Here is a 67,118-nt window from a genome sequence, read left to right as displayed (position 1 = left end):
AAACCACCTAAAATATGGTCCGGTTGATCTACAGCACAGACAGATGTGATCTCATTACCAGTCTGAAGCAGTCAGTAATAACCCGCATTCAGAGGGGAAGAGATGTGCTGTTTATTTTTTCTCCCTTTTCACCTGGATGGAGGGATCGGGCTTGCTAAGGAGGTGATATTGCGCCTGTAGTACATGACTGGAAAACATACACAGTTGTTTGTGTGTGTGCATGTGTGTGTGTGTCAGGCTGCAAGTGGGTGTGCTGGTAAAATTGAAAGTAGATAACATAGCTGATGAAATACAAGTGTGTGTGTGTGTGTGTGGTGATTATATTTAAAGGTTGCCCCATAAGATAAGAAGTGCTCTCTGCTTTCCTCTTCACTCTATTAATATGGAACAGAATGATTTCCATTGCAGCTGCACACATGTACGAGGAAGAAAAAAAAAACATTGGCAAAGCAGAATTAACAAATAAACGAGCTAAATATTTGTGAGAATTATTTAACAGGCATTGCGTCGAGGGAACTAGGCTCAGCGCGTGCTTGTTTGACATCGGTTGACGGTTTTGTTCGTAATTTGCCTGAAATATTCTCATTCCAATCTGCTAATTGGTAGAAAGAAATTAATTTCCGATCGCTCAACATAATACATTATGTTGTTTTGGGAAAATAAATAAAAACTGTTGTGCATAGATAGAAATTTGAAATGAGGCATTTTAAACTTGTTTTATTTATTTATTTCAGTAAAAATAGTATCACATGATATTTCAATCAAAAACTACTTACAAAGTGCAAAACTGGGATCAGAAAGGTTTTTATGAGAAATTAATACTTTTATTTAGCAAGGATGGATTAAATTGAACAAAAGTAACAGTAAAGACATATATAATGTTACATAAGATTTCGAATTAAAACAAATGCTGTTCTTTTTTTAATATTTTGATCATTAAAAAGTATATTAATAAAAATCAGTATACACAAAAAGTGTTTTCAACACTGATTATGATAAATATTTCTAGAGTACTAAATCATATCAGAATGCTTTATGAAGGAATCAAGCTGAAAATCACACATGATTTGAAAATAGTTTAAAATTGAAAACTAAAAAAAGTTATATTAATTTATATAAATAGTATTCTTTTCTTTTTTTATTGTGTTTTTGATAATAAATGCAGCCTGGGTGAGAACAAGAGGCTGCTTTTAAAAATGTAAAGATATCCTACTGACCCCAAACTTTTGAAAAATAATAATAATAATAATAAAAAAAAAGATTTAAAATAGCATCTAATTTTAGAAAAAGTATCATTTTACTTGCAGTTGAGAGTACAAAATATTTTTATTTATTTTTATTATTATTATTATTATTATTTAATTAATTAATAGTTTTATTTAGCATGGATGGATTAAATTGATCAAAAGTGACAGTAAAAACATCTATTTCAAACAAAAGCTGTTCTGTTGTATTATTTTGATCATAAAAATCCTCAGTTTGCACAGAACTAATAAGCATCACAATTGTTTTCTACACTTATTATGATGATAAATGTTTCCAGAGCACCAAATAACCATATCAGAAGAATTTCTTAAGGATCATGCTGAAAATAAAATGAAAAAGTGCAATTTTGAAATTGGAAATTGGAAAACAGTTGTTTTAAATCATAATATTGTCTTACCAACCCCAAACTTTTGAAAAGTAATTAAACAAAATAAATAAGAAAAACCTTAATGAATATTAATGCTAATAAATATTTTCCTCAGTTAATGTTTCACATTGTTTACACTGTCAATAATAATCTTATGTTCAATGATAGGAAAATAAAACAACATGTGCAATATTAATTATTCAGAATATCATGCGGTTATTTCTCATAATCTCATTTAATTAGTTTATAGTTTTTACTAATTAAACATTGCAGTGTATGAAATACAAACCCACAGGGCAGTTAAGAAAGCATTAAATTAGCTTCTAAATACTATCTCTTTGACCCCGTCAGTCATATTACTGTTAATTTTAATGCACGTACATGATGGATATGAATCGCTCACAACTCTTATTCAAATTAAGCATTGCAGCAGTTGGTGTAGCGGCTTTGAACTTGGTTTATTGAAGAGCACAAAGCGGTTCCTGGACAAGCAAGTGATTTATACAGAGCTTCCTCTGCAGGAGCGGTCCATTACAAACCCACCCCATTCACCCGCCATAAATACGGCCCTAATTGTTTCTGTGACAGGGGAAACATGGCCATTTTGTAACTGCCCACACAGGAACATTAGCACCCAGACAGCAGCGCTCCGAAGCCACCTCCCGAAACATCTCCCATGGAGCCTCCGTCTCAGAGAAAAGCCATAAAACAACCACAAGTGCACAGAATGCTAAGCCCAGGAACATTTGAAACCACCAGCACCCTGGAAAAGCAGCCCCAGGGCCGTGAAAGTATCCAGTGAAGTCATCAGAAGAACAAGATAATGGGCTGATTAGGCCCAAGGTGCTGATGCTCAGGGAATTTAGTGGTAAAAAGGCATTAGCCGAGCAGGATAACTCAGCCCGAGTAGGAATTAATAGCGAAGGATGCGGCGTAATTCCATTAAAAATGTGTTACTGATGGGTCAGCAGATAAAATACTGTTCGTCTCCTAAGGTTACCCATCCCATCGCATTTTGGCGAAATCTATAGTGCAGGGAGGCAATTGTGGCGAGTCCTCGGCGCACACGTAATAGATAATTGATGTGTTCTTGGTGCAGACTGTCTCTGTCTTTGGGTGTTGTAGTGGGTTTATTTATTCAGCTTCCATTATTGGGATCTTAAAACCCAACTTGAGATTTCTTAAGGGAAAACTAATGTACTGTCTTTGGTTATCAGGGAACCTGGGTGTAATATATTGTCTGCAGTGTTATTCATGTATTTGTCTGAAGTCTGTTGTTTTATTTCTTTTAATGGCTTGTGAGCTGGGCTGTTGGGCGTATGCTGTGGGCAATGAAGGAACAAATCATCCTGAGGATGTCTTATATACCTGGAGACAACTGTCTGTTAGCATTAACATATACCTTGACTAGCACATTAGACCTGAAGGTACGTGACCAGGATCATGCCATCTTATAATACTTCAAGAATAAAGTTGAAATATTTTGAGAATAAAGTCTAAATGTTTCGAGAATAAAGTCATAATGTTTTGAGAATAAAGTCGTAATGTTTTGAGAATAAAGTCGTAATGTTTTGAGAATAAAGTCGTAATGTTTTGAGAATAAAGTCGTAATGTTTCGAGAATAAAGTCAAAATGTTTTAAGAAGTCGAAATGTTACGAGAACAAATTCAAAATGTTTTGAGAACAAAGCTGAAATGTTTAAAGAAGTCGAAATGTTACGAGAACAAAGTCAAAATGTTTCGAGAATAAAGTCGTAATGTTTTAAGAAGTCGAAATGTTATGAGAACAAAGTCAAAATGTTACGAGAACAAAGTCGAAATGTTTTATAAAGTCGAAATGTTACGAGAACAAAGTCGAAATGTTTTAAGAAGTCGAAATGTTACGAGAACAAAGTTGAAATGTTTTAAGAAGTCGAAATGTTACGAGAACAAATTCAAAATGTTTTGAGAACAAAGTCGAAATGTTTAAAGAAGACGAAATGTTACGAGAACAAAGTCAAAATGTTTTAAGAAGTTGAAATGTTACGAGAACAAAGTCAAAATGTTTCGAGAACAAAGTCAAAATGTTTAAAGAAGTCGAAATGTTACAAGAACAAAGTCAAAATGTTTCGAGAAAAAAGTCGTAATGTTTTAAGAAGTCGAAATGTTACGAGAACAAAGTCAAAATGTTACGAGAACAAAGTCTAAATGTTTTAAGAAGTCGAAATGTTACGAGAACAAATTCAAGATGTTTTGAGAACAAAGTCAAAATGTTTTAAGAAGTCGAAATGTTACGAGAACAAAGTCGAAATGTTTAAAGAAGTCGAAATGTTACGAGAACAAAGTCGAAATGTTTTGAGAACAAAGTCAAAATGTTTTGAGAACAAAGTCAAAATGTTTTAAGAAGTCGAAATGTTAGGAGAACAAATTCAAAATGTTTCGAGAACAAAGTCAAAATGTTTTAAGTCTAAATGTTACAAGAACAAATTCAAAATGTTTCGAGAACAAAGTCAAAATGTTTTAAGAAGTCGAAATGTTACGAGAACAAAGTCAAAATGTTTTACAGTTTTTCTCAATTGCTTAAACACATTTCTTGAAATTATGCCTCTTATTTGCGAAACTCTAAACACAAATCCACAACTCCTAACTCAATTCCCCAAACTTCCTATATTGAGGTCAAAATGAAGCTCTCCACTCAAAACAACTCAATCTTGCTGAAAAACCAAACTTTGCTCTCAGACATGACACACAAATCCTCAAAAAAACTCACACTACAACACAGTTTTACACACTGATGAGATAAATTCAAAACAATACTACTAAAACAATAAAAAAAAACTTTTCACATGATGAACACAACAAATGTATGTATTTGCAAGTGTTTCATTTCTTACTTTACAGTAATGTACTGTAGAAAACAGAACAAAACAGCAAACAACAACAAAATAATTATTCTGCCCAACATCCTGTGTTTGGTCTGGAACAGGCCAAAGAACCTCTTCAGCATCACAGGCTAAATTAGCCCTGGCCAGGCAGCAGGGGTCAAATCCTCTTGCATGCCTAATCCAACCCTGGCACCCATCAACTAAAATATATGAGACTGCTTGTCTTCTTTCCCTTGCCCTTCCTGTCTCTTCCATGTTGTCGTTGTCGTCATCATCCTTCTCCTTCTTCTCCTCCTCTTCCTCTTTCACCTCCTACTCTTCCTCTTCAAAATTACACATTACTATAGGTGGGATATTGATTGAAAAAGACTGAATAGGATTCAAAGTTACACTTGTACTAGTGGTCTGACAAAAAAAAAAAAAAAAATGCATTACAACGTCATTGTGAAACAGAAAAGAAAAGGAAATATGGGCACAAAGGTGAAAATAAAAATGAGAAAGCCCACTGTCAGAATTTGTAACTCCTGCGTTGTCCTCTGTCTATATATGCTTTCCAATTGAAGGTTCATGAAATGTACCTTTGAGCTTTTTCAGAGAACTGCTTTATCATTGGTTGATCTATATTATTCATCATTAGTGAAAGTCAAGATTCACTTGAATAATTCATGGCAAATTTACAAAAAGTCTAATAGAAATGTGTAGAATATATGATTGACAGTTTATGACAACTAGATCAAAAATTTTGCATTTACAGTAGGTAATGACTTATACGATGAGCTAATGACTTGATGTTTTGAGGGGTAAGACTTTTGCACAGAGAAATATATAATACATTTTGAGCAACATGACAATAGCAACTGATAATGTAGGAAACCGCAGACAAATGTATATAATCAGTTGTATGAATGTGCCAAAGCAATCACAACTTGATCAGAAGAAAGAGACGCTTTTTATGATGTGCACAAGAGACTAGATGATGTGGATGTTGAACAAGTAGTTTTGGCAATTTCATTTCTGATCTGAGAAATGCACCAAAGTGACTGAGAAACACTGTAAGCTGACTTTGGCTCTTTTATCTCCATTGAAGATTCTGATTAGTGTGTGCTAAATTTTGACTCCTAGTGTTTCCAGTTGGGTAATTGTGTGCTAATTGAGCTCAAACTTCGCAGACTTGAGTGAACAATATTGAATGCTTGTGCTTTCTAAATGACCACATGGTGTAAGCACTGAGAAATGTAGGGGTTTGTGTGTAGAGTTTTGCAGTAACAGTTCACCAAATATAACTCATGTGTCAAAGCAGGGAATAGTGTTTAATGTTTAGGGAAATGGGTGTGCTTTTTGAGAAATGGCGTTATAGTTTTGAAATTTTAGTTCAAAAGACTGGTTATAGTGTTTTAGCAATTGAGAAAAACTGTAAGTCTAAATGTTACAAGAACAAATTCAAAATGTTTTGAGAACAAAGTCAAAATGTTTCGAGAACGAAGTCAAAATGTTTTAAGAAGTCGAAATGTTACGACAACAAAGTCAAAATGTTTCGAGAACAAAGTCAAAATGTTTTAAGAAGTCGAAATGTTACCAGAACAAAGTCGAAATGTTTCGAGAACAAAGTCGAAATGTTTTAAGAAGTCGAAATGTTACGAGAACAAAGTCGAAATGTTTTAAGAAGTCGAAATGTTACGAGAACAAATTCAAAATGTTTTGAGAACAAAGTCAAAATGTTTCGAGAACAAAGTCAAAATGTTTTAAGAAGTCGAAATGTTACGACAACAAAGTCAAAATGTTTCGAGAACAAAGTCAAAATGTTTCGAGAACAAAGTCAAAATGTTTTAAGAAGTCGAAATGTTACCAGAACAAAGTCGAAATGTTTCGAGAACAAAGTCGAAATGTTTTAAGAAGTCGAAATGTTACGAGAACAAAGTCGAAATGTTTTAAGAAGTCGAAATGTTACAAGAACAAATTCAAAATGTTTCGAGAACAAAGTCAAAATGTTTAAGTCTAAATGTTACAAGAACAAATTCAAAATGTTTCGAGAACGAAGTCAAAATGTTTTAAGAAGTCGAAATGTTACGACAACAAATTCAAAATGTTTCGAGAACGAAGTCAAAATGTTTTAAGAAGTCGAAATGTTACGACAACAAAGTCAAAATGTTTCGAGAACAAAGTCAAAATGTTTTAAGAAGTCGAAATGTTACGACAACAAAGTCAAAATGTTTCGAGAACGAAGTCAAAATGTTTTAAGAAGTCGAAATGTTACCAGAACAAAGTCGAAATGTTTCGAGAACAAAGTCGAAATGTTTTAAGAAGTCGAAATGTTACGAGAACAAAGTCGAAATGTTTTGAGAACAAAGTCAAAATGTTTCGAGAACAAAGTCAAAATGTTTTAAGAAGTCGAAATGTTACGACAACAAAGTCAAAATGTTTCGAGAACAAAGTCAAAATGTTTTAAGAAGTCGAAATGTTACAAGAACAAATTCAAAATGTTTTGAGAACAAAGTCAAAATGTTTTGAGAACAAAGTCAAAATGTTTCGAGAACAAAGTCAAAATGTTTTAAGAAGTCGAAATGTTACGAGAACAAAGTCAAAATGTTTCGAGAACAAAGTCAAAATGTTTTAAGAAGTCGAAATGTTACGACAACAAAGTCAAAATGTTTCGAGAACGAAGTCAAAATGTTTTAAGAAGTCGAAATGTTACGACAACAAAGTCAAAATGTTTCGAGAACAAAGTCAAAATGTTTTAAGAAGTCGAAATGTTACGACAACAAAGTCAAAATGTTTCGAGAACAAAGTCAAAATGTTTTAAGAAGTCGAAATGTTACAAGAACAAATTCAAAATGTTTTGAGAACAAAGTCAAAATGTTTTGAGAACAAAGTCAAAATGTTTCGAGAACAAAGTCAAAATGTTTTAAGAAGTCGAAATGTTACGAGAACAAAGTCAAAATGTTTCGAGAACAAAGTCAAAATGTTTTAAGAAGTCGAAATGTTACGACAACAAAGTCAAAATGTTTCGAGAACGAAGTCAAAATGTTTTAAGAAGTCGAAATGTTACGACAACAAAGTCAAAATGTTTCGAGAACAAAGTCAAAATGTTTTAAGAAGTCGAAATGTTACGACAACAAAGTCAAAATGTTTCGAGAACAAAGTCAAAATGTTTTAAGAAGTCGAAATGTTACGACAACAAAGTCAAAATGTTTCGAGAACAAAGTCAAAATGTTTTAAGAAGTCGAAATGTTACGACAACAAAGTCAAAATGTTTCGAGAACGAAGTCAAAATGTTTTAAGAAGTCGAAATGTTATGACAACAAAGTCGAAATGTTTCGAGAACAAAGTCGAAATGTTTTAAGAAGTCGAAATGTTACGAGAACAAAGTCGAAATGTTTTGAGAACAAAGTCAAAATGTTTCGAGAACAAAGTCAAAATGTTTTAAGAAGTCGAAATGTTACGACAACAAAGTCAAAATGTTTCGAGAACAAAGTCAAAATGTTTTAAGAAGTCGAAATGTTACAAGAACAAATTCAAAATGTTTTGAGAACAAAGTCAAAATGTTTCGAGAACAAAGTCAAAATGTTTTGAGAACAAAGTCAAAATGTTTCGAGAACAAAGTCAAAATGTTTTAAGAAGTCGAAATGTTACGAGAACAAAGTCAAAATGTTTCGAGAACAAAGTCAAAATGTTTTAAGAAGTCGAAATGTTACGAGAACAAAGTCAAAATGTTTCGAGAACAAAGTCGAAATGTTTTAAGAAGTCGAAATGTTTCGAGAATAAAGTCGAAATGTTATGAGAATAAAGCCTGAGTAGGAATTAATAGCGAAGGATACGCCGTAATTCCATTAAAAATGTGTTACTGATGGGTCTGCAGATAAAATACTGTTCGGCTCCTAAGGTTACCCATCCCATCGCATTTTGGCGAAATCTATAGTGCAGGAAGGCAATTGTGGCGAGTCCTCGGCGCACACGTAATAGATAATTGATGTGTTATTGGTGCACACTGTCTCTGTCTTTGGGTGTTGTAGTGGGTTTATTTATTCAGCTTCCATTATTGGGATCTTAAAACCCAACTTGAGATTTCTTAAGGGAAAACTAATGTACTGTCTTTGGTTATCAGGGAACCTGGGTGTAATATATTGTCAGCAGTGTTATTCATGTATTTGTCTGGAGTCTGTTGTATGTCTGTTGTTTTATTTCTTTTAGTGGCTGAGCTGGGCTGTTGGGCGTATTCTGTGGGCAATGAAGAAACAAATTACCCTGAGAATGTGTAATATACCTGGAGACGGCTGTCTAGCATTCACATTTACCTCGACTGGCACATGCACTGGAGGTACATCACCAGAATCATGCCATCTTTGCTTCATGGGTACATTGTACACACACAAAAATGTTTTACCCAAATATACACACTATTATATGTATACACACACCATTATACACTACCAGTCAAAAGTTTTTGAACAAACTAAAATTACAAGATTAAAGTTGTAACATTTTGAGAATAAAGTCGAAATGTTTCGAGAATAAAGTCGTAATGTTTCGAGAATAAAGTCGCAATGTTTCGAGAATAAAGTCAAAAAGTTTTGAGAATACAGTCAAAATGTTTCGTAAATAAAGTCGAAATTACGACAATAAAGTAACATTTTTTCGAGAATAAAGTCAAAATATTATGACAATAAAGTCAAAATTACGAGAATAAAGCTGAAATGTTTCATGAATAAAGTCGAAATGTTTAGAGAATAAAGTCGAAATTACGAGAATAAAGAAAAAATTAAAGCTGCAAGCAGCGATGGTAGGGCCCTCGCACTCGGGCTCACCGCCGATCGGTGGCGAATGGTGGGCACTATGCTATTAACACAGTAAATGTAGGAGGAATATGTCAAAGTCATTGATATGTGCCAATCTTCCTGCTGCCAGCTGGTGGCGCTATGCCTATAAATGAATATTGGCATGCAGATGTGTTCAGGCCAGTGCTTTTATCAAACATATGAAGTTTGGTGAAGCTTGAACATGGCATGCTTGAGTGTAAGTCATGACATATCCTGCTGCCAACAGGTGGCGCTATTACAAAATATTGGCTTTTAGATGTCTTCAGGCCAGGACTATTGGCAATCATGTCAAGTTTGGTGCAAATTGTACATTGCATTCTTAAGTTAGTGTAAAACAAGTAATTTGCTGTTGCCAGCTGGTGGCGCTATGACTATAACTAAATATTGGCATGTAAATGTATTCAGGCCAAGACTCTTATCAAACATATTAAGTTTGGGGCTGATTGGACATTGCATGCCTGAGTTACAGTAACTTCCTATTTCATTGCATTAAGAGTATGCTTTAGCACTTAGCTAAATGTTGCTTACATGTTTCTAGCATGTTGCTACCCTATTTAACACTTGTTGATATTTTTAAAATGTTGCTGGGCATCCACAACAGTATTAAACATGTGACTTCCTGTTGCCAGCAGGTGGCACTATGACTATAACTGAATATGGGCATGGGCTTGTGTTCAGACCAGGACTCTTATCAAACATATTAAGCTTGGGTCAGATTGGACTTTGTATGCATGAGTTACAACTTATTTTTCTTTGTATTAATATCATGCTTTAGCTCTCAGCTAAGTGTTGCTAGCATGTTTTAACATGTTTGTAGCATGTTGCTAGCCTATTTAAGACTTGTTAACGCTTTTCAATATGTTTCTAGGAGTCCGTAACAGTGTTAAACATGTCATTTCCTGTTGTCAGCAGGTGGCGCTATGACTATAACTGAATATGGGCACTGACGTGTGTTCAGGACCGGACTGTCATCAAACATGTGAAGTTTGAGGCAGATCGGACATCGTATGCCTGAGTTATAGCAACTTCCTTTTTCATGGCGAAACATCAAAGTTTGTCCGGCCGCCACGGACACGCCCTTCGACGAAAACTCTAAAGCTTCGCAATTTAACATCGCAAAGGCCTTATGATGACACTCAGCAAATTTGAAGATGATCGGATAAAAACTGTAGGAGGAGTTCGTTAAAGTATGAGGCCTGAAAATGGCAAAAACTGCACAAAAATCGTACAGGAAATTCAATATAACGGACTTCCTGTTGGGTTTCGGATGTTGCACCAGGAGACTTTTTTGTAGGTATTGGTGTGTTACATATGTGTACCGAGTTTCGTACATGTACGTGAAACGTAGCTCGAGGGGCACTCCGTTGAAATTTTATAGGTGGCGCTATCGAGCCATTTTGCCACACCCACTTTTGAAAACCATATCAGATGTAAATTTTCGCCAGGTCTGATGCGTGTGCAAAGTTTCGTGAGTTTTCGGGCATGTTTAGGCCCTCAAAATGACTTTTCATTTTGGAGAAGAAGAAGAAGAAGAAGAATAATTAAAGCTGCGAGCAGCGATGAACGGGCCCTCGCACCCGGGCTCACCGCCGACCGGTGGCTTCAGGAAAACAGCAATCGGTGGGCAGTATGCTTTTAATACAGTAAATATAGAAAAAATATGTCATAAGTCATTTAAATGTGCCAAAATTGCTGCTGCCAGCTGGTGGCGCTATGCCTATAACTGATTATTGACATGTAGATGTGTTCAGGCCAGCACTATTATCAAACATATGAAGTTTGGTGCAGATTGACCTTGGTGTGTTTGAGTTAGTGAAATATATGAGATATCCTGCTGCCAACAGGTGGCGCTATGATAATATCTGAATATTGGTCTTTAGGTGTCTTCAGGCCAGGACTCTTACCAAACCTGTGAATTTTGTGGCAGATCAGACATTTTCAGGCTAAGTTATAACCACTTCTATGTCTATGCAGAAACATCAAACTTTGTCAGGCCACCACGGACATGCCCTTTAATGAAAACTCAAGATCTTCACAATTTAACATCTCTAAGGCCTCAAGATCAGACTGACCAAATATAATGTTGATTTAATTAAATGCAATCAATGCAAGGACTTCAGATAGATGCCAACTGTGAACCAGTATGCTACAAATAAGAACATGTAATTCATGATGATAGCAAAATGTTATTATTGCTTCCTTTATATCCACCACTTCTGCTTAAATGTCATTGTTACCTATCTGTACAATTTTTGTATAATATATTTTTGTATAAAATCAATTGTTGTCATAACTAAGAATCAATAAGGAAGACGGTGCCCAGTTGGCACATGCATTCACAGTAACCATCTGCTAGTTTGGATTTTAAGTTTACAGAATTGAAAGGGTTACACTTTAAAATCAACACACAGACACATACACACAAAATATAAAATGTTGCCATCCAGTTTCATTTGTTAAAATTAACTATATCAGTTAACATGACCAATAAATAAATAGCATTTATTAATGTTAATTAATATTAAGCTAAAAAAAGTATTCATATAAAGTTTATGTACTGTGAATTAACATGAACATGAACACAGTTCATGTGGGTGTACAGCAATACACAATAAAGTGCTCTATAAACGCTTCATTCTTTCAAAATATCTTTAAAAATCAAGTTGAGTATTTTATCGGGGTGATACATATATATAACTGATCTTAAAATTATGGTTTTCAGATGTTTTGAAGAGATAACAGTAACGTTTGTTTTGTTGTCAAAGTTTGTCTTAATTTTTTATTATTATGATTTTATATTCAATAAATGACACTATGTAAATATTGTCTATCAATGAAGATAAATTGATCATGCTAAAAAGTTGTATTTTTTAAAATCTTTTGCTATGTGACTGAATAGGACAAGTTCATGGTACAGTTAAGTAAAAAATAAATAAAAAACAACAACTGCAAAAAATGAACAATGAAAGACTTAGTGACCCTTTATATTTTCTCAAAATATCAGACTCTCAAAGATCAGACATATTTATGTAATTACACTACATACAGTATGTGCATTTTGTTCAAAGATGGTCTGTAGGATGGCTCTCTACTCTGTCACCCTCTCTGCCTCTCACCCCTCCCCCCTGCAATAATGAGCTTCTCTGTGCCTGACTGAACGCACATACATACAGTAGAGACATTCACCAGAGTGACAGCAGGTTTCTGAGTTCTTTTTTAAATTTTCTTTAATTCATAGAAGCTTGTATACATTTTTTATTTCCAGCACTTGCTCAGAATGATTAGATCTCTGTGTGAAAAAAGTTTTAAAGAGTTTGGATGCTGCACTTTAAAGATATAAAAATATTTTTTACTATATCTTTAAAAAATCACCACGTCCACACCGTTCAAGATATCCAAAATCCGGTCGCAATTTAACATCTTCAGAATATTCTCTTCATGTTAAAAAAGTTTGGTGTGAACAGCTGGTTGTTCTTAGAAGTAGTGTGCATTTGTTTACAGCCTGATTTTTCCAAAAATCCACATTCAAATCAAAATAGCCGGCTTCCTGTTGGTCTCAGCTAATGAGTTTGATTTAGAAAGTTGTCCAAATTGATGAGATTAATATATGTACAGAGTTTAGTGACTGTAGGAAAAACTAACCCCCCAACTTTTGTCAAAAGATGGCGCTATAGAGTGCCTGCTCCACACCCATTTATGACCTTTTGCCAGTGTCTAACTATCATAAATATTGATGTGTGTGTTGAGTTTCATGAAATTCTAAGCATGTTAACTGCCTCGAAAAGACAGGAATCTAATTTTAAAGTTTGACATGTTGCCATGGCAACAGCATTCGATTTATCATCGACCCCTTTACATATTCTTATCGGCCGTGTTTTGACATGATTTTGATGAAGTTTAAAGAAAATCGAGTAAAATTAAGAGGCTGATATCAAAGCATTTTGAAAATGACACACTTCCTGCTGCCAGTTGGTGGCGCTATAACTTTGACTCATAATAGTCACATTTATGGAATCGGCATCATACAACGAACAAACTGGTGAAGTTTCATCAGAATCAGGCAATGTGGTCAACAGTTATTAGACACTTCCTGTTTCTCATTTCTCGCCATAACTTTGTCGCCTTGCCACGGCCAAACCGTTCGAGATATCAAAAATCTCCTCGCAATTTAGCGTCCCCAATGTCTTGAGATCATGCTGACCCAGTTTGGTGACAATCCCATGGAATTCCTGGGAGGAGTACGTTAAATTCCAGAGCATGCGCTTTTTAAACAGCCCTAAATATCTCACTTCCTGTTGCGTGGAGCCCATGACATAGAGTACAAAAGTTGTTTGGCTCAGTGAGCTCTATATGTGTACCGAGTTTCATATCAATACATGCAAGTATGTGTGCGCAGTACATCAAGTTTTCAAACTGTGTTCCAGGGGGCGCTGTAGAGGCCCTGAACCACGCCCGGGTCCCAGCCTCTTTGGCGTCCTGATGGCCGCAGATTCCGACGTGTGTGCAAATTTTCAAGAGTTTTTGAGTATGTTAAGGCCCCCAAAAGTGCCCGGAAGGTTGAAAAAAAGAAAAAAAAAAAAAAAAAAAAAAAAAAAAAAAAATAATAACCCTTAGAAGAACAATAGGGCCTTCGCCCTTTTGGGCTCGGGCCCTAATTAAAGCTGCGAGCAGCGATGAACGGGCCCTCGCACCCGGGCTCACCGCCGACCGGTGGCTTTAGGAAAACAGCAAACGGTGGGCAGTATGCTTTTAATACAGTAAATATATGAGAAATATGTCATAAGTCATTTAAATGTGCCAAACTTCCCATTGGCAGCTGGTGGCGCTATGCCTATAAATGATTATTGGCATGTAGATGTGTTCAGGCCAGCACTATTATCAAACATATGAAGTTTGGTGCAGATTGACCTTGGTATGTTTGAGTTAGTGAAAGATATGATATATCCTGGTGTCAACAGGTGGCGCTATGATAATATCTGAATATTGGCCTTTAGGTGTCTTCAGGCCAGGACTCTTACCAAACCTCTGAAGTTTGAGGCAGATCAGACATTTTATGGCTATTACACCTATGTCCATGGCAAAACAACAAACTTTGTCAGGCCGCCACGGACACGCCCTTTACTGAAACTCAAGATCTTCACAATTTAACATCTCTAAGGCCTCTAGATCAGACTGACCAAATATAATGTTGATTTCATTAAATGTCTAGGAGGAGTTTGCTATAAACCTAATCCCCTGCAAGGACTTCAGATAATGCCAACTGTGAACCAAATGTGAACATTTTCCCTATATTCTGATGATGATGATGATAAGAACATGTAATTCATGATGATAACAAAATGTTATTATTGCTTGCATTACATTCACCACTTCTGCTTAAATCGTTACCTATCTGTACAATTTGTCTGTGGATATTGCTTTGCTGGTGACTCCTGTTATAAGACATCACTCTTAAGCGCTACATAACTAAGAATCAATAAGGAAAACGGTGCACAGTTGGCAAATGCATTCACAGTAACCCTCTGCTAGTTTGGATTTTAAGTTTACTGAATTGAAAGGGTTACACTTTAAAATCAACACAGAGACACATACACACAATATATAAAATGTTGCCATCCAGTTTCATTTGTTAACATTAACTATATTAGTTAACATGAACAATAATTAAATAGCATTTATTAATGTTAATTAATATTAAGCTAAAAAAAAGTATTCATATATTGTTTAAAGGTAAATTAGTATCTTTTAGTTTATGTACTGTGAATTAACATGAACATGAACACAGTTCATGTGGGTGTACAGCAATACACAATAAAGTGCTCTATATACGCTTAATTCTTTCAAAATATCTTTAAAAATCAAGTTGAGTGTTTTAATGGGGCGATATATATATAACTGATCTTAAAATGATGGTTTTCGGATGTTTTGAACAGATAACAGCAAAGTTTGTTTTGTTGTCAAAGTTTGTCTTGAAATTTTTAATTATTATAATTTTATATTCAATAAATAACACTATGAAAATATTGTCTACAATGAAGATAAATCACTCATGCTTAAAAGTTGTATTTTTCTTAATCTTTTGCTATGTGACTGAATAGGACAAGTTCATGGTACAGTTCAGTAAAAATAAATAAAAAACAACAACTGCAAAATACAAACAATGAAAGATTTAATGACCCTTTATATTTTCTCAAAATATCAGACATATTTATGTCGATTACGCTACAGCAATGTGCATCTTCCTCAAAGATGGTCTTAAGCAAAACAGCATGTTCCACTGGTCTCTCTCCCTTACACCCCTCCCCCCTTCAGTCACTCTTCAGTGACTCAATGGTGACTGAACACAGACAGGCACAGGCAGAGTGACAGCAGGTTTCTAATTTCTTTTTTTAATTTTCTTTAATTCATTGAAGCTTGTAGAAAATTTATATTAACAGCACTTGCTCAGAATGATTAGATCTCTGTGTGAAAAAAGTTGTAAAGAGTTTGGATGCTGCACTTTAAAGATATAAAAAAAATGACGGTTATGTTTTTTACTACATCTTTAAAAAATCACCACGTCAACACCGTTCAAGATATCCAATATCCGCTCGCAATTTAACATCTTCAGAATCTTCTCTTCATGTTAAAAAAGTTTGGTGTGAATAGCTGGTTGTTCTTAGAAGAAGTGTGAATTTGTTTACAGCCTGATTTGTCCAAAAAAACACATTCAAATGGAAATATCCGGCTTCCTGTTGGTCTTAGCTAATGAGTTTAATTTAGAAAGTTGTCCAGATTGATGAGAACAATATATGTACAGAGTTTGGTGACTGTAGGAAAAACTAACCCCCCAACTTTTGTCAAAAGATGGCGCTATAGAGTGCCTGCTCCACACCCATTTATGACCTTTTGCCAGTGTCTAACTATCATTAATATTGATGTGTGTGTTGAGTTTCATGAAATTCTTAGCATTTTATCTGCCTCGAAAAGACAGGAATCTAATTTTAAAGTTTGACACGTTGCCATGGCAACAGTATTTGATTTATCATCGACCCCTTTACATATTCTTATCGGCCGTGTTTTGACATGATTTTGATGAAGTTTAAAGAAAATCAAGTAAAATTAAGAGGCTGATTTCAAAGCATTTTGAAAATGACACGCTTCCTGCTGCCAGTTGGTGGCGCTATAACTTTGACTTATAATAGTCACATTTATGGAATCGGCATCATACAACGAACAATCTGGTGAAGTTTCATCAGAATCCGGCAATGTGTGCAACAGTTATTAGACACTTCCTGTTTCTCATTTCTCGCCATAACTTTGTCGCCTTGCCACGGCCAAACCGTTCGAGATATCAAAAATCCCCTCGCAATTTAGCGTCCCCAATGTCTTGAGATCATGCTGACCGAGTTTGGTGACAATCGTATGGAAATCCTGGGAGGAGTACGTTAAATTCCAGAGCATGCGCTTTTTACACAGCCCTAAATATCTCACTTCCTGTTGCGTTGAGAAAATGACATAGAGTACAAAAGTTGTTCAGCTCAATGAGTTCTATATGTGTACCGAGTTTCATATGTGTACGTTCAAGTATGTGTGCTATATGGCCCTCAAAATTCCAGGGGGCGCTGTAGAGTCCCCTTGCCACGCCCCGGTACCAGCCTCTGTGACGTCCTGATGGCCGCAGATTCCGACATGTGTGCAAATTTTCAAGAGTTTTTGAGTATGTTAAGACCCCCTTAAGTGCCCGGAAGGTTAACAAAAAATAAAAAAAAAAAAAAAAATAAGAATCCTTAGAAGAACAATAGGGCCTTCGCCCTTTTGGGCTCGGGCCCTAATAATTAAAGCTGCAAGCAGCGATGAACGGGCCCTCGCACCCGGGCTCACCGCCGACCGGTTGCTTTAGGAAAACAGCAAACGGTGGGCAGTATGCTTTTAATACAGTAAATATATGAGAAATATGTCATAAGTCATTTAAATGTGCCAAACTTCCCATTGGCAGCTGGTGGCGCTATGCCTATAAATGATTATTGGCATGTAGATGTGTTCAGGCCAGCACTATTATCAAACATATGAAGTTTGGTGCAGATTGACCTTGGTATGTTTGAGTTAGTGAAAGATATGATATATCCTGGTGTCAACAGGTGGCGCTATGATAATATCTGAAAATTGGCCTTTAGGTGTCTTCAGGCCAGGACTCTTACCAAACCTGTGAAGTTTGAGGCAGATCAGACATTTTATGGCTGAGTTATTACACCTATGTCCATGGCGAAACATCAAACTTTGTCAGGCCGCCACGGACACGCCCTATAACGAAAACTCAAGATCTTCACAATTTAACATCTCTAAGGCCTCTAGATCAGACTGACCAAATATAATGTTGATTTCATTAAATGTCTAGGAGGAGTTTGCTATAAACCTAATCCCCTGCAAGGACTTCAGATAATGCCAACTGTGAACCAAATGTGAACATTTTCCCTATATTCTGATGATGATGATGATAAGAACATGTAATTCATGATGATAACAAAATGTTATTATTGCTTGCATTACATTCACCACTTCTGCTTAAATCGTTACCTATCTGTACAATTTGAATGTGGATATTGCTTTGCTGGTGACTCCTGTTATAAGACATCACTCTTAAGCGCTACATAACTAAGAATCAATTAGGAAAACGGTGCACAGTTGGCAAATGCATTCACAGTAACCCTCTGCTAGTTTGGATTTTAAGTTTACTGAATTGAAAGGGTTACACTTTAAAATCAACACAGAGACACATACACACAATATATAAAATGTTGCCATCCAGTTTCATTTGTTAACATTAACTATATTAGTTAACATGAACAATAATTAAATAGCATTTATTAATGTTAATTAATATTAAGCTAAAAAAAAAGTATTCATATAGACCATTTCAAGGATGTAAACAATAACAAGCGCGTTGGAACGTTACTGCGCATGTCCGGTCCTGAAACATTTCCGGTAGCGCTATTTCTCCGATCTGTCAATACGAACACATTCTTTTAAAATCTAGCGAAAAAGCTAGTTAAGGTAAAAAAGCTGCTCATTAACTAATCGATGCTGCGTGCGTGTACACGGGAGATTGCTAAAAGCATATTACATGAAAGGAAATATTGTGAACATTTATTCGTACAATGGATGTCATCAGTCTGAAGCAAGCAGTGCAACTTACTTCATGTTTTGTTCCCAAGATATCCGGAGGTTGTTCGTGATTAATTTACTTGCATTGCGTGGTCAGTCTGTATTTCTGTTTAAATATTTGTTTTCATTAGTACACTACTTTTCACAATACATATCGTTCCAAACAACGCTAAATGTATGCTATTAAACTAAGCGCTCGATGCTATTATTACGTGTTGAATTCATTTCAACGTGTGTTCAACGTTAGTTTGGTCAAGTTTGTTGCTGTGGAACAGTGCAAGTGGAGGGTATGAATGCTCCGAGTCATCATGTGATCACAAATAAACAAGATCGTCGCAATTCAATGCTGGCTAACGTGTTTTACATAAACCCGTATATCTGCAGATTAATAAATGCACACACAAACACACATAAAGCATTCATATATGTTTTTATGCACGTATTTACTGTTCACGCCCACACAAATTTTATATATATATATATATATATATATTCATGTGAAAATGAATACTGGTGTAATGTAAAGGCTGATGCTAATTCAGCTTTGCACAACATATTTTTTATAATAGAAATCATTTAAATAATTAATCATGTTAATAAACATAAAATACTTATTTCAAAAACATAAAAAAAACTACTTTGTCCAAACTTTTGACCAGTACTGTATATAAACAAAAAGCATTCTCTCACTTTCAACTGTTTTTATTTCCAGCACATGTATTGATATGTAAATATTTGTATGAACATAAAATGCTTCAACAAATGAAACAACAACAACTGAAACAACATTTGAACTGAAATGGAGTACAAAGGGGGAACAAATATCAAAAGCAGCAGCAGTCTGTATCTGGCCTGGTCATCAGTCGCTTTAAGTACTACACTAAATGACTGAATACTACACTCAAGTTCTCAATCACATCTGGGTGTTGATATGGTCAGATGTGGTTTGTCACTGCAGGATGATCAGCTGTCCTTGGGTGTCTACAGATGATGGCTCTCCTTACCCTGCCTTCTCAGATTTGGTGACCCTTCTGTATTTCTGCAACTGTTTACATCAGTTTAGAATACTTTCTAGAAAACAAAACAAAGGATATTAGCCATCATTATGAAAATGTATATAACATTTAACCAATTCTATGGGAATTACAGGGAGCTAACAGATTTCAGTATTACACTGTATTGTCAGATTTAGTGACCCTGCTGCATATTTACAACTGCTTACATCAAAATGCTTCCTAGACTAAGAAACAAATTATATTAGAAATCACCTGTATAAATTTTGTTTACATTATATAAGGATAAAAGTAGAAAAACAATCATTTAATATAATGCACAATATAAAAAAATAATAATGCTATTATTGCTTAATACGTCAGTACATCTTGGAATTAACATTACCAAAGCTTATGTGATGGAAAATAATATTTACCATAAACATTACGTTTTGTAAACTACTGCCGTTAACTGTTACACAATACGACATTCACGTACTTTCATGTTACTCACTGCATTTGTCAACTGACAAAATAACTAGACGACTAATATGAATTTAACCCACATAACACTTAGCAATAAAACAGAAATAAAACAGAAATAAAAAACTTGCCTTTTTTCATTAACGTTACACACGAAAGCTAGATGCATATGTAAACAATGACAAAATGCTACTTTAAATTATGCAGCATCATACTTGAAGAGTTAACGTAATACAAATACAAATAAAATAAACCGATTAATTAAAAACGATATTTACTTGCCTGAATCGAAATGTGCGCTGTATATCCTAGAGTTGCTTGTTGTTATCCAGCCTTCTCCTTCACTGCCGCAACACGGGTACGTTTCGCGGAAATCTACCGTTAAACACGTCTCAGAATGTTAGTACCGCCCAAGAGGGAGCACACAACCACCGAACGACAAGGATCTAATTTTAATTTAGACATTTAAGCAGGATGTTTGTATATATATGACCGCAATCCCACTGTTCATAAAGCGCTTCTCGCCATTGTTTTGAATGCGCTGGATCACTAACCGGAAACGTCCTGGGACCAATGACGTCACTTCCTTAAGCCGCCGAATAGCGCTTGAAATGGTCTATATTGTTTAAAGGTAAATTAGTATCTTTTAGTTTATGTACTGTGAATTAACATGAACATGAACACAGTTCATGTGGGTGTACAGCAATACACAATAAAGTGCTCTATAAACGCTTAATTCTTTCAAAATATCTTTAAAAATCAAGTTGAGTGTTTTAATGGGGCGATATATATATAACTGATCTTCAAATGATGGTTTTCGGATGTTTTGAACAGATAACAGCAAAGTTTGTTTTGTTGTCAAAGTTTGTCTTGAAATTTTTAATTATTATAATTTTATATTCAATAAATAACACTATGAAAATATTGTCTACAATGAAGATAAATCACTCATGCTTAAAAGTTGTATTTTTCTTAATCTTTTGCTATGTGACTGAATAGGACAAGTTTATGGTACAGTTCAGTAAAAATAAATAAAAAACAACAACTGCAAAATACAAACAATGAAAGATTTAATGACCCTTTATATTTTCTCAAAATATCAGACATATTTATGTCGATTACGCTACAGCAATGTGCATCTTCCTCAAAGATGGTCTTAAGCAAAACAGCATGTTCCACTGGTCTCTCTCCCTTACACCCCTCCCCCCTTCAGTCACTCTTCAGTGACTCAATGGTGACTGAACACAGACAGGCACAGGCAGAGTGACAGCAGGTTTCTAATGTCTTTTTTTAATTTTCTTTAATTCATAGAAGCTTGTATAAAATTTATATTTACACCACTTGCTCAGAATGATAAGATCTCTGTGTGAAAAAAGTTTTAAAGAGTTTGGATGCTGCACTTTAAAGATATTAAAAAATTACGGTTATGTTTTTTACTACATCTTTAAAAAATCACCACGTCAACACCGTTCAAGATATCCCAAATCCGCTCGCAATTTAACATCTTCAGAATCTTCTCTTCATGTTAAAAAAGTTTGGTGTGAATACCTTATTTTTCTTAGAAGGAGTGTGAATTTGTTTACAGCCTGATTTTTCCAAAAATCCACATTCAAATCAAAATAGCCGGCTTCCTGTTGGTCTTAGCTAATGAGTTTGATTTAGAAAGTTGTCCAGATTGATGAGAACAATATATGTACAGAGTTTTGTGACTGTAGGAAAAACTAACCCCCCAACTTTTGTCAAAAGATGGCGCTAGAGAGTGCCTGCTCCACGCCCATTTATGACCTTTTGCCAGTGTCTAACTATCATTAATATTGATGCGTGTGTTGAGTTTCATGAAATTCTAAGCATGTTATCTGCCTCGAAAAGACAGGAATCAAATTTTAAAGTTTGACACGTTGCCATGGCAACGGTATTTGATTTATCATCAACCCCTTTACATATTCTCATCGGCCGTGTTTTGACATTATTTTGATGAAGTTTGAAGAAAATCAAGTAAAATTAAGAGGCTGATTTCAAAGCATTTTGAAAATGACACGTTTCCTGCTGCCAGTTGGTGGCGCTATAACTTTGACTCATAATAGTCACATTTATGGAATCGGCATCATACAAGGAACAAACTGGTGAAGTTCCATCAGAATCAGGCAATGTGTGCAACAGTTATTAGACACTTCCTGTTTCTCATTTCTCGCCATAACTTTGTCGCCTTGCCACGGCCAAACCGTTCGAGATATCAAAAATCTCCTCGCAATTTAGCGTCCCCAATGTCTTGAGATCATGCTGACCGAGTTTGGTGACAATCCCATGGAATTCCTGGGAGGAGTACGTTAAATTCCAGAGCATGCGCTTTTTAAACAGCCCTAAATATCTCACTTCCTGTTGCGTGGAGCCCATGACATAGAGTACAAAAGTTGTTCAGCTCGATGAGTTCTATATGTGTACCGAGTTTCATATCAATACGCGCAAGTATGTGTGCGCAGTACATCAAGTTTTCAAACTGTGTTCCAGGGGGCGCTGTAGAGGCCCTGAACCACGCCCGGGTCCCAGCCTCTGTGGCGTCCGGACGACGGCAGATTCCGACGTGTGTGCAAATTTTCAAGAGTTTTTGAGTATGTTAAGGCCCCCAAAAGTGCCCCAACGGTTGAAAAAAAAAAAAAAAAAAAAAAAAATAAGAATCCTTAGAAGAACAATAGGGCCTTCGCCCTTTTGGGCTCGGGCCCTAATAAACGGAGCAATTCCAATAGGGTCCTCGCACTGTAGTGCTCGGGCCCTAATTATGAGAATAAAGTCAAAATGTTTACAGAATAAATTAGAAATTACGAGAATAAAGTTGAAATATTTCGAGAATAAAGTTGAAATATTGAGAAAAGTCTATTTCTAAAAGAAGTCTCTTTTGCTCACCAAGCCTGCATTTATTTGAACCAAAGTACAGCAAAAACAGTAACAATTGAAAACATTTTTAGTTCGATACACGTTCGAGCTGCACGTAGTGCGGGTCGAGCTGGAAGCCGTGGAGAAGCAGATCCAGGGGTTGCTGGCTAGGCAGATTGAGTTGCAGGAGAGGAAGACTGCACTCGAATCTGCCCGGGTAAGTATACAGCACGATACTAACACCCTCATCACCTCTACTCCGTGTGCTTCTCTGCACAGGTCCGGCGCACCCAGGACACGATCCTCCCAGATGTCGTTCATTCCCGGCGCCGGGACACCACAGACCCTGGGTGCAGCAGCAGAGGAAGACGCGAGCCAGGCCCCGGGCGAGGACCTCTCCCCCTCTGCTGATGATACTCAACTATATATTTCAACAAGACCAGATGAAACTTCTAACTTAGCAAAATTAACAGAATGTTTAAAAAATGTGAAAGACTGGATGACCAATAATTTTCTACTATTAAATTCAGATAAGACCGAGATATTACTTATTGGACCAAAAAACAGTACACAGAATCTCTTAAACTGCAATTTGCAACTAGACGGATGCACTGTTATTTCCTCTACAGTCAAAAATCTGGGTGTTATATTAGACAGCAACCTGTCTTTTGAAAATCATATTTCTCATGTTACAAAAACAGCATTCTTCCATCTTAGAAACATTGCTAAGCTACGGAACATGTTACCTGTTCCTGATGCAGAAAAGTTAGTTCATGCATTCATGACGTCTAGACTGGACTATTGTAATGCACTACTAGGTGGTTGTCCTGCTTCTTCAATAAATAAGCTACAGGTAGCCCAAAATGCAGCTGCTAGAGTCCTTACCAGGTCAAGAAAATATGATCATATTACCCCAATTTTACGGTCTCTACACTGGCTACCTATTAGGTTCCGTATCACGTACAAAATATTACTTCTGACCTATAAGGCCCTTAATGGTTTAGCTCCTGCATACCTAACTAGTCTCCTTCCACGCTACAATCCCTCACGCTCCCTAAGGTCGCAAAACTCTGAACTTTTAGTAGTACCTAGGATAGCAAAGTCCACTAAAGGAGGGAGAGCCTTTTCACATTTGGCTCCAAAAATCTGGAATAGCCTTCCTGATAACGTTCGGGGTTCAGACACACTCTGTATATTTAAATCTAGATTAAAGACTCATTTCTTTAGCCAAGCATTCACATAATGTATCTCATAACGTTGTACTTCAGTTACATCTGATCAAATGCACATCAACATTTTTCAGCTTGGGCAAAACACACAATTTTTGCTTGGTTGGAACAGCAGCTACGCTAATTATTTCTCTATTTGTTTCTCTGTTTCTGCCACGGGATTTCCATCCCGTGGTAACTAGGAATTACACAAGATTCAGCCCGGATTCAGAAGAAGAGATGATGCCAACCCCTCAGAGGACCGCCGATGATGCCAGCCTTGAAACAACATACAGCACTACACAATTTTTCTACAAGTTTGATTGCAACACATAATCATTACTATTAGTGTTCATCATCTGTTTTTGATTACACCATTACTTTTTTTTTTTTTTATATATTTATACCATATGTACATCGACTTAACATACAGTAGTCACCACTAATAAGCTACTAAATATATTTTAGTAGCCTACATTTTTTGTACAGCTGCTTTGCAACGATTTGTATTGTGAAAAGCGCTATACAAATAAACTTTAATTGAATTGAATTAGTGCCACATTTAAAAAAAATTACGAGATTAAAGTCATATTTTGAGAGTAAAGTCGAAATATTTTGCGAATAAAGTTTAAATGTTTCGAGAATAATGCGAAATTACAAGAATAAAGTCGAAATTATGAGAATAAAGTCGAAATATTTTGAGAACAAAGTCGAAATTGTGAGAATAATGCGAAATTAAAACATACATAATAACAATACGTTTGTTTTTTTAACAGTAAATCAGAATATTAGAATGATTTCTGAAGGACCATGTGACTGGAGTAACGATGCAAAAAATTAATATTTGAAATTACAGGAATATATTACATTTTAAAATATATTCACATAGAAATCAGCTATTTTAAATAGTAAAAATATTTGAAAATTTTACTGTTTTTGCTGTACTTTGGATCAAATAAATTCGGGAACTGCATGAAGAGACTTCTTTAAAAAACATTAAAAATCTTACTGTTCAGAAACTTTTGACTGGTAGTGTATTTAATTTAATTAGATTTTATTTAATTATTTAAAACACTATGTTACTGGTCACATGCTATCCGATAAAACCAAATAAGATATATTTGTATTAATTACTACCAATGACTGGCAGCTCAATTGGACTGGAGATTATACATCATGAAGTTTGGTGAATTTAGCTGGCATATAAAAAGCCCCAAATTTCCTTTATTTCACCAACATGTTTTCACTATCCTTTCCATCTGCTCCTTTCCACATGTTCTGGGTGTTGCTGAACTGTTTGACCCATAAGACCTTCCTCTGGGGTTTAAGCAGTTCTGTACCTCAAACAGCAGAGCATGATAGGTTTGATTCCCAGGGAGTGCATGAATTGATAAAAAGTGTACCTTGCATGGAACTTAAGTCTCTTTGGATAAAAGTATCTGCAAAGATAAGAACATCAAGAGAAAAGTACCGTCAGAAAAAAACTGCTATGGCATTTCAGTGAATTTCTGGTGAATGCTATCATGCCTAGAGCTTTACAGAAAGCCCCTTATGCAGCGATAAGGAAAAAGAGAAAACCACAATAAAAAAGACTGAAGAATAGAGGGAATTTGTTAGCAAAGATTGAAACAACAACAGCCTTTCCCCGCTGGGTACCACCTACCAGGAGCAGTGGGTGATCGTCTCTAGCACTTGGCCTGTAAGAAAGTGATTGTGATGTGTCTGAATGGTAAGTCAGCAGGCTTTGCTGCCCATGAGGTGAATCCATGCAGGACTTCAGCTGCCTGCTGACCAGTGCTGGAGCTCCAAGAACAACCCTAGAGCACTGCGGAGAGTGATGGGGGACTCCGCTGAATACTTCACTTTAAAAACTTTTAGCATTCTAAGTTGTTTGTTGCTCTGTATCTTATCTATCTATCTATCTATCTATCTATCTATCTATCTATCTATCTATCTATCTATCTATCTATCTATCTATCTATCTATCTATCTATCTATCTATCTATCTCTGTCTCTCTGTTCTATGGATCGTTCTGATGTTCTATCTATTGTTCTGTCTATCATTTTATCTATTTTTTGTTTTATCTATCGTTCCATCTGTCATTATCTGTTATTCTATCTATCCTCTTCTATTTATCTAGCAGGTTTAAGTCCTTTCTATATTTTTTCAGGACTCAAAATTGGTCTTGACAAACTTGCTTCTCACTTCAAATTCATTTTTTTTAGTATCCTTTCTGGTACTTCAGTTAAAATTTTATTCAATTTTAGTAACTTATCTATCCATCCATCCATCCATCCATCCATCCATCCATCCATCCATCCATCCATCCATCTATCTACACTGTAAAAAATATACTGTAGAATTTACAATAATTTACTGGCAAAAAAGTTGCCAATAAAATCCTGTAAAATAGCCGCTAATTGCTGTAAAATGGATTACAGTATAATACTGCTTAGCAATTTACAATAAATTGATGTTTGCAGAATACAGTAATTTTTTGTGTTTTTTACAGGATTATAAAATTAAACTTGTAAAAAGGCATTACAGGTTTTTTTTGTAATTACGGTAAATTACAGTATGTACCTGGCAACAAAAGTTGCCAATAAAATCCTGTGAATTCAGCAAAAGCCAAGATGTAGCTGTAATATTTTTTACAATGAAATTCCTGTAAATAACTATTTTAACTGTGAACTGTACTGTGCTCTTTACCATTATACTGACGTGAATGCATTAAAACAAAGATTAAAAAAAATAATCACTCAAATTCAAAGCTGTTGTAAGAAAATTGTTTATTAAAGCTGACACCTGACAACACTTCAGCACTGTCACTAGTAACAATTTTACTTTTTTAACTACAGAAAAAATTATAAAAAAATCAGCTGTTACAATACAACTACAAACAACTCAAGATTAAAGCATAAAGCAATAGTTAAATAAAAGTTAAAGGGACTGTTTGCCTAAAAATAAAAATGGTCATTATTTACTCTCCCTTAAATTGTTCCAAAACTATTAGTTTCTTTCTTGTGTTGAATACAAAAGATTATATTTTAATGAAGTTTATAACCAGACAAGTAAGCCATTGACTTCCATAATAGGGCAAAATATGACAGTCAATGGCTACTGTTACCAACATTTTAAAATATCTTAAAACAAGAAAGAAACTCAGAATTTTGGAACAACTGAAGGTGAGTAAATGATGGCAATCCCTTTAGGCTCAAAAAACAGAATGGCACTGACTGCTGATTCATTAAACCTAGAATACTCAAACAAACATTTAGCCATTTTTTAAAACATTTTAACATTCTTTAACATTTTTTGTAAGTTGACCAGTTTTTTTTATTTATTTTTTAGCATGACCAAAGAACAAATCTGAAAGCAATTGTTATTTTATAGATGGCTTCTCCTGTAGTTGTAGTTTTGATACATTTGTAAACTTACATGCTTAACCACTCAAAGTCCATTAGCCTTCTGAGATGAGAACACACATGAGGATTGACTGTGTTGTTCCTCTTCTCGGAGACCTTCCCACCTTTTTTTTGCTCCAACCTTTGATGTGCCCGTCTTGGTGCCGGAGTGTGGGTTGATTCCAACAAAACATCTGCACAAACATCAGACAGACAAACATAAGCATGTGCAGAATTTATTAAAACTTGTTTAATAGTTCAAAAGCATTTGATGAACTATAGTAATGCATTACAGAGGAATAATTCATCCAAAAAAGAAATGATGTCAAGTTTTGTCAAACCTGAATAAATGTATTTCTTCTACTATAATAAAAGAATAGCAAAGAATGAGTAAACCAAACAGCCTTGGTTCTCAATGACTTCCACATTATGGAGGAAAAAATTGAAGCCATAAAGTATTTTGTTTCACTGGATTGGGAACTGGGAATAACTGAATTCAGAATAATTTAATTTGAATTTGAATTGTACAACATTTTAATTAATATGTATTTATAATATATTTTACACCAATTGTTAATATTAAATTAACATTAAGCACAAAGGGGTCAACAGGTTTTTGCATAGTTTAGAGTGACAAATCGTACCAGCATACTTTGAAGTCAAAATGCGTAGCCGCTATGCAAAATGTGTACAGGTTGGCAGGTCTGAATCATTAAACATGCAAATCCAGTGGTTCAACCTTAATTTTATGAAGCAATGAGAATACATTTGTGCACAATAAATAAATAAAATTTACTTTATTCAACAATTTCTTTCAGTCTCTGGAGTGTGTTTTTGGTGCACAAAAGTATTCTTGTCACTTTATTAAATTAAAGGGATACTCGATGCCGAAATGTTGAATAAAGTTGTTGTTTTTGTTTTATTTTCATACAAAAAGTATTCTTATCGCGTCATGATGTTATGATTGAACCACTGATGTATTCACTACCTTTCTGGGAAAAAACATCTTGGATTTCTTTTAAAAAATGATTTGTGTTCCAAAGATGAACAAAGGTCTTATGGCTTTTGAATGACATGAGGGAGAGTGATTAATGACTGAAATTTCATTTTTGGGTGAACAAAACCTTTATATTTAAGTAATATAAATACACATGCATAGTTAAGTATTTTTTTGTTTTTACCTCTGGATAAACTTGTGTTTTGGATGCAGGATGCCTCATGCTGGTACACCAGATTGAAGATGTAGTATGATGCAAACAAAGCAGCAAATCCAGGCACAAAGTTGGGGTGTGGATTCACGACCACTTGGCCCTCAATACTCAGCATCCACTGAGTTGCAGTGAGAATTTCACCTAAATAAATAAATACAGGCAACATGTTATAAGTCTTATGGTCTCTATATAGATGAGACTTGAATGCTGAAAATTTTGTAAAAGCATGGGAACAGTCAGGTAGCCAACTCCACAGGTGAAAGAGCAGTTACTCTGGTATTGCTCTCATATTGACAGAAATTACAGTGATACATTTCTCATTTAGATTTAGGTTCAAGCTTTATGTACAAGTAGGTTATATGACAACTTTTTAGCTTGTTATTTCGACAGATTAATTGCTTATATCGTTTGAAGCAAAACTGTTTAACTTACATTACGTTTGGTTTTGACTCTAAAAATACTGGCATTACACGTTCTCAATAAACCAGCATTTCAGTCTATATTCTGTGTCTATTTATATGCAATAATTTCAAAAATACTCTATCGAGAGTAAGGCAAATAAATCGGTAACAAAAAGCATTCATCAACGTCATGACATTATGTTTTTACCTTTATTATCTCCTTGGTGTTTCGGCTTGCCTGACAAAAATATAAAAAAATAAAGGAAGTTAACGACACATATTACGACGACACATCTCATACTCATCCAACGAGGTTAATATTTACATTTTTCAAAAGCAAAGACAACTGAGCACTTCATGTAACGTTAGTTTAGTCTCGCACTTAAGTTAGATCGATGAAGAAGAATCAGTTACAAAAAGCAGTATTCATTAAGACGGCATGACATTATGTTTTTACCTTTTAGCTCCGGATCGCACGTGAAAAACGTGAAAAAAAGAGAAAGAAAAAAGTTAACAACACATTCCTTTACAAAATAAACTTCACGTTTCAAGAGAACTCTTCCAGCGATGGTAATATTAATGTTTTTCTATCAACAAAGACAAATGCACCTCATATAACGTTAGTTTCGTTTCACACGCACTTCGATAGCAATGCTATGCCTGCCAAACTACATGTTCACTAGAAAGCAAAGGCAAATAAAGCTAACAAACTGCAGTATATATCAACATTAACATGACGATAAAGATTTACCTTAGTTTAGTCTGCTTTCTGAAATGGCGCGCACCGCATTTCTCTTCCTCGCCTGAAGCAACAGATAAATAAAGTTAACTAACGTTACACATCCCTTTACAAAAGCTAAATATAACCTTTAGAGCTATATCTTGATAAAACTTTTAACGTTTAGATAGATAGATAGATAGATAGATAGATAGATAGATAGATAGATAGATAGATAGATAGATAGATAGATAGATAGATAGATATGAATTACTTAACATTAAAATAAATAATTAATACTTATGGAAGTAAATTTAATTAAACTTACCAAAAATCGATTGCCGTTTATCTTCATGTTGTCGTTGTGCTTCAGTCTAACGTCACCAGATTTCAAAACAACATATCCGCCCGCGCAATCCCATAATGCCACAGCACAGTAAATTCTTGTAAAAATATTTAAAATACAGTCAAAGCACCTCCTACATGTAAATAAATTACAGCTAACAGTGAAATATACAGTTAACACTTGTAAAACCCTGTATAACCCATAATGCATTGCAAATTACAGCAATAAATTGTAAATTGGCAAAACAGTAAGTTTCTGTATAATTTTGCTGTAAAAAATACAGCAATTTGTTACAGTGTATCTATCTATCTATCTATCTATCTATCTATCTATCATCTATCTATCTATCTATCTATCTATCTATCTATCTATCTATCTATCTATCTATCTATCTATCTATCTATCTATCTATCTCTCTGTATGTCTATTCTATCAGTCTCTCATTCTATCGTTTCATCTATCATTCTATCTATCTTTCTGTCTTCTTTTAGTCTATCTATCTATCTATCTATCTATCTATCTATCTATCTATCTATCTATCTATCTATCTATCTATCTATCTATCTGTCTGTCTGTCTGTCTGTCTCTGTCTCTCTGTATGTGTATCATTCTATCAGTCTCACATTCTATCGTTTCATCTATCGTTCTATCTATCATTCTGTCTTCTTTTAGTCTATCTATCTATCTATCTATCTATCTATCTGTCTGTCTGTCTGTCTGTCTGTCTGTCTGTCTGTCTGTCTGTCTGTCTGTCTGTCTGTCTGTCTGTCTGTCTGTCTGTCTGTCTATCTATCTATCTGTCTGTTTCTGTCTCTCTGTATGTCTATCATTCTATCAGTCTCTCATTTTATCGTTTCATCTATCGTTCTATCGTTCTGTCTTCTTTTAATCTATCTATCTATCTATCTATCTATCTATCTATCTATCTATCTATCTATCTATCTATCTATCTATCTGTCTATCTGTCTATCTGTCTATCTGTCTCTCTGTTCTATGGATCGTTCTGATGTTCTATCTATTGTTCTGTCTATCATTTTATCTATTTTTTGTTTTATCTATCGTTCCATCTGTCATTATCTGTTATTCTATCTATTCTCTTCTATTTATCTAGCAGGTTTAAGTCCTTTCTATATTCTTTCAGGACTCAAAATTGGTCTTGACAAACTTGCTTCTCACTTCAAATTAAATTTTTTTAGCATCCTTTCTGGTACTTAAGTTAAAATTTTATTCAATTTTAGTAACTGAATTGGAAAAGATCTTCTCACTAATCAGAGTGTAGCATACTGTAACCCTGGCCTGAAAATCATGTCCTTTCTGGTCAATCACCATAGTCAGTACCAAAGTCAGCCTGGACCACCATGAATAAGCTAGTCTTTTCTGAAGAGTAGGTCTACTTTCCTAGCAAAGTGAAACTTGTATCAATAATTGTCTAAAATGTTTAAAAGATTGACAACCAGCACCCGGGCATGCTGCAAAAGTATTCAACCAGAGTTCCCTATCTTTGTAGCCGCCATGCTGCGCTGTCACTCAACAGGGAGGTAAAGATGATGGAAAAAGCTCTCAGTACCCTGAGCCGTCAAGTCAGCAGTTAAAGTAAATAGAGCCACTTGCAGAAAACAGCAGTTGGAGTGTTTAATACCTGTTTTTAGAGCAGAAAAAGGCCCAACTGCTGCTCGCCTCCCATGCATTATGTCACACGCTGTTGGTTTAGAAGGAGGCAAAGACAAGTGGGTGGGAAACACAGATTACAGAGTGAATTTTCACCTGAGTTTTACACTTCATAGTGGTTTTACAAATGACTCGGACTGTTTCTAAATATCCACATTCTGTCGTTCAAAAATACTTTATCTCTTGTTCTATCTATCACTAGATACTATAGTATATCTTTCTCTCAGGTGAGATTGCTATCTTCAAACAACTGCTCTTTGTGGACATGTGCTGATGTTGTAAACCTTCGGATTTAACATTAAACTACCCAGGGGACTAGTTCCGGCACAATTTATCGAGCGTGAACACCAGCGGGTCACTACACGCTTCTAAATGGAAGGTGCTTTCTGTTTAGCGACCTATCCGGGGGGGCCAGAGGAAACTCATAATGCCCATTACAGGGATAGTTAATGGCTCTTAGCAAGTTCTATTAATTAAACACACAGACAGCAGCCCGTTGATGTGATAGGTACTTTCTTTTCTCTTTTTTGCTTTGTGCATTATTAATGAGCAGCGAACAGGAGCCCTTCTGCATTGTGGGATCTAATTGACTCTAATAGGTGGGACAAGGAAGAAAGCGTTTACACGGGCGGGCCGCAGGATTAATAACGATAAGCTCGTGCATTTATGTGTCACTGTTTTAATGTGATGTGTAACGCTGGTTTGGCTCGGTTTTATGTGAACGCTGTTGGAAGTTGGAAATAAATACTGCAGTTGTAATCAAGATACGGGATACAAGATACTTAATTTTGGTTGAGGTCACATGTAGAGTACGTAATTGTTAGCATAAATGGGACTGGGAACTTTAAAACTTTTGATTTTCATGAGAGTTTGATTTGGAGGAGTGATTTGCTCTGAATTTATAAGTGTTATTTGGTTAATCAGTTAACAAGTGCTTCTTAGAGTCCTGATATATTAATGTACAAGTTGGCACTGAAAAAGCTTAAAGCTCTTTTCCTCAAAATTGACTCAATTTACTTTCTTAATGCAAAATATAACATTCAAAAGTGTATAAATAACTTGTTTTTCTAAAGAAACATTGTCCAACAGCGACACAAGTGAGAATGAACGGGGAAAGTCACGTGGTAGGAGGCAATGCCTCCATCGCGATATGATTGGATATGACTGTAATAAGCGACTGTGATTGGTTCATGCGATAAATCCCGCCTCTTGTGTTCGTTCGCGTTCAGCCTTGAATGAACAACATAATGGCGTTAATGGGAAGATAAGTTAAAAAAGTAAGTAAACAACTCACACAATTAGATATATCCACTTTGTTACGTCAAAATAAGACTTAAAATGGCATGAAAACATGATCTGTGGGAGTTTTTAGTGAGTTATCAGCTTGGTGAAGTTTAAAGTAAATTGTTTGTCACCAATATTTAATAAGCTTTCCTGACTGATTATCCAAAAAATGCTTTAAAAATAATAAATTGATGAGATACTTGGCTTTAATAAGTATAATATTAATTACATTGTTAAGGTCAAAATATAAAATAGCTATATTTTACGATAGTGTAATGTTTATGTATATATCTGGCTGCATTCCGTTTCTAGGTGTTCATGATTTAAACTATTTCTGAAGTAAAAAATAATGTCCTGTCCTAAATTTATTATAGTTGAACATCCAGTTTTACTTGGAAATATGCCATGTTACGAAACTCAAATGGATTGTAAATTGTTATAATGTGTTTCCATGTTTCCACTGGGGTTACAGAATATTTTTCCAGGATTAAAAAAAGATGTTGTTCCAACAACAACAACAACAACAACAACAGTGTCACAAGATCAACAAAACTATGATCCAAAACTATAGCTTTAACCTTATGTCTCCAAAACGTCCTTTAAGATATTGTGCAAGTGTTTGATTGTATGTGTCTCCATAAAGTCTGAACCATTTGTTTTTGATTTATATTCTGAATGCAATACAGAGTTCATTTCATCCCATAATAATCATCTCATTAATCACCTCTGCTCACACAGTCGGATTTAGAAACTTGCAGCGAAAAATGAAAATATGCTGTGGAAATCCAACAAGCATTAACTTCAGACAAACAAGAACCATATGCCTCTAATGGAGCTGTATCAAGTCTACCATGTTTGCATAGATGGCAAAAAAAGCTTTTTTTGCAGTCAACTACCTTACAGTGTCACAATTGAGGAACCTGCTCAGAAATGTACCTTTAAATAATTTGCTGAAAAGCACAGTATTTATCATAAGTGCTTTCAAAGGCTTATGGTATATTATCGATAATGAATATGAACCCAGATGGTTTCTGAAGGTTTGCAAAACACAAGCTGGCATGTTACAGGGCCTGGACGAGTGTTATGTGGTTAAATGACAAGTGTCAAGGATTGCCAGTCTAGTTTACAAAACCATTTTGAATGATTTGTTCATGAATCAGTCAAATCGATTCAGTCACTCACTGACTCACTGAGCTCACTGAAGGGAAAAATTATCAGTGAGTAAAAAATAGATTCACTTAAATGTCAAAATGCTTCAAATATTGCCCATGTTTGGGGGATTGAAAGCTTTAGTTCCTATATTGTAATTTCATTGAAAACTATTATTATAAAACTATTATTATAAAACATTATTTGCTTATGACTCATGAATGACAAAGTCAAAAGTATGAATTGATGAAAATGAATGGAATCCACTTCAACCTTTAGAATGTTTTGTTGTTTTTTTAATTAAATACATGTGAGGAATGAAAGTTTGGACGCCACAGACATTTTGGAGGAATATGTGGTGAAAAGCATACTGTCCCTGCAAGTATAACACTGGCAACTTCTCCCGGTGCTCACAATCCGGGCCATTTGCATGCGCAGGCTATACTCTCAAAATATTATAACTTTAATTGCTACGATTTAATTCTCATAATTTCGAAACATTTCAACTTTATTTTTTAAAAACATTTTGACTTTATTCTCGTAATTTCGACTTTATTCTCGAAACATTGCGAATTTATTCTCAAAATATTTAGACTTCATTCTTGAAACATTTCGACTTTAGTCTCAAAACATTTTGACTTTATTCTCGTAATTCCGACTTTATTCTTAAAACATTTTGACTTTATTCTCTAATTTCGATTTTTCTCGAAGCATTACGACTTTATTCTTGAAACATTTCAACTTTGTTCTCGAAACATTTTGACTTTATTCTCAAACATTTAGACTTTATTCTCGTAAATTTGACTTTATTCTCAAAACATTTCGATTTTGTTCTCAAAACATTTTGACTTTATTTTAAAAACATTTTGACTTTATTCTCAAAACATTTTTACTTTATTCTCATAATTTTTACTTTATTTTCAAAACATTTTTACTTTATTCTCATAATTTTTACTTTATTTTCAAAACATTTTTACTTTATTCTCATAATTTTTACTTTATTCTCAAAACATTTAGACTTTATTCTCATAATTTTTACTTTATTCTCAAAACATTTTGACTTTATTTTAAAAACATTTTGACTTTATTCTCAAAACATTTAGACTTTATTTCTCGTAAATTTGACTTTATTCTCAAAAAATTTTGACTTTATTCTCATAATTTTTACTTTATTCTCAAAACATTTTTACTTTATTCTCATAATTTTTACTTTATTCTCAAAACATTTAGACTTTATTCTCGTAAATTTGACTTTATTATGAAAATATTTGAACTTTATTGTCAAAAAATGTAGACTATTCTTGAAACATTTCAACTTTATTTTCAAAACATTTTGAGTTTATTCTTGTAAATTAAACTTTATTTTCAAAACATTTTGACCTTATCGTTATTTCTACTTTATTTTCGAAACATTTCAACTTTATTCTCACAACATTTCGACTTTATTCTTGTAATTTCTACTTTATTCTTGAAACATTTCGACTTTATTTTCACATTTCAACTTTATTCTCGTAATTTTAACTTTATTCTCTAAACATTTCGACTTTATTTTCAAAACATTCCAACTTTATTCTTGTAATATCAACTTTATTCTCTAAACATTTAGACTTTATTCTCAAAAATTTAGACTTTATTCTCAAAATATTTTGACTTTATTTTCATAATTTGGACTTTATTCTCGAAACATTACGACTTGATTCATTTCTCAAAATATTTGGACTTTATTCTTGAAACATTACGACTTTATTCGCAAAATATTTTGACTTTATTCTTGTAATTTCGATTTTTTTCTTGAAATATTTCTGCTTTATTCTTAAAATATTACAACTTTAATCTCATAATTTTAGATTTTTTTTTTTTATGTGGCATTAAAACGCCGTTGTATGTTCATAACTCACAATGACAAAAATGTCAAGTCAGGTCAGGTCAAGATTATTTATATACAGCGCTTTTTAAAAAAAATGTAAATAATAATAGCTTTTTATGTAATTAACCATTCCACACAATCGGAAGTTAGGACCTTACACAAAAGTAAGCTTGCCAAGCCAAAAGAGGTTCCTTTGTCCTACAAGTGTCTCATACCTCAAAGGGCGTTAATCACTTAGAGCTGACTAGCCTTAGTTCAAAGCTGTAGTGGCCCATCCAAGCCTGTCAATGACACTATTATGGAAATGCCTCCTTGCCAAGACTCACTGGAGACGAGTTTAAAGGACTCTGCTGCTGCTATGCAACTTACTAAATGCGCAGAGGAGGCAGCGTGAGAGCTGCCAAACAACCTTGCAAGCTTGAGACTTTATTTAAAAAATGCATTAATCTTGGCTAATGTCCTATGATTAAAACGAGGAAAAAATTATTCATCATATTCTCAATTTATCTATTTGAGCTTAAAATGATTAAACCAGTCTACAAACAGCTAATACATGATTATGAATTATTATTATTTTGGCTTATTCGTCAAATGTTTTCAAAGGTTTTATGTTTTAACCCCCATGCCATGACCCAAAAAATGACCAAAACTGTGATTGGTTCATGCAAAACTGTTCCTTAAGAAGAGTTTTGCATTCCCCTTTGCGGAAATTTCTTTCTAAAACCCACTCTATCGGCACTATCAGTGTGCGGTGGATCCGAAAGGCGAACGGGGACATGGTTCAGCGTGCTCTGCTGGAGTGAACACAGCTAATGAAAAGAGAGAAGATATCATCCAATACTTCCTCCATCAGACTGACCCACGCCTGCAGACATGCTCTATATCTCTTCCTTCTGTAGTGCTGCGGCCCGTCAACTGTGTCCGTACTGCCAACATACTGCCGTTTTTGACCCTACGGCCTTCCCACTCTCTCTCCATGCTGTACGTATAAGCAGCGGGAGCCATACTGGTGTAGTGTCTGTTAATGAGCTCTGTGATTTTTTTTTGTTGTTGTTGTTGCTGCGGTTGGAAGTAGAGGTCCAGATCCCAGGACTGGACACTGTGGAGTGTGCTTTGTTCCTTAATGTCTGTCTGCTGGAAAAATGGTTTATCTGGTGTGGATGGCTGACCCCAGCAGGGCGAGTCATGTCGGACCATATGACACGGCTGTGTGTTGGCCTTGCATGAGAAATGTGTATAGGCTATTATTCTAGTAGTAGTTTAGATTTGGTATGCCAGCATTGTGGATTTTTCTTTTAGATATATATTTATTTGATTTGTAAGGTGTTATGGACAAAAGCATCTGGTAATCGATAAATGCAAATAAATTAGGGCTGTCATGATTCCTCGATTCAATTTGAGTACTCAATGAAAACAAATCCTAGATTGCATTTTGCCTGTGTCGAGTAACTGGCAAAATATCGGAAGTGGTGTATTCTACTGACGAGAAAGTTTTCCAAGGATGCATGATATATTAAACCCATTAAACCTATTATCAAAATAAAGTATATTGCTAGTTTGAATTCAGAAATGCTACAATTCAGTTAAATACATATATGCAATGCAGGTTTAATATATGTCTCAAACTCCATCTCTGCATATTGTTGTTAGTTTGGGTTTATTATAAGATTCATCTGGGAAGGCAAAGTGTGCCATTTCTTCAGATTTGTAAGGTAAATACATTAGAAACCTTAGCAAACACAGAAAAATACATAACTATGTTCATGCAAACTGTTCATGAAAATTTCAAAATAAAAGTTTAAAACCTCACTTTACACGTTTTGATGTCTACATATTATATATTTATATATAAATAATGACAGTCGCTGTATCGTTTCTGTAGTAAAGAAATAACTAAATATTAAATATTAAGTGGACATTTGACTTAAATGTTGTTTAGTTAATATTGAACAAGGATTTGATCGCACAGTAAGGCATAAAAACAATCATCAGGCATTTCCTGTAATGCAAAATATACATTAGCTCTATTGTTTATAATATATTATAACAGTTTTGTTCAATAAAACCATGTTTACTTGCTTTTGAAACTTTATTTGATCTTATTATTATTGCCCCATTGCTATTGTATATGTATTTTAAGTAATTAATTACTTACTTGACTATTGTACACGTAGATCAATTTTTATTACCACAAAAAATTATTATAATTATCCAATTACTCGATTAATAGTCAAAATAATCGAACGATTACTTGGTTACTAAGATAATCGTTAGTGACAGACCTAAAATAAATGTAATAATATTCACATTTTATTTATTTTCCAGTCGGAGGTGACAAGTGACCCTGTTTCTGAGTGATTCATCGAATCATTCGCTCAAACGATTCGTTCAAAACACTAGTCATTTAGGGAAAATCATTCACTAAATCGATTCGGAATTCTACTGTGGCTTTATTTTCAACTATTGGTGGGGCAAAAAAATACATAAAGTACTTGCCAATTATGCGTCTAAAATGTAAGTTACTTAATATTCATATGGTGTTTGGTGAAATGTTGTAAAAGCAATATTAAAATTGAAGTCATGCTACCAGTCTATGCTTTTATGATATAGAGTGTTTTCACAACGCGTCATGAATCGGCCATGTTGGCGGCCCTGAACGTAAACAATGCTACTGAACCGAACGAAACTTGCATGTTTAGCTGATTATTGCTGCTGAAAATGGTCAATTATGGTCATGTTTTGGCCTGTACTAATCGGGGGAAAAAACAGTAATTCAACTCAAATTGTGGAACTCATCTATTAAATAAATTCAATGAACACAGGCTGAAGTAATTTAAGTCTTTGGTTTTTTAATTGTGATGATTTGGCTCATATTTAACAAAAACCCACCAATTCACTATCTCGAACGAATTAGAATACTTCCTAAGACCAATAAAAAAAATAAAAAAAATTTTTTTTTAGTGATTTTTGGCCTTCTGGAAAATATGTTCATTTACTGTATATGTACTCAATACTTGGTAAGGGCTCCTGTTGCTTTAACTACTGCCTCAATTCACCATGGCATGTAGGTGATCAGTCTGTGGCACTGCTGCGGTGGTATGGAAGCCCAGGTTTATTTGGCAGTGGCCTTCAGCTCATCTGCATTTTTTTCTCTTGTTTCTCATTTTCCTCTGGACAATACCCCATAGATTCTCTATTCAGGTTCAGGTTCAGGTCTGGTGAGTTTGCTGGCCAGTCAAGCACACCAACACCATGGTCATTTAACCAATTTTTGGCAGTGTGGGCAGGTGCCAAATTCTGCTGGAAAATGAAATCAGCACCCCAAATCATCACAGACTGTGAAAACTTAACAGTATACTTCAAGCAACTTTGGGCTATGAGCTTCTCCACCCTTCCTTCAGGCTCTAGGATCTTGGTTTCCAAATAAAATACAAAACTTGCTCTCATCTGAAAAGAGGACTTTTGGACCACTGGGCAACAGTCCATTTCTTCTTCTCCTTAGCCCAGGTAAGCTACCTCAGACGTTGTCTGTGGTTCAGAAGTGACGTAACAAGAGGAATACGACAACTGTAGCCAAATTCCTTGACATGTCTGTGAGTGGTGGCTCTTGATGCTTTGACCCCAGCCTCAGTCCTTGTGAAGTTCAGCCAAATTCTTGAATCGATTATGCTTGACAAGCCTCTCAAGGCTGCGGTTCTCTCGGTTGGTTGTGCATCTTTTTCTTCCACACTTTTTCCTTCCACTCAACTTTCTGTTAACATGCTTGGATACAGCACTCTGTGAACAGCCAGCTTCTTTGGCAATGAATGTTTGTGGCTTAGCCTCCTTGTGAAGGGTGTCAATGATTGTCTTCTGGACAATTGTCAGATCAGCAGTCTTCCCCATGATTGTGTAGCCTAGTGAACCAAACTGAGAGACCATTGAAGGCTCAGGAAACCTTTGCAGGTGTTTTGAGTTCATTAGCTGATTGGCATGTCACCATATTCTAATTTGTTGAGATTGAGTGAATTGGTGGGTTTTTGTTAAATGTGAGCCAAATCATCACAACCAAAAGAACCAAAGACTTAAACTACTTCAGTCTGTATGCACTGAACTGATTTAATACACAAGTTTCACAATTTGAGTTGAATTACTGAAATAAATGAACTTTTCCACAACATTCTAGTTTATTAAAAAATTAGAATCCCATCTACTTCAGCTTAAAAACTGTAAATCAGAAGGAAAAGTAGTCAAATAAATGGTTAAATAACAATGAATGCCGAACTAAATCGCCTTTCAGGTTTTTGCCTCTCTCTTTGTCAGATCAGCTCTCACTATCAAAGCTGATAATAGAATAAAATCAGATTAAAAAATGACCTCAGTCTTACGTCAACAAGAAGCAAGTGTACTTATCATTCCCCATAGGCTTTATCGTTCTTTATCAGCTTAGCGTTAAATCAACCCATCTCCGATCAGACATCGCAGTTCCCTCAGGACCGCCACACTTAAAAACCACGGGAGACACTAGGGACTCCCGCCACTTTTGAACGATACTGCAACACAACACAAAACAAAAGCGTTAACAACATCTTGTGCAGCACAGATCGCGATCACGATCACAGAGGAGACTTGCTAAAGACTCTTCAAGGTATAGGTACCCAAAAAAAGAAAATATATTAAGTAAACAGAAGTAGGCCTAAATATGTCAGATTAGTAAACAAATATTTCTTTTGAACTCTTCAGTAAATCAGTTAATTCAGTTCATAACGCAGTCGTTCACGTCTGATTCAGTTCTTGCTTTCAACTCACTGAATAATGACCAAATGACTGAGTCAGTGATTTGAACTCGAAAACCGGATCACTTTTGAACGAACAGCTCACGGAGGAGTAGATAATGAAATTTCTGTCTCACACAGCTATCGTATGGCTTCAGAAGATTGTTATTTCAGACTTTTATGATACTTTTGCCTTTTTGTTCAAGCTTGAGCCCCCATTCATTGTAATTGTGTGGAAAAAAGGCACAATAATAGGCTTATTTTTCTCCCACTAAGCATCTCCTCTTCTGTTCCACGGAAGAAATAAAGTCATACGGTTTTGTAATGACATGAGGGTGAGTAAATGATGCCAGAATTTTCTTTTTTTGGGGGAAGTAATCCTTTAAGAGGAAGGTGGGGAAGGAAATGAACGAGCGCAATTGAGTTGGACTATAGCCAGCGCAGCGTCTCCTCTATCCAAAGTCCATCCTTCATTCTCGCAGCTCCAAGAGGCTGTAAATACTTCAGAGAGAGTAAGACACCTCATTTTTACCTGAATGAACACCTTTGCTCCAGCCAGTGCATTACACTAATTGAGTCCTGGGCTGGTGTTTGTGTGTGTGAGAGTGTGTGACCTTTTAATACAATGCCTGCAGCACACTATTCCCAGCAGTTCTATCTCTCCTAGAAGGTGGGGTGCGCGTGCCAAAGGCGACGTGTATGCGCAGTGTAATCAATTATGGCATATCACGATTCGTATATTAGTTTAGGTGGGAGATCAGATGTAATTTCAATATTTACAGGTGTTCGTTTGTGAACTTGGCCATTCCATTTAGGAAATGTCAGTGTTTTTTTTTCTTTTGCCAATTACAGTGTCTGTGTGTGTGTGTGTGTGTGTGTGTGTGTGTGTGTGTGTGTGTGTGTGTGTGTGTGTGTGTGTGTGTTTGATTCCAAATAGTTGATAAAAACATGTCAAAAAATTACAAGTAATGACAGGGAATGGACTTTTTCACTAGAAGAAGCATTGTTATGCTTATCGGACTCTTTTTGGACAACTGTTTGGACTCTCATTCTGACGGCACCCATTTACTGCAGAGGATCCATAATGTAACTCAAAATTTCTTTAAATCTGATGAAGAAACAACTTCATCTACATCTTGGATGGCAAACATCTTAAGCAAACTTTCATTTCTGGGTAAACTATTCCTTGAGTTCCCATTCAAGCTGTGTGTGCTCACATGGAGAAAATGTTTTTAGCTGTACGTGTTGTTGCCTATATGAATGAAATTACACAACAAACATGTGGGGTTTATCACGAAGGGGCCCTGCAAATGTTCCTTTACAGATGTCACCCTGAAAAACAATTATTATTCCAATAGTGAGTCCATTTTGCTTATATTTGTTTCAAACACAGTGTTTCCTTGTTGTATTTTGGTGCAAATGATTCCCTAACAGAAACATTACAGCGCGAGTGATGCGGTTATTAGATCAGACCACATACTAACTGTCAGTGCATCTCCATTTGCTGCCATTAGTTGCAGGAGGGAATGTTTTAGCTGGGGGACGTGGCAGAGGATGTGGTCTCTGTTGTGGCCTGAGATGATTCACTTCGGCTAGGTCATAAAGCCCCATAATTGCCGGGCCTTTCGGTTTTATTGCTATTCATTGCAGGGAGTATGAAGCAACTCGGAGGCCAAATGTGGGACCCTGCAAGCCCTTTAATGGACATCTTTACCCATTTTGGGCTCCGCTATGATTCAAGATAGAAAGAAATAATTGAATAGGGCACGGATAAATGGCTTTAGTTTGGGCAAAGGCAGATGCTTAATGTTCAGTAGATAAGGTCAGGCAACACTGTGCCGGGATGGAGTCTCTGGCTGTCACTGGTTTATGGTTGGTGATGCTTCAGGCAAAAAAGTGGAATGTGCACGTAGAGGTCAAAAGAACTGTGTGTTTCTCTTTTAAAGTGACTGAACCATTGGAAAAGTGCAGTTGGTTCAAATCTGTGATTAAAAATAGAATTTAAACTTGGAAATAAAGCCCATTCAAGATGTAGATGAGTTTGTTTCTTCATCAGAACAGATTTGGTGAAATTTTGCATAATGGCACTTGCTCAGCACTTTTTTTTTATCCTGACGGCACCCATTCACTGCAGAGGATCCATAATGTAATGTAACTCATATTTTAGCTGAAATCAACAGTTTGAATGAAACTTCTTAATGATGTTTATTGCAAACATGCCGCTTTTCGCTTCACAAGATGTTAATTAATGGACTGGAGTCGTGTGGGTTACTTGTGGATTATTGTGATGTTTTTATCAGCTGTTTGAACTCGAATTCCGATGGCACCTATTCACTCCAGAGGATCCATAATCTAATGCAAAACTTTTTTCATCTTTAAATTCATCTTTAATCTTGGATGGCAAACATCTTAAGCAAATTTTCATTTTTGGCTGAGCTATTTCTTGAAGTCCCATTCAAGCTTGGATGCATGGGTGCCGTCAGAATGAGAGTCCAAACAGCTAATGAAAACAAGTGAAAAGCTGCATGTTTGTAAGGAACAAATCCATTATTAAATCTTTTTAAAATATAAACAGTGCTTGATCTTTGCATATTTCTCTCCTGATTCAGATGAGACAACATTTTTACTGGAGAAATAAATATTATGGATAGACTATTCATGGAATAGTCCACCTTAATATGAAAATTTTGCTTTAGATTATGAATCCTCTGCAGTGAATGGGTGCCGTCAGAATGAGAGTCCAAACAGCTGCTAAAAACATCACAATAATCCACAAGTAACCCACATGACTAAACAAAACTTTTTACTTGTTTTTATCAGATGTTTGGACTCTCATTCCGACGGCACCCATGCACCCAAGCTTGAACAGGAATTTAAGTAATGGTTCACACAAAAAATGAAAATTTGCTTAAGATGTTTGCCATCCATGATGTAGATCAACGTGTTTCTTCATCACATTCAGAGCAATTTTGCATTATATTATGAATCATCTGCAGTGAATGGGTGCCATCAGAATGAGAGTCCAAACAGCTGCTGAAAACATCACAATAATCCACAAGTAACCCACATGACTTCAGTCCATTAATTAACATCTTATGAAGCGAAAAGCTGCATGTTTGCAATAAATAAATCCATCACTAAAAAGATTTTTTCATCCAAACTATTGCTTTCAGCTAAAATATGAGTCTTCTATTCATAATATAATATACATATATAATATATATTTCTCTAATGAAAACGCCATCTCATCTGAATCAGCAAAGAAATATACAATGATCAAGCACCATTTATAATCGAAAACAATTTAATGATAGATTTGTTCCTTGCAAACATGCAGCTTTTCCCTTTTTTTATCAGCTGTTTGGACTCTCATTCTGACGGCACCAATGCACCCAAACTTGAATGGAAATTAATGAATAGTTCACCCAAAAACGAAAAGTGCCATCCATGATGATAAATGTGTTTTTTCATCACATCCAGAGAAATTTTGCATTACATTATGGATCCTCTGCAGTGAGTGGGTGCCGTCAGAATAAGAGTCCAACAGCTAATAAAAAAACTATCACAATCATAATCCACACATAACCCACATGACTCCAGTCCATTCATTAACATCTTGTGAAGTGAAATCCATCACTATAAAGTTTTTTTTTTTTTTTTTCAAACTGCTGCTTTCGGCTAAAATAGGAGTCTTCTATCCAAAATATTTATTTCTCTAATGAAAACGTCATCTCATCTGAATCAGCTGAGAAATATACAGTGATCAAGCACTGTTTATAATCGAAAACAATTTAATGATTGATTTTTTTTCCTTACAAACATGCAGCTTTTCACTTATTTTTATCAGCTGTTTGGACTCTTATTCTGACGGCACCCATGCACCCAAACTTGAATGGGAATTCAAGGAATAGTTCACCCAAAAAATTAATATTTTTTGAAGATGTTTGCCATCCATGATGTAGATCAATGTGTTTCTTCATCACATTTAGAGCAACTTTGCATTACATTATTGATCCTCTGCAGTGAATGGGTGCCATCAGAATAAGAGTCCAAACAGTTGTCCAATAAGCATAAAAACGCTTCCTCCAGTGAAAAAGTCCATTCCCTTTTGTCCTCTCACAACAAAATCCACCAACATATATGTTCACAACTGTTTCAGACTGTTTTTGCTTCTATATGGTGCTTAATGTTTGCATATTTCTATCCTTTTTTCACTGAATAAAGCAATATTATAAATAGAAGACTTGCATTTTAAACAGAATCAATGGTTTGAACAAAGTCTTTACTTGTGGATTTTTAAGATGTTTTTATCAGCTTTTTGAACTCATTCTGACGGCACCCATTCACTGCAGTGGATCCATTGGTGAGCAAGTGACGTTAAATTTCTTCAAATCTGTTCTGATGAACAAAAACTTATTTACATCTTAGATGGCCTGAGAGTGAGTACTTTTTTTAAAGCAGTTATTCTGATAATACAATTCATAATGAAATAAATTGCATTAAATAAAAGTATAGGATTTTCACCAGTGGTCTTCTGGCCACAATGTCTAATGTTTTCTTTATCATTTTTTAAAGCTTAACATGGTTTAGGTTTGTCACAGCCTACTGAGCAATGGGCCCCACTTGCTGGTTTTTAATGTTTTTGTGGCTTAAACAGGATTATATGTTACACTTTAAATTAATCATATTTTAAGCTTCTCTTAAGACAATCCCCAGCATGCAATTACCAAAGGAAGTGTTCTTTAGGACTTATAATTGTATTATTTATTTTATTATGATAAACTCTTTTCTGTCATTAAATTAAAAAACTAAATTATTTTATATATAACTCTTTTCCTCTATGTGCTCATGAGAGCTTGTCATGTACTTATTATGTGGCTGAAATAAAAATAGACACATTATGTTTGGAGACAGCAATTGAAAAAATAAGATGCCAGTTATATTTATGATTTTAATTTTCTCAGATGATCTCCTCTATTTTCATATTTGATTCAGTAACAGCAGGATCAAGGCACCGCATTTCAATTTCCCATGTTTAAATTATCTTTCACATTATTGTATAAAAGACTATAATTCTGACTCCGACTGACTTATTTTGATTAATGTAATTCCCTGAACTAGAACCTTTTATTTAATGAACAAAGGAACACGCACATTAATAATAATGTTAAATAATGCTATACATGTATTCATAACTTGGAAAGTTTTGAAACGCTGCCACCATTTCAGAAGTTTTTCCTAAAATAGGTTCCAAAGAAAGCAGTTTTGTGCTGTTTAATGAAAATATTGTTCGCCCACTCCCACACATCTCAACACAAGCTTCAAATGCTTGGCATACAAAATAATCTATTAAAAAATGTGAGCATTACCGTATAGACAAGACAAAAATGATAAAAAGGAGCCTAATGTTTGGAGAGTGTTTTTTTAGTAGGAGGTGATTATTGTTTCTTATCAAAAACAAAGACATCGAACGCACTTGTGATTGAATTGAAATGGCTCTAATTTTATTTCATCATTCGTTCTAGTGATATTTTTATATGTAATCTTGAAAATACATTCCGTCCCATACGGTCCCGTTTCTTTTTTCCTTTTTTTTAAGAGGTCAATTATGCTGTTATGGTCTTTTAAAAAAATAAGATCAGCATGGTACTGCCTTTGGGAATTATTTGTGTTGTTTCGATTAGAAGTACTCAGGTTTGTAATAAAAGCAGTAAAATGACCTTTATGCTCTCTATATATGCTTTTCGTTTTGCAACTGCCAATTGATTTGACAGGTGTAATAGTAGATTTGAGCTATGTTGACAACAAAAGGAAGGTTTTCTGGCATTGTGAACTGAAACTCAAGCTGTATATATGTGCGTCTTTGCACTGATTGCAGGTCAGCAGAACCAAGACCTTCCCCGCTCTCTTCGATCTGCAGTATGACAGGAAAAGGATCCGAAGAGCCCACTGTCACGGCCCGCAGAGAGCCGTTGTCTCCCGGCTTGTAATCTTCATCTTTTGACCCCACTTTGTGGAGGTCCATCTTCTCCATTACCAGCAGATGTTCTACCAGCCTTGTTGGAGTCATCCAGGACACACCCATCAACCTCCTGAGAACGGCAGTGGGGTTTTAAAAAGGTTTATCTGGTTGGTTAAAAGACGTGAGCTCTGCTAGTAGAAAACAAAATTGTCCCTATGGGGGCCCTAAAATGGATTCTTGACATTGATGAATTGGCTCGAATGAGGGACATGGTAATATTTCACCCTTAACATTAGACAGAGTGCAACTCAACGCCCTTTGGCGTTAAAAAACAGAAGCAAAAAAATACCCGAACACGTCATCTTATGAGGCTGATTCTGTCATTTTGTTTCCACACGGGAATTGAGTCTCCCCATTGGATGACACATAGTTGGCGTTAAAGAAGTAAATGCTAAATCACTGGTGCTTCATGAATGCAAATTCCTGCGGAAGTCTTCATTTAGTCAGATGCCACTGTTAAACATACACTATATAAATATATTGACAATTATTGCATTTCTACTGAGTCCTATTCCACAATTTTTGTTTTGTGTTGTCAGTTGTCCATAACAGACAATATACCAGCCATAAATTATATGGACTCAGAAGAATCATTATTTCTTAGACAGTCTTTTGATGATAATGAGGTAATTAGGTAGGTGATTATGAAGTTATTTGTGGTATTGAAAAAACAAAGCTGCATTTATTTGATTAAACATACAGTACATCGAATGTGAAATAACTGTACAATTTAAAAAATACAGTTTTTTATTCAAATATATTTTACAGTGTAATTTTTTCCTGCGATGCAAAGCTAAATTTTAAGCATCATTACTCCAGTTTACAGTGCCACATGATCCTTCAGAAATCAATATAATATGCTGATTTTGTGTGCAACAAACATTTGATAATATTAGCGATGTCGAGTTGCTTAATATTTTTTGTGAAAACCAAGATTTTTCAAAATAAATAGGTTCAAAATAATTATTTGCATATTTGACATAAGAATTTATTGTAATTTGTAAAGTAGCGATTATATATACCGTAATTACCATTAAAAAATATATTAAGTTTAAGTCTCTTATTATAATCAGCCCCATTTTGTAATATTTGGTCAGTAGGGAAAGCAATATTGCAGGTAATTATATCTCATGTTTAACAATTATAGAGACATCAGAGCCAGCGGCAAATTATGGAAGATTTGGCTTAGGTGAGGCTGCTCTCAGTGGGTTAATGAGTGCTGAATAGCCGCTGATGCCCTGGAGCTCACATCTCCGAAAATGTCGAAGCAAATTTTTAAATAGATGTTATCTTCATTAACAAACCATTTGGTCTAAACAAGTAAATTCTCACTTAAAAATCTCTTAAAACTACAATCTGTGACCCAACAGGATTTGAACGTCCACCATGACACTCATTTTGAGAAATACCGCTAACGGAGTGATACAAATGGTGAAACGTTCAGAGTTCCAATATCACTAGAATATTGCACTCCTCTCAGCCAATCAGATTCAAGTAGTGCAATATTCGGCTGTAGGCATGAGGCCGCAGGCTGTTAGATTTACCCAAAATGAATTATATCTGGCCGAAGTAAGGCTATATTAGATCTGGCCGAAGTAAGGCGGCTTTTGACAGGTTCATGAGCGCTGAATGCCCACTGATGCCCTGAAGCTCACATCTTCGGAAACGCTGAAGCTAATTTTTTAAAATAGATGTTATCATTATTAACAAATCGCACAAGTCTAAACAAATAAATTCTCGCCTAAAAACTCTTAAAATTACAATCTGTGACACAAAAGGATTTGAACGTCCACCATGACACTTATTTTGAAAAATACCGCTAACGGAGTGATACAAATGGTGAAACGTTCAGAGTTCCAATATCACTAGAATATTGCACTCTTCTCAGCCAATCAGATTCAAGTAGTGCAATATTCGGCTGTAGGCAGGAGGCCGCAGGCTGTTAGATTTACCCAAAATGAATTATATCTGGCCGAAGTAAGGCTATATTAGATCTGGCCGAAGTAAGGCGGCTTTTGACAGGTGCATGAGCGCTGAACGCCTGCTGATGCCCTGAAGCTCACATCTTCGAAAACGTCAAAGCCAATTTTTTAAATAGATGTTATCTTTATTAACAAACGGCATATTTGAAGTCTAAACAAGTACATTCTTGCCTAAAAATTCTTAAAAGTACATTCTGTGACACAAAAACACTATTATTTATGAAATTATAGTGGATTTAGGTGTCTGCCTTGACACTCTGTGAGAAATACCGCAAGCGCAGTAATACAAACGGTGAAGTGGTTGGAGTTCTTATATCACTAGAATATCGCACTCCTCTTATCTAATCAGATTCCAGGAATGTGATATTAGGCTGTAGGCACGAGGCTGCAGGCTGTTAGATTTATTTATTTTTACCACTATAGAGACATCAGAGTCAGTGGAAAAATCCTGAAGAACTGGCCAAGGTAAGGCTGGTCTTGGCAGGTTAATGAGCACTGAAAGCCCACTGCCGCCCTGGAGCGCACATCTCCGAAAACCTCAAAGCAAATTTTCAAATAGATGTTATCTTTATTTACAAACTGCAAATTTGAAGTGTAAACAAGTACATTCTCACCTAAAATATCTTAAAAGTACATTCTGTGACACAAAAACAGTATTATTTATGAAATTATAGTGGATTTGGGTGTCCGCCCTGACACTCGCTGTGAGAAATACTGCAAGCGCAGTAATAGAAATAGTAAAGTGGTTGGAGTTCTAATATCACTAGAATATCGCACTCCTCTCAGCCAATCAGTTTCAAGGAGTGTGATGATATGTGGCCGCAGGATGTTAGATTTACCGAAAACGAATTATATCTCATTTTTAACCACTATAGAGACATCAGAACAAGTGGCAAATTCCAGAAGATCTGACTGAGGTAAGGCTGCTCTCAGCGGGTTCATGAGGGCTGAACGGCTGCTGACCAAAAAAAGTCAAAGCAAATTTTCAAAGAGACGATATCTTTATTAACAAACCGCAATATTTGAATATTTTGTGATACAAACGCTGAAACGGTTGGAGTTCTGATATCACTAGAATATTGCACTGCTTAAAAAGACTCTCAGCCAGTCGGATTCAAGTACCAGAAAGAACTGTTGTAAATGTGTATATTTAAATATATTCTATATAATGATTCAAACGTGAATATTTGTAGAAGTATCTGCTGTATTTTTTTAAAGCACATTCTGTCAACTATGTTGCCCTCCAAAAACGTAATTCCCAGCATACATGAAAATTTATACTTTAGTTGAGGTGCAATTTATCATCACATTATATATCTAACAGAATTAATACAATTAAAGGTGCCATAGAATGCATTGAGAGAATATTTTAAATTGTTCTCTGATATCTACATAGAATGTATATGGCATAGGAACGGGCAAAAAATCTCCAGAAATGGTTTTACAGGTCCATTTACAACCCTAGAATTTGTCCCTAGAATGAAATGCTCTGTTAGTGCCTTATTTGGAAGCTTCATGAATATTAATGAGCTCTGCTCTGATTGGCTGTTTCACAGAGCTACTCATCTCTATAGCTGGCACATTGATAAAAATTTATATTTAATTAGGAGCTCTAGCCGCTTTTAATATGTGGTTTGTTGAATCTGCCGTTTTGAATCGCCAACATTTTAGTCTCATTACTGTGATCGTATGTGCTCTGTGTAAAGTTATAATGCAGAGGGAGTGCTTACTTACCACACAAGTTCAGCTGCTTGACAGTGATACTCGGGATCTGTAAATCATTCGCCATCATCAGCACAGTTATTTCTCCATCATTCACCATCATCAGTGCAGTCATCTCTCTGTTTATGTGGTAAGTGATATCTTTTGTACTGCAATGTAACAGGCTAGCGCTAGCATTAAGCTAACCGTGTCCCTTCAGTGGCTTGCCTTGTTTTACTGATGTGCTGACGTTACCGATGATTGGGCGATGCAAATGTTGGGGGCGTAACTATTAACGATCACAGGGATGTTGCGTAACAGTCGGTGTTATGTTGGAATTGACCTATTTTTCGGTGGTCTTTTGTAAACACTAGATTTATATAAGGAGGAGGAAACGATGGTGTTTGAGACTCATGGTAACCAATGTCCATGTAATGAACTGTTATTATTTAACTATGCCAAGGTAAACACAGTTTTCCATTCTATGGCACCTTTAAAATCACCTTGCCTAACTGTAAGAGCCAACCAGTTCATAGAATTGCTAATGTGTAGTTAATTGTGGTTAATTGGCTTGTAGCAAACACTCTTCAACCAAAGCGATTTATACTACATTGACTAAAGGATATATGTAACTCAAAGCCAGAACGGTGAGCAAAAATCAATTCAGTAACTCTCCAGTTCCTTGGGAAAAAGCCAGCAGCTCTTGTGTGTTTGACCATTAAGTGACCACCACTCTGATCGCACCCTATGATTTAATTCACTCGCTGTTTGTTTCAAAAGCTAAATCTAGAATAGCGTTCCCTCTGAGGTGTAATTTATTCACACTTTGCTCTTTCTGTCATAGCGCAGGCAACGACTCGGCTGCAGGTTTGTGGCAGTGTGACGGGTTTCTGCTTTAGCTTGTATTCTTCTGTTCGGTAAGTGTGAGGAACAGGGAAAAATTGTAATAAAGAGGGAGTGTCTTTTTTCGCCCACACTGAGGCCACACACACGCTGTTACTCAGAGAGGGTGAGAAACAGACAGAGGGAAATGGATCTTACAAAGGCTGAATCACAACGCTTCACTTTCTGACTCAGTAGAGTACTTATGCAATTGTTCTTCACACACACAATGTCTCTTTCACATTCAAAACACCTTTTTTTGCCACAAAATTAGGCAGTAACAAATAAATAATGCATTTAATAAATATGCTGAACTAAAAGTTATAGAATAAATAAAATCAAAGAAAAATACTTAATAAATCGTATTTTTCTACATATACAATTACGATCAAAAGTTTAAAATAATACGCTTTTTTAATACTTTTGAAAAGGTGTTGTATACGCTAACCAATGTTGCATTTATTTGAACAAAAATACAGTAAAGCTAGTAATAATGTAAAATATCACAATTTAAAATGTCCTTTTATTTATTTTAATATATATAAAATATAGTTTATTTTTATGATGGCAAAACTGAATTTTCAGCAGCCATTACTTCCTTCAGAAATCATTCTAATATGTAATGATGCTGAAAATTCAGCTTTGTTATCACAGAAATAAATACATTTTATTTCACATATTTCACAAAATTACTGTTTTTATTGTATTTTGTATTTTGATGAAGAAATACAGCTTTGATGAGCGTAAGAGACTTATATATATAAAATAAAATAAAACATAACTGGTCATAAACTTTTGACCAGCAGTCAGTAAATATAATATTATATTATTTTATATCAATATTTGTTTTTAATGGTGTAAAGTAACTGTTTTAAGTTATATTTATGATAAATGCAATATAATTTAAGTTAGATCAAGACTAGAGCATTCTACTCTTTACTTGTGGAGGTCTGGCATAAATATGCACTAGCCCTTTAAAACTGAAATTTTAGCACTTTCCCTTTAAGAGGCCTTGCCAATCAAACACTCAGTCAGTCAATGCAGGTAGATGCCAAACAATGTGGAATGGAATACAAACACAAAACTCTTCCAGGTGGATTTTATACAGAACAAGAAACACCCCCAAACCACATCTCTTCAGGAAAGGGTTTGATTGAATTTTTTATGTCCACCTGGGTGCTTTTGGGACTTGTGGAAGGTCTTTACATGTGTGTGCTGGATGTATGAAGAAGCGAAATCTCTCAAGGCTGCCACTGGACTGTGTTTATCTGTCCATATACAACAAAGTAGGCTTCTTTAATCTTATTATTTGAAGCTTTGCCCAATGTGCTTGTTTGTGTTTGTTGGATTAATTGAGTTTTTACAAGGATTGATTTGTTGATGGACTTGTCTTGTTGTCTTTGGGCCAGATGAGCTTTTGATTTGACTTTGAAACTTGTTGAAACTATATGTGTGAATTTTCAGATTTTTAAAGGTGTTTTATGTTTATTGAATGCTTATTAAATTGGCATTCAAAAACCTAAGCTAGTTAGCTGTCACCATTCACATTTTAGGAGGATGAATGTCTGTACAGTACGAAAGGATGTTTTTCTCTCTCAAGTTTCCTCATTGCGTCACCAGCAGAGCAGTCTTTAGTTTTTGCTTCTTGAGCCATCTGTTGCTCCAACTGTTGCTTTCCCTTCTTTAGTGAGAAAGACAAAGAGATGTGACAAGATGTCAGTCTGAGAGCCTGTGTACATCTGTCTTGCGTAGTCCTTTCGCAAGTTCACAGTGCTAAATACAGGTGTAAATGGGTCCAAAACGTTTTGAGATTTGATTATTCAAACTCTATTTGTAGATTATCTATGCAAGCATATATAATAAACTGAAATATGCTGCTAATTTGGCTTTAAAGGTCACTTAGGGCCTAGATTTTTTTAGCTTGAATGACCCAGTGATCTTTTGCATTTCCCAATTTAGCTTCTCTTTCTATCTTTTCTCCATTTTGCTGAGGTGGCATAATATAGAAATCTGCATACTGTGCCATTAAACCTTATTATCTGAGAGTACACCCCTATTCAAATCTTAGTTTAAGGTTCTGTTTGATTAAAAGTGCCTCAAAATCCTCTGGATTTTTGACGTGACGTGACATTCACATTTAGAGTAATCAAGGGTCAAGCCATTAAGCGACTGAACGCCAGTGGGCGGGGCCTGTGGAAAGAAGATGACTATTCGTCGATGTCTTACTCTGAAGGCAGTGTTTATGCAAACGACTGCGCCCAGGTGACGTCTTATATGCCAAAAGATCAAGGCAAATTTGATTTCTCATGTCATGACCTTTTTAAAACTGATGTAATATATTGTTATTAAGCTTCTGGTAATTTTCACCCATACTAACAGTGTGACACAAAATAACCATATTACATGGGAATCATATTCAGAGTTTAGCTTGCAGAAATCATTTGAAATGTCAGATGCGAATGACAACAAGTTTAAGCAAATAAATCACAAGCCACCACAATTTTTTAATCTTTGGGAATGAAAGTGGTCTTGACTAGTAAACAGCAGCTGGAGAGTTTCAATATGTGACATCATGTGGTGATGAAATATGAGTAATAAGATAAAGTAAATGTCACAACATCTTCACTGGACTACAGCAGGGCATTGCACACTTGATTTCAAGTAGTCTTATTTATTTTGCCTGTATTCATTCTCTTATTACTGCTTCAGATTTACATGTTTGTATATGCTTACATTTTATACTCTAGACTTGTGTCTGAATGATGGCACCATAGTGCAAACTGATGTTGGTTTTAATAATCTGGAAAATCTTCAGCTAACACATGGAATACATAACTAAAACTTTGTAATGAGAAACTGAAGCTCCTTAAAGGAGAAGTTCACTCTCAAATCTACTCACTCCCATGTCTTCCAAGATGTTCATGTCTTTCTTTCTTTAGTTGAAAAGAAATCAAGGTTTTTGAGGAAAACATTCCAGCATTTTTCTCCATATAGTTGACTTCAATGGGGATCAGTGGGTTCAAGGTCCAAATTGCAGTTTCAATGCAGCTTCAAATGGGGTCTACACATTCCCAGCTAAGGAATAAGGGTCTTATCTAGCAAAACGATTGAACATTTTCTAAGGAAATCAAAAATAATATACTTTTTAACCATAAATGCTCGTCTTGCACTAGCTCGACTTTGTGCATTGTGTAATCGCATGTGTGAGGTAGGCTGAAGTACCGACCCAGTGTTTACAAAGCGAACGTGCAAAAACAGTCAAACGGCCCTTACAAGACCCATTTTAGTTTTTTCAAAAAATGTCAATGACTATTTTGAAGTTGGAATAGAAAATGCGATGGCGTTTTTCGCCCTACCCTACCTTTTTTAACCAAAGTACACAGACGAAAAACTAAACGCTCATGACTTTTTCAATGTGATTACATAATGTGTGAAGACGCACATCGCAAAGCTATTGCAATACAAACATTTGTGGTTATATTAGTATATTATTTTTTTGAAAAATTATTGCTCGTTTCGCTAGATAAAACCCTTATTCCTGGGCTGGGACTGTGTAGACTTCTTTGAAGCTGCACTGAAACTGCAATTTGGACCTTCAACCCGTTGGCCACCAAAGTCCACTATTTGGAGAAAAATCCTGGAATGTTTTCCTTTCTTTGGGACTAAAAAAAGAAAGACTTGAACATCTTGGATGGTTTCATTCTGGCAGTGAACTTCTCCTTTAAAGACTGTTTAGTGTTTGTTTTAAATTAAATAACACTGCAGGTGTATTTTTAGGCACATTTTATCACCCACATTAGGATACAACACAATTTGTGAAGAGTACATTTAATCGCATTCCTCTGAATTCACCATGCTCTGTTGCACAGAGCTAACCAACCAGCAACCGTCCCAAATTTTGCCTGTTTAGAAAAAAAACGTTTGTTTCTTACTGTAGAGCTGTCAACAAAAACCTGCTTAATCATTCATCTGGATGTTCATTAATTGCCTGCTGAATTCAGAGTAGAATAAAGGAGCAAGCTAAAAGTGACATGTTGTGTTTGTGACAGAACTCGAACATCTCTATAGCACTGGGTTTATTCCAGTTCAGCTCCAGGCCAAGACGTCTTGGAGTCTTTATATCTGTTCTTAATGGAACAGGGCCATCACTTTTATGGCATTGCCCTCTGGAGATTCCCAAATGGCTTGGATATCTCTCGCCGAAGTTTGACTCATTTGTGTAGGACAGGATGAGATTAACCAGCCAATTCCTCTTTAATTCTCCGGATGAGGCCAGTGTGGCGTGGCTTCAAACCACAAGATGGATATGCAGCCAGTAATATGGCTCAACATTCATATTTCAACACAATTTTGAAACTTGTCAGATTCATCAAAGGGTTTACAAACCAAAGCTGTCAACTTTTGGACTAACTGTGAGGCTGTTTTTAAGTCCAAAGGCCACACATGAGGTGTTCATAACTGCATTCGCCCACAGGTAGCACTGTATTCACAATCTTTATAAAACGTATCCTGTCAAAGTGAATAAAGTTCATGCTTTTTTCTGCCTGTCCACTCCCCATAATGCTGAGCAAAGCATAGCTCCAGGAAGAATACCGCAGCGATTCGAAAGCCAATAAACGTCATCCTTTTTCAACTTGCAGACGCTCGAATTGCATCTTCCTGAAGCAACTGTTTATCTTTTTAGAGTTTTTCGACTGGGTGTGGGCAAGACTGAATAGGAAACCTCAATATATTATAAACACAATGTCCGGGGTCAGTGTTTTTGTGAAAGAAATTGCTTTTTTCCCCAGCAAGAATGGATTAAGTTGATCAAAAGTGACAGTAAAGACATTGATCCTGCTGCAAAAGAGTTCTGTTTTAAACAAATGCTGTTCTTTTGAACTTTCTATTCATCAAAGAATTCTGAGAAAAATGTATTGCGGTTTCTTAAAAACAAAGAAAACAAAACCCGCATTCATGTGTTATTCACCATAGTATGTCGTCAGTAAACTTTCATTTTAAGTACATGAAGTGTTAAGAATAGAACAAATTCTTGACTTAAACTGGTTTGTTTCTTCACTTTTTTTTTTATTAGCAGCTTTGCAAATAGTGCTTGACAGAAAAGCCACAAGCCACACAAAGAATAATGATATTTACTCTTCGTGAGTCCATGCTCACTTTAAGATGGAATTAATCACAGATGTCTGAGGTGCAATACAGTTTTTTTCCTCTCTCTCTCTCTTTTTATTCTTTCTTCCTTTTTATACCCTCAACCAGCTCCTTCGCCGCTTCTTCAAAACACTGGCACGCATGTCAACTTGAGAAATGCCACCCTATTCCCTTTCTGGCAGGGCCCATGGCTGAGCAGATGGCATGTGGATGTCAAGCACTTCCACTCCAATGTATTTATTGCCATGCGCCCCAATGATGGCAAAAAAAGCAATATCTGAACCCATCCATTTTGCCGGTCGAGGACTGGAAATGTGTCTGGAGTTTGTGTATGAAAAGATCACCGAGTTGTCAGATTTGAGGGACGACACTCAGCACCTCAAGCGACAGCCTTCATCTACTGCTCATCACCAGTGACATCACCTTCTTGCGTGGCTAATGCTAAACAGCACAGCTGAGGCTCATCGAAGATGAGGCCCCATATATTACACAAGCCCCACTGTTGGCTGTTGATCTGAGTGGGGCAATTATCTTGATAGTGTCCGAGCCACCAGTCATGAATAACTGATGACAGTTGAGCACTGCTTGAATCCAACCAGTGAATTAGGGATCAAGAAAAAGGAAGGAAATGGAGTGTCCATAACTCTGGCGGCCTCCCGTCTTGGTCTCTTGTGGCATTAGAACTGAACAAATCTGAACAGGCGTTTGATTTGGAGACCCGCAGACCAGAGGGGACAGTGATTCTCTAGAGATCCGAGTGCTGTAACAGGTCTATTTCTGGTGTGGCCAGAGATGGAACAAAGAATTCAGTTGGGAGGTGACTTAACCGGAAAGCACACTCTGAAAGGATACTGCACTTAAAGAGATAGTTCACTAAAAAATGAAAATGCTGTCATTAATCACTCACCCTCATGTCGTTCCAATCCCATAGGACAAATTAAGGTATTTTTGATGAAATCTGAGAGCATAGGTATTCATAGCCTTATCTGAAACAGTTGAAATTTAGCTCAGGAGCATTCATATTCAATTGAATGGGTATCATTTGGAAAGGCACACATGTCTTAAAAGGTCTAACAGCTGAAAATGCATATCAGAGCAAAAACCAAGCCCTGTGGTAAAAAATACTGCCTGTAGAGTTTAGAAAAAAAAGGATTGCACCAAGCCAGAGATCTGGGGAAGAGTTTAGAAAAAAATCTGCTGCATTGAAGGTTCACAGAAGCATGTAGCCTCCGTTAACCTTAATGGTAGAAGTTTGAAACAACCAGGACTCTTTCTAGAGTTGGCCTCCTGGCCAAACTGAGCAATTAATGGAGAAGAGCTTTGGTTAGAGTGGTGACCAAGAACCTGATGATCACTCTAGTTGAGCTTCATGATCATATGTGAAGATAGGAGAAACCTACAGAAGGAGAAACATCATTGCAACACTCCACCGATATGGGCTTTATAGCAATGTGGCAAGACTCAATTCTCTCCTCAGTGAAGACACATACACGCTTGGAATTGGTCCTAAAGTAAAGTGTGCTGGTAGTAGCCTCCTGCTGTGGGGCTGTTTTTGAGCAGCAGGGACTGAGGGGCTAATCAGAGTAAAAGGAAAGCTCAACATAGCATAATATAGAGAGAGCCTTAATGAAAACCCAGTCCAGAGCATTCAGAACCTCAGATTGGGCAAAAGGTTCACATTCCAACAGGACAATGATCCTAAGCACACAGTAAGAGTGGCTTATAGGCAACTCTGTGAATGTCCTTGAGAGGTCCAGCCAGAGTCTGGGCTTGAACCCAATCAAACATTTCTAGAGAAACCTGAAAATATGTGCCTGTGCTATCCAATCTGACAGCGCTTGAGAGGTGAGGAGGTGAAGAGAAGAATGGCAGATAATTGCCAAATGCTGATGTACCTGTACAAAGCCTGTTGCATTGTACCCAAAAAGACTTGAGGCTGTAAAGGTGCTTAAAGTACTGAGTTAAGGGTATGAATACTTATACAATGTACTTATTTCTTTTTCTTATTTCTTAAGTTTTAAAAAATGTACAAAGTTGTGACTATTCTGTTTTTGCTTTGTCAAAATGGTGTTTGGAGTATTCACTGATGTGGGGAAAAAGTGTAATTTAAAGCAGTTTTTCAAAACATACGAATACTTTTGCAAGGCACTATAGCTTCATAAAATTAAGGTTGAACCACTGACGTTACATGGACTATTTATTGATGTCTTTACTACCTTGAACACGTCAGTTGCGTTGCTGTCTATGCAGGGTCAGAAAGCTCTAGAATTTCATTAAAAATTAAATATCTTAATTTGTGTTTCGAAGATGAACAAAGGTCTAACAGGTTTGGAACAACATGAAGGTGAGTAATTAATGACCCAATTTGCATTTTTGGGTGAACTAACCCTTTGAAGCAGCAGGTCGCCCATAAATGAAAATCACTAGCATTTGCTTAGCATCATGTCATTCCAAGTCATACCGTTTTGGAATGACATAACAAGGTGTAAATACTTACAGATTTGGCTTTTTTGAATGAACTATTCCAATCTAACAATTAAAAAATGCATGCTCATCCAGTTTTCCGCCTACTTTTAGCTTTTGTCTGATTCCCTATCTGTCATTGTTTCTCAGTGTTTTCTTTTGTCTTGTCTCCCTCGGTTTTCTCTCCACCCTTCACACATGCAAGAAAAACACCCCCACAAAAACCTCTGGCAACTCCTGGCTGTGCATCGATCCTGGCTCGTGTGGCTGTGAAAATAGATTTGCGACGGTGAACTCTGTTCACATGTTTGTAAGTTTGGACCTGCAGTATGGTAACCTCACGTGCCAGTACCCCTCAACCTTTCTGATGGTTTTTGAACTCTAGGGTTAATAAATGTCTAAGCAAAGTCAACTCCATCCAGTATCCAAGACCAGATTCCATTTGCAGCACCCAACCAGCAAATCATCAATGGTCCTTATGTTTTGAGGTCCACTTTACAGCTAATGATGAACCCTACAATCCAGTCACCAACTGTTGAGAATGAAGGCTAATGCTTCTGACCTTTAAGAGTTAAAAAAGGTCTTGGAAAAACTCCAGCCTGTCCTCTGTCTTCATTCTGGCTACACTGACACTTCTGATCACTTGTTCGACTACTCTACACCACTCCTACAAAAGCAAGAAACAGCCATAACTACATATTATCCCTCGGCGGCTCCCCAAAGGTAGTTACTTTCTCTGTCTGCAGTGGAGAACCGAAAGGGAGAGAGGAGGAGAAGGCAAACTCAAAGCCGGGGAAGGGGAGGAAAAAAGAGGCCACTTGAATCCAACTCAATCAATATGTCCTGAGAGACCATTGTGGGATTGTTCTTTGTCAGTCCTGCGAAGGCCACAGAGTCAGTCACAAACCAAGTCAGAGTTTTTCCCAGAATTCTCTTCAGCTGTGTTTTCAACACTGTGAGTTTTGACCTTCGGTGAGTATGCGTGTGTCTTTGACTGTCTCATCTTTCTGTTTCCCACTGGATCCAAACCTTTGCTCTATTGATCCATTCTTCAGACATTCATTTATTCCTCTGAAAATTGTTATAGTGTTTAGCTGTGCAGTCAAATGGAAGTGGTTAATGAAGCTCCCGATGTAGTACGCATTTGTGCAAGCATTCCAGGTGGATGAGTTGGTGTTGGTGATAGTGGGAATTCAAGAATGAGAACTGAGGCCACCTCGTGAACAAAAGCCATTGAAGCAAGCCACTGACTCCAATTAAACTGCTATTAAATCGAAACTCAATGTGTTCCACTTTCAATTTGTCTGTGAAGGACTTTTTTACGCCCTCACTTTAACTCGCCAACTTAAGTGACTGTCTCCTCTTCCACTCGACAAAGAAAATGACTGACAGCTCTTGGCTTGGCAGAAGTAGTGGGGTTAAATTTGTTTTTCTTTCTTTGCTAAACAAATGGATCAATTACATCAGCAGCTACCCAGGTTGCCGGGTCTGGGAGTGTTCGGTTGGTTGAACAGATTCTGAGTTGAGCCCACAATGCTCTGGGAAATTAGTATTTGGAGCACCAGTCTGGGTATTCTTGAATTGGCAGGCTCATTCTGGAACACTGGCAGAAGTGTTAGGACAAGAACATAATGCTCCATCATAGCTTGCGCCGTGGCGCAGGAAGATCACAATATAAGTTGCCAACTGAACTGCAGCTGGGGAATGTGTCAAGGCTGCTTATTTAATGAAATGGAATGAGATGAGCTACAAGGATAAGACAAGCTGAGTCATTTGATTGCTTGCATTTCACTTTCTTTTTTTTTTCTTTTTTTCTTTTTTTGACTTCGGTCTTTATTACTAGTCACGTTTTGAGTCTAAGAGGACTCCTTGTAAATGCACTGCATCTGAGGTACTTAAATGGATAGTTCACCCAAAAATAAAAATTGCTCCATGATTTCCTCACCCTCAAACCGTCCGAGGCGTGCATGACTTTCTTCTTTCAGACGGATACAGTTGGAGTTGTATTAAAAATGCTGTGGCTTTTCTAAGCTTTATAATGGCGTTAAAAAAGTGTTCAGGATTTTCCTAAAAAAAAAAGTGCATCCATCCATCATTAAAAAGTACTCCACACTGCTTTGAGTGGTTAATAAAGGCCTTCAGAAGTTAATTGATGTGTTTGTGTAGGAAAAATATCCATAATTAAAAATGTAGACATAGCAGAAGCTCCAGTGAGAAGCGATGAATGAAGAAGCGCATAAGATGGAGCAAAACACCAGTCATGAATTAGAAGTACAAAATGAGGATTTGTCAAGAAAAATGTCAGAGAATTTCAATATAAACCAAGTGAAGACTGGTTTCCTCTGATGTAAACAAAACTTGGTTCCCGTGCAACTAGCATATTCTCTTTGAAGCTTATGCTACGCCTACATCATACGTCATCTGCTGGAACACCACTCTCTCATGAGCATGAGTACAACAGTAGATGGAAGCTATAGATTATTGTTTGTAAAGTTTTATATATGGATATTTTTCTTATGCAAATGCATCGATTCACTTCAGAAGGCCTCTATTAACCCCCCGGAGCTGTGTGGATTAATTTTTTATGATGAATGAATGCACTTTTTTTGGCCTTTTTTTTTTTTTTTTTTTTTTGATATTTCAACCACCATTCACTGCCATTATAAAGCTTAGAGCCAGGACATATTGTATTCTAACTCTGATTGTATTCGTCTGAATGAAGAAAGTCATATACACCTAGGATGGCTTGAGGACGAGTAAATCATGGGGTAATTTTTTTGTTTTTGGGTTAACAATCCATTTAATTATCTGGCCTAATCCGAATCTACTCATTTTTGTCTAAATTGAAACTCAAACGTATATTTTGGATGCAGATCATAAACCTGTTGTGAATTTTAACCCAAGACAATGTCCTCTTTGCATATTATTATTCATTTGGTGCTGCTTGTTCTATTGCTTGAAACCTTGATGTGTGACCGTTTCATGTTCAAAAGCGCCGCAATAACAAAGGTAAACTGTTGAGCAGCTTCAGTTAGCGCAGGGATATTAAAATGCAACGCTCTGTGCATGTTTCTTGATACTGTTGGTTGATCTTGATTATGAATCTTTGTCAGCATTTTAAACACTTAACTGTTTTGCACTCTACAGAACACTGGCCAAATGCTAAATGCTAATGGTCTTGTTAACACTAACAAATAAATGTTTACATACACCTTGCAGAATCTGCAAATCTTACCAAAATTGGAAGGATCATACTAAAGGCATGTTATTTTTTTAGTACTGACCTGAATAAGATATTTCACATTAAAAACGTTTACATATAGTCCACAAGAGAAAATGATAGTTGAATTTATAAAAATGACCCCATTCAAAAGTTTACATAGGCTTGATTCTTAATACTGTGTTGTTACTTGAATGGTCCACAGCTGTGTTTTTTTTAATTTTTTTTTTTTTTTAGTGATAGTTGTTCATGAGTCCCTTGTTGTCCTGAACAATTAAACTGCCCTGCTGTTATGCATCGTTTTTCTTTCTGGAGCATCAGTGAGCATTTGAACCTTCTGTAATAGTTGCATATAAGTTCCTCAGTTGTCCTCAGTGTGAAAAGATTGATCTCACAATCAAACAGTCATTGTTGTAAAGGGTTCAAATACACAAAAATGCTGAAAAAACAAATTGTGTGACCTGAAGTATTTTCCTGAAGAACCGCGGGCAGTTTAACTGTTAAGAACAAACAAGGAACTCATGAACAACTATCACTATAAAAAAAACAAAAAAAAAACACAGCTATGGATCATTCACGTAACAACACAGTATTAAGAATCAAGTGTATGTAAACTTTTGAATGGTCATTTTTATAAATTCAACTTATTTTCTCTTGTGTAAATGGTTTTTAATATGAAATATCATCTTCAGGTTAGTACTAAATAATAAAAAGAAAAACATGCTTTTATGATCCCTCTTATTTTGGTAAAATAATTCACATTTTGCAGAGTCTGCTAGGTGTATGTTAGTCTCGCGTAGCCAGACCTTCAGAATTCATGGCAGCTTTCATTGGCCAAGGCCCGCCCGCCACATGTCGACCGTTTGATCGACATGTCAAACAACCAATCACAGTTCGTTTCGTTCAGCTTCACGTTTCGGTACGTGGAAACGCCCCCACAACAACAGACTGGTGTGCAACAAGTCAGTCATTGAAATAACCAGCATTGAAAGATAACGAAGAAGAGGGAGAACAAGCAGTAAGTCAGTAATTTGTTCGCGAACGTCGCAAATGTGTATAACAACAATGGCGTCTGCATAAGCACCTTTTAGCAAAATGCCCAGTAAATCAGTCTGTGCTTTGTTTCCTGGCAGACCGAAAATAAACGCGACACTCGTGTCTCCTGGAATTCCAGTAAAATTCAACGAATCAGATGACGACTTCGACATTCCTGAAGTGTTTCCAGTTAAGCGTACCATATAGACCTTTTTCCTGAGTAAACGATGAGCGCCGCCATTACGAATTCTAACGTCAGATTGAATGCTTTTCTGTTCCGGTTTCCATAGGAACCCATTCAAATAGCGTCCATGTGTTTTTAATGTAGCTACCTTCCGCTGGTTCGTGTCATCTACACACTCATTAAAGTGAGGCACTGACAAATGACGGTCATTGCGACATTGCCAAGTGATGGCGCTATGGAGCCATGTGCCTTTTAAAAACATTTGAATAGGTTTAACATTAGTTTATTAGCTCGGAATATACCCTAATTTGACTAGAAACAATGCAGACCGGAAATGCAAAGCATTCTTTCAGTTAAGAGTCGGACTTACTTCCGTGTTCAGGAAAAACGTCTATACATCAGACGTTTAGCCAACGTTCCGTGGGCATGACGTCTGAGGCTGAGACTAGGTGTATGTGAACTGGTAGATGGTTTCACTTAAAGGACAATTATTAGAATGTTAGCCCTAATATAACATCAACTGCTAAATGTACAAGGTGTCAGGGTCGCACATCAATGATTTAACCAATTAATATTGTTGATTTTGTATAAACAAATTTTTTTTTTAAATCAGCAACTTGTCTCGCATGGAAAGGTCAGTTATCTTTAGATTGTGCTAATTGGAACCATTCTCCTTTTCCTTGTGTGCAATTTTTAAAGTACTAAATCCTCTGTAACTTAATGATACTTAATTTCTAGCATGCTAGGATGATGAATCGAATGACCTCTCTTCTTCTGTCTCTAATCAACTCTTGATTAATCAATTTCTAACCAATGCTGACGGATGAACTGTCTTGATGTATCATTTAGTAGGCGAAGGGGGCTCCCCCGTGTGTCTGGTGGATGATGCTTTAGAATGACAAGCGAGTGATGCCAGACAGAGGTCATTAATGTGTATTTCACTTCAAAAGTAGAGATGTGCCAACAAGATGGAGCTCTTTGGGTTTCATGTAAGTTCGGATCAGAGTGCGATTTGATCCAGGCTTTAGGAGATAGGCCACTGTGGGTTGGAGGAGTTGTTTGAGCTTCTCTGGAGAGCTTTACTCCGTATAATGTAACATCTATGTACTGTGATGTTCAGCATTGCTATGGACTGAATGCTTTATTAGGAAAAAGACATGTTATACAGTGAAGTCTCACTGTATGTTACTCACCTTCATGTTGGTCCAGTACTGTTGAACTCAAAAGAATGATTTGGTTATTTTCTGGGAATTACGTGATACAAAGTCGCAATTGCGAAAGAAAAGTCAGAAGTACGAGAACTCACAATTTTGATTTTTTTCCCCCCTCAGAATTATGAACTCGCAATTGGGAATTATAAAGCCCAATTTTGAAGGGCAAAAAAGACTGATGTTCTAAGAATTGCGATCACACAATTGTGACTTTTTCTTTGCGAGATGTAATATGCAAGGGAATTTATCTCACAGTTTGTTTCAATTCTGACTTTATAACTCACAGTCAGGCCCGGATTGGCTAATCGGGAGGACCGGGAGAATTCCCGGTGGGCCGGTCCGTTTTTTTGGCCGCGAGGGCCGGTGTCCCTAGCTGCCTGCACTCACAGCAGTCGCCAGGGGCGGACTGTCCATCGGGAGAATTTTTGGCCCGCTACCCTCCAATTTTTATTATTATTATTTAATATTGTTGTTGTTGTTTTTGTTGCCGGCCTAATGTACTAAAGTGGTTATTTCAGAATTAGCCATTCAATAGTAAAACTCTAATAAATCATAAATCGGTTAGTCTTGACTGGCACGCGTTTCGTCTCGCGCGCGCTCCGCGCATCCGCGCGTCCGCCGTCCGCCAAAACGACGCGAGACTGAAGTAGAAGTGCCCAGGTGGAGCAGAGAGACAAATCTGTCCTGTTTAGGACCTAAAGCGCAGGTCTGTTACATCTGTAAACAGACTATTGTAGTTTTATCTTTGTTTACTTAAGTATTGAACTGCTAACAAATGTTAATCTATAAAAAATATCGTTTTAAAACAGGTTTAGGGAGCTACCCTTATAAAAATTAACTGTGGTTTTACAAAACATGTTTACTATAGTTATACAATAATTATACAATATACAATGGTTTTGCTACACTATACTTTCACCATGGTATAAAATTATGATTATACTAATGGGAATCAATCCTAAAAAAACCCCCCAAAAAACATGGTTACTATGTTTACCATAGGCTCAATAATATCATGGTTAATTTTCCTTAGGGCCAAACATGACCCATGATAATGCAAAACATGTTTAGTTTTAAGATTTTTTAATAAAGATATATTCAAGATGTAGCTAATTTTTGTTGTTTTAATTTTAACATTACGACAATAACACATGGTCCTAATGTAGTGGCCCTCTTTTTTCTGTTGCCCTTTTTTCTATCAAATGTTTTAGTACTAATCATAAATTATATATAATTTTGAAAGCTTAGAAGCTCAAGAACCATCCTGGTGGCTGTCTCCTCCCCCTTAGCAGCAATGTCAAGTGTCATTTTACAAAATCACAACTTTTTACAATCTTGACAAAAACATGTCTTTAAAAAGGTCTCAGTATTTCTGCAATAATCTGCTGATTGTCTTCTTTAAAAAAGACCAACCTTAGATCTGTACTGTATAGGTGGTTGTAAAGGTCGAGATGTGTTTATGAAAAAAGTGACACAAGATACAAGAAAATTAGTTTAAAAAGTAAACACACATGAGAGACAGAGAGATTAAAAGAGATTAAAAGGCAAATTGGAAGTTCAAGAGATAGCATTTAATTATTTTACCCAGTTGATTTCAACTTTTCTTTATGTGATGATGAAAAATATTGTTGTCCAGGGTTTCAAATTTTGGTGTGGGATGGCCTGGATAAGTGTGAGATTTCCCGGCCTGAAATTGTGTCTCAGTCCGCCCCTGGTTAATGTCAAACTAGTTAGGAGCAGTGCAAAACAACGATGTCTGCAAATCACCGTTCATGTTTATGTATCAAACCTTTTCTTGTACTGTTGCTCTTCAGCAGCAGCAGCAGCCTCTAGTCCAGTTTGCTGCTAAGAGTGAAAAGCCAGGCCCCGTAACATTACCAAGCACCAGTCATGAGCCCAACACACTAGAATGGGCAGGTAGGACAGTGCAATACTTGTTCTATTCTTTATTTGTGTTTAAGGACTGAACAATTTTGCACAGAATATATATTCAGATATTGCAGAAAAGGACATTGTGATGTTTAAAAGAATAGTGTTAGACATTTACCCTTTAATGTTCTCATTTATGAAAAATATTTGAACTTATAAAGCAACTGTTTACTTGAAAAAGACATGATAGTGTCATTAGAAAGTTTAATACATTTTATTTTAATCTTTATTTTATACATATAGCTTAATATACATTTGTATTTATTTGATATTTTTTCATTTCAAGGTTTGGATATTTATGAGCACTAATTCTAACAGAAAATAGATACTGATACTGTTAAACATTATATTGTGTTAACTGTTCAAATAAATCTTCACTGTGAAGCAACACTTAGGCTACTGTATTTGCACTGAATTGGAAATGACGTCATTTTAATATAGTCAGTCGTGAACTAAAGTGGGCCGGTCTAAGGCTTGAAACTCCAGGGCTGAAAAGGAGTCCCACTCCGGCCCTGCTCACAGTTGCGAGT

The 67,118-nt window shown here is 36.0% G+C and overlaps 1 long non-coding RNA gene across 2 annotated transcripts; it reads right to left on the bottom strand.

The window, feature by feature from the left end:
* Positions 1-26,781: 26,781 nt before the first annotated feature.
* LOC141302106 (uncharacterized) lies at positions 26,782-30,158 on the bottom strand. Of its 2 annotated transcripts, XR_012342299.1 has the most exons (6): positions 30,072-30,158; positions 29,483-29,828; positions 29,234-29,263; positions 28,595-28,765; positions 26,907-27,607; positions 26,782-26,861 (listed from the first exon to the last, which is right to left on the bottom strand). It is a non-coding gene; the product is annotated as an uncharacterized lncRNA (long non-coding RNA). The 2 variants fall into 2 exon arrangements; XR_012342298.1 differs by having other exon boundaries at positions 26,782-27,607.
* Positions 30,159-67,118: the final 36,960 nt, after the last annotated feature.

This window comes from Garra rufa, chromosome 25 (genome assembly GCF_049309525.1).
Source record: "Garra rufa chromosome 25, GarRuf1.0, whole genome shotgun sequence".
Classification (NCBI taxonomy): Eukaryota; Metazoa; Chordata; class Actinopteri; order Cypriniformes; family Cyprinidae; genus Garra; species Garra rufa.
Note: the sequence above shows the minus strand (reverse complement) of the source record. Positions and strands in the feature narration are given on the sequence as shown.